Genomic DNA, 72,089 nt, shown 5'->3' on the forward strand with positions numbered 1-72,089 from the left:
AATGCTAAATCTGAAGCTTTCACAAGATGTGATTCTAAACTCAAGCATGAATTATTTGAAGTTGTTAACACTTATGGCAAGATGTTTCGGGAACCTGAAGGGTTTCCTCCAAAAAGAGGAATCCAACATGAGATTCACTTTTAGTAGGATGCACCACTTCCAAATATTGGCTTGTATAGAATGTCAATTTTAGAGAATGCAGAGATCAAGAAGAATTTTCAAGGGTTTCTTGAAAAAGGGGTCATAATGCCTAACACATCTCCTTGCAGGTCTCCTATTTTTTTGGTTCCAAAGAAAGATGTTACATGGCACATGTGTGTGGATTTCCGAGCTTTGAATAAGATTACGGTAAAGAATCACTATCCTCTTCCTCGTATTGATGATTTTATAGATTAGTTAAAGGAAGATATTTATTTTACTAAGTTAGATTTGAGAAGCGATTGTCATCAGATAAGGAATGATATTTGGAAAACTGCTTTCAAGACAAAACAAGGTTTGTTTGAATGGTTAGTTATGCCATTTGGGCTTTACAATGAACCTGCCACATTCATGAGAGTTATGAATTATGTGTTGCGACCATTCCTTGATGATTTTTTCATATTCTACTTAGATGATATCATGATTTTTAGTAAGACTCGTGAAGAGCATGTCAAACATGTGAAACATGTTTTAGATGTCTTGAAAAAAGATAAGTTGTATTTGAAGATGTCTAAGTGTGAATTTGGGAAAGCATATTTGGTTTGTTTGGGTCATATTGTAGGACGGGGTGAATTAAAGATTGATCCCTCAAAAGTTGATGTAATTGTGAATTGGCCTAAACCCAACATTGTAATAGAAGTTAGGATATTTTTGGGAGTAGCCCAATATTGGAGAAAATTTATCGCTAACTTCTCATTCATTACAACAACATTACATATTTTGACAAGTGTGAAACAAGTCTTTCAGTGGGGAGGCAAGTAGCAAAAATCCTTCGACACTTTGAAAGAGAAAATCAGTAAATTCTAGCAATTCCAAATCTTAAGCAACCATTTGAAATTCAAACCGATGCAAGTGAATATGCTGTGGGAGCAATTTTGATGCAACATTGTAAGCCAATATGTTATCATTCTAAAACCTTTACCAATGCAGTAATTAACTATCCAACTTATGATAAAGAGTTGTGTGCTTTGGTACAAAGCGTGAAGAAATGGAAACATTATTTGATGGGTAAAGAAACGATTATTCATACTAACCATCAACCTTTGCATTATTTACAATCGAAAACCAGGCTACAACAAGTTAGAAATTTCAAGTGGATGGGATTCCTACAACAATTTCATTTGGTAATCAGGTATAAGAAAGGAATATACAATAAAGTTGCAGATATGCTATCGAGGTGTATTGTTAATGCATCTATTATTCTTATGCATAACTCAATCATGTATGAAATTTATATTGAACAATATGCTAAAGATGAAGATTTTAAAGATGTTTATGCAACTTTGAGTCAAGGCAATTGTTGTCCTCTAAGATAATTCTTGGTTAATTAATTATTCCAGAGCATCTAAAATGTTTAGTTGTTTTAATTTTTTTTTGGATGACTAATGTGATGAGCAGGTTAAGGTAGGTGCTTAAACCTTATTAATACTGTATATTATGAAAAGGTTGATTCTTCACCTCTGACAGTAATTTGATTTAAAGTGTATGGAAAGGTAGAATTTTAAGAGGCTATGATTTCCTAAATATTCAAACTAAATATTTAGTTTAATCATAAGGAATCATGCAAGTAAACAATGTTTACAACCCAACAAAATATATATTTAACCTTATGAAGATGGTTAACAATTTATAAATGTAGAGGAGCTTATAAAGACAAACAGTCCAATAAATTATTCCCTAAAATACATTATAACTTTATGGGGTTTTAAGATAGACTGATATTCAGTTTTCACTTACCCAATTATGTTCATAAAACTTAAATACATGTAGAATAACAAAAATGAAGTGAAAAGATTCATATAAACTCACAAAGTAACAAAACTATTTGAAACAAATCCAAAATCATTTCAGTAATGTGAATTTAATTCAGTCTAATAGAGTTATGCTTTAGAAAAACAAATGCAAGGGTTCAACCCTTATTACATCGAATCACTACTTATTATACAAAGTATGGATTCTAGAAACATCTGAACTAATTTACAAAAATTGTACTACAATATAGAACTGCTTAAATTGTTGAGATGTTGGCACTATCTTCAAGGACGTTGTTGATGACTTGGCCCCCAAATGATGTCTTGTTATCTGTCAGTTGGAGGTAAAACTTTTTATTCAATTGTATCACATAACTCATCCCATCTTTCATCACTTGGTATAGAAATATTTAATAGCTTTCTATATGTTGAGAAATCTAAGGGCTTGTAATGTTAATGATTTCTCTGTTATGATAACTTCTTGTGAAGTAATTTTAAACTTTGAACAATTCAAGAACAATGAATTTTTATATGTTAATGATTATTTGTTTCATCAACCAGCTACCATGCATAATAAATAAAAGAACAGTAACACAAGATATAGGCAGCAACCAGGGAAAAACCTCTCCAAACCTGAGAGGAAAACCCACGGTAATTCTTCTTATAGTTTCTTCTCTTGATAAAATTTCCAAGACCAATACAAAGACCCTTGAGACCAAGTGACTCCAAGATCAAGGCTAGAATCTCTTCTTACTGCTGCAACATGGATCTAAACTGCTATGACCTGATCCCTTCAATTGACTGTCTAGAAACCCTTACTGCAGTCCTGAAGCTACTGTAGGTTCTCCACGTGTAAGTGAACAGTTTGCTCCTATAATCCTTCTCTTGCTTCGCTATGACAGTGGCTCCTTCCTAGCCCAACATTCGAGCCTTTTTGGATCTGGAATCAATTCTTGTTACAAAGATATTCTGGGACTGTATCACTGCCCTAACAAGAATCAGGTTCTCCATATGTGTGAAGGGTTTGGGATATTCTAGCCTTACTAACCCTTTGCTCTACTAGCTAGACTTCCTCGCACAGATCTATCTCCAAGCTAGACCCAAAAACGAGATGTCTCCTTGATATTGAAGGCAGATTGAGTGAATTCCAACCTTCGCACATGAAGCAGACTTCTGGGGCTTTGACTGCATCTAAAGACAGCCTTGACTGCGGCTCCTTTCTCCTTCTTATCCTCACACCCACGAACAATATCCTTTGCATAGAATCCATGGGGTTATGGACAGTAGAACAGACCTTCTACTTATGGACCTGCGGCTCCTTGAGATGATCCCTTCTTCGCACTTTTAACAGACTTCTTTGTATACGAAAGAGACCCAATACACGTGCTGAGATGGTATGTTCGAATGAGTGAGGAGAGGGCTATATTTATAGTGTATGAGGGCTTGTTCATCAAGCCGACATGTCATCATTTTAAGCTGACATGAATATGATTTAAGCCGACTTTAACATGATATAAATCTGACTTGAACATTCATATATATATATATATATATATATATATATATATATATATATATATATATATATATATATATATATATGCCGAAAATACATTATTTCTTTTGCATTCGTGTGGAGGGATTATTTCATAGCTCATTTGATCTTGCCTTTGAAGGAGTTCTACCATACGATTCTGCCCTTGATCTTGGAGTCATGCTTGTACATTTTTCAAGTGTATAAATCTACATAAATGACACAACCTATCACCTAACCTATATCTCATAATGAAAGCTACTAAAACAAATATTTTGATCATGAAACCCATGATTCAAATACACAAAAAAAATTCTAGATATAAATTACATCATTTACATTGGCTTGTGTCATTATGAAGATCGATCCTAGTTACACTTTCTTCAACACTCCCTCTTAACTAGGGAGGTATTCATACATACAAGGACCTTGGACAATTTTTCAAGTTCACAGAAGAATTCCCATAAGAAGATCGGATTTGCAATCCATCTGTTATAGCATCATTTCAACCAACATTGTTTCCATTTAGCAAGGCCTTGACTGGCAACTCTATCTCTCACTTAGATTAGAGCACACAATGTTGGTGAGACCAATGACTGATAGGCACACATCATCATTGTCTCTCTTAGGGTCATACCCACTTGCATGTTCTTTGAGTATGCCCTACTAGGACTATTCTCATCTTGGGTTCCCAGCCCTCAAGAATATCGGTCCTCTTGCCCACTCTTGTATTGGATGCCCTACCACATCCTCAAAGAGTTTTAGATGCCAAATGATTACATAATCCTCCATTCTTTATTCCAAACTAAAATCAAGAATGTCGTGTCTAACTCTCGCTTTTAACCAGGGACGAGTTCCAAGTTTCTCTTTACTCAAAAAATTTCTCAATTTCCTTTGCTCATAGGAACTTCCCAGAGCTCCCTCTTATCTAGGGACTCTATGATCAGTGCTTTATAGGGTCTTTTATGAGCCTCGGTATTGCAACAAGAATGCTGCAACTCCCAAGGCTACCAACTTTAATTATCAACCTGAGGTTCGTACAAACTTAAGAGGTGTTGACATTATATGTGCATCATACAATGTGTCCTTCTTTTGCTGTCATGATGTAATTGAGTGAATGTACTGAAGTCAAATCCTAAACTAATTGTAGAAAATGAAATGTTCGAAATGGAACCTCAACCTATTGCAAGAAAGAGAGTACAAGGAAAGAGACAAAAATTCAATGATAAATCACACCATTTCCTAATTAACTACCAAGAAACTATGCTTTGCAATAATGCTAAATTATCATGAACCAAATGCTACTATCTAAGCATATAAGTAAGAAGCATAAAAAATCACTAATGTGCAAGTAAAGGGACTGAAATAAATCTATTTTTATCTTTTTGACTTTTCATGCAAAATCAAGTATGCAAACTAATTTCTTTTGGTGATGTGGCAGGTAAATCTATGATGTTGGAGGATGGATGGAAGGGTTAGGAGATGGTTGGATGGTGTGGGAGTCCCTTGGGAGGCTTTTGGTGACTTCCTAGAGGTTTCCTCTCAATTCGGCCTCAAAACAGGCCATTTCAGGAAAACCTACAGGATGTACTAAAAACCTACAGGATCGCCTAAAAACCTACAAGATACAATTGAGAGAAAAATGGAAGGTGTTGGAGGTGATGGAAGGCTTAGGGAAGGTGGTAGATGGGTGGAATGGAGTGAGAAAATGCCTAGGATCACTCAGAACTCAAAACCAAAGTTGGGAGATGGATGTATTTGCTTAAAAAGCTTGGAGAAGTTTCCTATAGGATGTACAGATTCACTATAATTCATCGAATTACCAAGAAAATCAAATCCAAATTGGATGGGACAATTTTTTTATTAAATAGGATGTATTAGGTCCCCATTCCAAGTGGAATCAATCAAAAATACCTCTGTTAATCCATTCTAAAAAAATATTACTAGTCGAAAATCTAGAAATTCGAGAACTAGTGAGCTAGTAAATCTAAAAAATGCCTAACCAAATCAAGTTCAAATGAAATGGGGTGACTTTTGTTATGAACTAGAATGTTTTTGTGATCTAATGCAAGTGGAATCAAGTCGATTGAAGCTCATTAACATGGTCTAAAAAATAGCAGAAATTTACTATTCTTTGCGAAAATGGAAGTCCAATAATCTAGATTTGGGAATAAGAAGACTAATCCAAGAAACTCAATGATTATTATGAAGGATGAAATAATGATTTTGATCCTGAAAAATAACTTACATCAACCATTTAAGTCAATCATACAACAAGAAATCATTAATACTAAATGCAGAAATAGAAAGAAATAAAAACTAGAGATGCATGTGAATAAGAAATGAAAAGAAGGAAATAAAATGATACAAAAGGGCTCTAAGGTTCTTGGGATGGCCAAGGCCAAGGAAAATTAGACACCTATGGAGGAGAACAAGATTTAGAAGCTGAACATGACACCACTCTTCATTATTCCATCAATACAATTACATCCCTGCAAGAAAATACAATGGAGCTACAAAAATACAATCTCTCTCCATAATAACACTAATAAAAAATCTCCCCCTAGAGGAAAATTCGACTTGGTACTTATAAAAAATGATTAGGAATCATTCCCCATGAATGGAAGAATCTTTTCCCACCAAAATACCTTGATTAGTGGATCTAGTTCCCAATACTAGGAATTTGCATTAAATGGCAGGGAACACATCTCTAGATTTTCTCAATCATTCCCTAGAGGAAAACTCGACTTGGTACTTACAAAAAATGATTAATAATCATTCCTCGTGGATGGAGGAAGCTTTCCCCACCGAAATCCCTTGATTAGTGGATCTTCTCCCTTGATTGGTGGATATGCTCCCTTGATTAGTGGAACACATTCCTAGATTTTCTCAATCACTGGAGTTCCACAATTTGTGCCATAATTCCATAATATCTTGTTGAATTATTATTTATTATTGATCCTATAGTAGTAGGGAACAAGTCCCCAAATTATCTCCTCTTCCAACTCTTCATAATCTGCCCAATATTCTCATAATATTCCACAAAAAATAAATAATATTAGGCACAAATATTCAATTTTTCATAAACCTTCCTAATGAATATATTAAAGTTAAAAATAAATTATCTAATGCAAAAGAGAGATTTAATGTGCTGAAGGATGGTCATAGACCTTAATTTATGTCTACTTTAGAGGCCCATAAGTCTTCTAGTTGACTAATGATTCAATACTTCGATGTCATCAATTTCTTCACATGTAGGATCAGCCATCCACTAATTTCCTTCGTCATGTTATTCCTTATTTTCTTGAAAGTATCCTCCTTGGCTTCATATCTTGGGCTTCCTTCATAAGCTCATCTGCCTTCACTTTCCTTCAAAAGTGATTGCTTTGGATCACAAGGTACATAGTTGTGACATCCTTCACAACTCTTCTTTCCTTGATCCTGCACACATACCCAAACTTTTCCAAGAGGCCAGGCACCAAAAAAAAATCACATATTACCTTTTGGCGATGGCCTTCTTCTAGTGACACCTTATTGTAGGCATCATTCATCCTGCATACATGTTGACACATCTCCCAATGATATCTATTGTCAAGGGTCCTCATCTTTTCAGACTTCCATTAGAGTCTTCACATCATTCCGGGAGGTTTCATGGTCAAGTCTTCATGATCCTCCAGATTTTGACTGCCTTCATCATGGTTGCATGCTTCATGATCTCTTCTATCCTCTTTTAATTCCCAAGAGATTTCATAGTTCTTCAATGGTCACCAACTGCCTCATGCCTTATTATGAGGACATATTATGTTGATTTCATCTTTAAATATTTAATAGGAGGAGATCTTGATCATGCTTGATCCATGCTACCTACAACCATGTGACATGATATTATAATATCAAACAAAATATACATACCTCATTTGTCTTGAATCATATCATGATTCTTGCAATGAACTTCTTGAGGGATCTTTGACCTACAATGTAGTTGATAAGTACCATTGACCTGGATTCTTTACAGAGGATATTTGCTTGTAGAAATTATCCAAAGATTCGGAGAACTAAGATGTACTCATCTTAGAATTTCCTACACATAAAAATTTCATTTCTACCTAGAATCCTTACATAAAGAACTACAATGCACATTAATCATAACAATTAACAGTATTTCTAGAGGATTCAACATATCCTCATTCATCAACGGTCCGTCCATGGATGTTACTAAATCCATAACCAGTTCATTCTCTGAAAGAGTTATTTAAACAACACATAAGAATTTTCATGATTCACAATATGCTATGCTAACCAAGACCTATGAAAGAAAAACAAGAGGTGATCCTTTAATCATAGTAAAGATCCTCAGGCTCCTCCTTCTTCGGCTTCTTTTCGTTGTCTTTTGTTTCCTGAGTGACATGAGCTGCTTCATACTTCCTCTTGACATTCTTCTTTCACTTGGGACAATATCTTCGGTAGTGTCCATATTCGTGAAATTCAAAGCATTGAATCTTTGACATGTCTTTCTTGGGATGTTACTGGTGGCTAGTTCTTTCAAACTTTCCGAACTTTCCTTTTATTTTAAACTTGGCAGTGAATGCTTGCTCTTTGGATCTGATTGCAATATCTTTCTTGGCCTTTAATCATGCTTCTTCCACTTTGCATATTTCCCATAGATCATTGAGTGAGGATGCCTCTTTCTTGGCCCATATGCTTGCTGTAAAATTTCCCCACTCCTCAGGTAATGCATTCAGCGTGGTCATCACTTTATCAAACATGATTTCTCCTTGTTCCTGCAACTGATCTCTTATTTCAGAGACCCTCATGAAGTATGAACTTATACCTTCTTCTTTTATAATATTCATTTTGTATAATTTGTTCCTCAAAGAGATCCCTTCTCCTGCAGTGTTGACGAAGAATAAATCTATTAGTTTGTCATAGATATTTTTGGTTGTTTCAAGTTTGGCTACATAAGGAATCAAAGAGTCCTTGATAGATTCTATGAGAATATTTTGAGCTCTCACTTCGTTCTTGTTATGCTTGGCTAGTTCTTGACTATCAAATGGAGCAACAATTTTCTTTCGTACATAGTCAATAAGTTCTTGTTCTTTCAAGGTGAGATTAGTTATCTTCTTCCAAGCAAGGAAGTTGGCAACTCCAACTATCTTTTTTTTTTCCTTGCAATAAGACATCCTTTTTCAAGATTAAATTTTCTCAAATCAATAATATACTTACTTGATGCAATGATCCTTGAAGTTTGACTGTAGATGGCTACCTTGAAAGAGTTTGAGGAAGCTTGATTACACTTGACTGCTAGGGAACCTAAGATCTGGTTGCCTTATCCTTGAGGATTTAATGTTTAACTGAAGTAAGAGGATTATAGATCCCTCAATTTGAAAGATATTGGAGTTTCAGAATGTGGATCTGAATTCTGAATCTTTCTTTGCCTTCAACTTCAGCTGCCTTACCTCTTCCTGAAAGTTCTGTATCAATCCTTTCTTGACCTGCTACCATCCCTCTGATACCATGTTGAGAAATCTAAGGGCTTGTAATGTTAATGATTTCTCTGTTATGATAACTTCTCGTGAAGTAATTTTAAAGTTTGAACAATTCAAGAACAATGAATTTTTATATGTTAATGATTATTTGTTTCATCAACTAGTTACCATGCATAATAAATAAAAGAACAGTAACAAAAGATATAGGTAGCAGCCAAGGAAAAACCTCTCCAAACTTGAGAGGAAAACCCACGGTAATTCTTCTTATAGTTTCTTCTCTTGATAAAATTTCCAGGACCAATACAAAGACCCTCGAGACCAAGTCACTCCAAATTCAAGGCTAGAATCTCTTCCTATTGTTGCAACATGGATCTGAAATGATATGATCTAATCCATTCAATTGATTGTCTAGAAACCCTTACTACAACCCTGAAGCTACTGTAGGTTCTCCATGTGTAAGTGAACAATTTTCTCCTATAATCCTTCTCTTCCTTTGCTATAACAATGGCTCCTTCCTAGCCCATCATCCGAGCATTTTTGAATCTGGAATCAATTCTTGTTACAGAGATATTCTGGGACTATATCACTTCCCTAACAAGAATTAGGTTCTTTGCATGTGTGGAGTGTTTGGGATATTCTAGGCTTACTAACCCTTTGCTCTACTAGTCATGCTTCCTCGCACAGATCTATCTCCAAGCTATACCCAAAAACAAGATGTTTCCTTGATATTGAAGGAAGATTGAGTGAATTCAAACCTTCATACGTGAATCATACTTCTGCGGCTTTGACATCATCTAAAGACATCCTTGACTGTGGCTCCTTTCTCCTCCTTATCCTTGCATGCACAAACAATATCCTTCACATAGAATCCCTACGGTTATGGATAGCAGAACAAACCTTCTACTTATGGACCTACAGCTTCGTGAGATGATCCCTTCTTCACACTTTTAATAAACTTCTTTGTATACGAAAGAGACCCAATACACGTGCTGAGATGGTATGTTCTAATGGGTTAGGAGAGGGCTATATTTATAGTGTATGAGGGCTTGTTCATCAAGCTGAAATGTCATCATTTTAAGCTGACATAAATATGATTTAAGCTGACGTTAACATGATATAAATCCGACTTGAACATTCATATATATATATGCCAAAAATACATTATTTCTTTTGCATTCATTTGGAGGATCATTTCGTAGCTCTTTTTATCTTTCCTTTAAAGGAATTCTGCCATACGATTCTACCCTTGATCTTGGAGTCATGCTTGTACATTTTTAAAGTGTATACATTTACATAAATGACACAAACTATCACCTAGCCTAGAGATCATAATGAGAGCTATTAAAACAAATGTTTTGATCATGAAACCCATGATTCAAATACACAAAAATTTTCTAGATATAAGCTACATCATTTACATTGGTTTGTGTCATTATGAATACCTATCCTAGTTACACTTTCTTCAACTATAGACTTCATCTACTTCAGTGTACTTCTCAAAATTTGGCTCGTTGATGAATATATTCTTGATGGTTAAATCAAACTCTAATGATTAAATAAATGATTTCCTTGTGACATGCCCCTTAATACCCGCAAACTTTGATGTATCTGTTGCAATGGTGTAAAGCTTTTCATAGTAATATTCCAAGATAATTAACCTATCATTTGGTGCTACTAGCCCTGGCAGTCCTCTTTGATTCAACAAACTGAATTTAGTGTGAAACCTCTGGACAACATTTTCCAAAGCTTGAGACTTATTCTCCAATTGGGTCATTAAATTCCCTTTCCATAATACCTTTTTGATCTCTAGAATGGTCTCTATTCTATCTGCAATCTGAATCTGTTCCAACTCTGACCTAGTCTTTGAATTCAATATTCTGATCATGGAAGTAGCCTCTGTTGGTTTCTGTCCTAGTGCTATTCTAACCTATTCAATAACTGTTCTGCATCTATCAATTAACTCTTCTTGCTCAAATATAATCTGGATAGATGGACAAAATTTAGTTATGGCATGGTTTATATCCACCTAGATCCTTTCCTTAGCTTGGGCCAAGGTGTGAGCCATTAGTGACTGATTTTCCAATTGGTCAATCTTCTTGGCCAATTGGTGAGATTTCTGCATCTCTTCCACCAAAAGAGAGTCATTTTTTATCTTTTGTGCTTCTATATGCTTGAGATTTTGCTGAAGCCTGTCATTTTCTTGTCTATGAGAGATAAGTTTTGCACAATTTTATTTAAATCATCAGGTGTTGATGTCGAATCGTCTGTTCTGTCTACAACTATGATTGGTATGGTTGTCACCAGAGCTATAATTAATTGTGCAACCTCTTATTTTTTCCTTAAGGAGTTTCTTAATATGTTCTTCCATCTCCTTCATCTGTATATTTTTCTCAATGATCAGTTTGAGCATGTTTTCTTTATGATGTTCACTTTCTTCAATCCCTTTTGTCAACAGATCTTCTGTAGAAGGAAATTTCAACTATTTCTTGAGTGCTATAATGTCTATATTATTTTTCTTGATGATCTCCTCCATTGCTTTGACATCATTGGGATCATATCCTAGTTTGATCACCAAATCTTCTAATTTTTTGATTCTGGTGTCTTTGTCTAATGAAGAAATTTTCTCCAATTTTAATTGTGTCTGGAAATTTACAAGAGATGTCCTTAACTTTGAAAGCTCTATGGTAGTATTTTTCATGGTGGAGAAAATCATTTCTCCAGACTGTCTATGCATATCCATTTTATCAATGGGATGTATTAACTTTGCATAAAATGAAAAGATGGTCTTCTTATAATCTGCAAAAGTTTTTGGAGATGGTACTTGAGCCTGTAAGAATTCCATTTGCATTCTTCCTTTTTCACTGTCAAATGTCGTTAACAACCTATTCTGGGAAATAGAATTATGCTTCCAAAACTGAGCATAGGTGATTGCCTTTTGTGTTTCATTCTTCTGCTTAATCTGCAAAAACTTGTTGAAGATATTGGGATCATCAATTTCACCCAATTCTATTGACTGTGATTTGTCTGAAGGATTCTGTGAGGCAAAAGAGGATGGGGTGCCAAGGAGGTGTTCTTCTGACGTTGTGGAAAACTATAAACCACTCATAACAATAGTTTGTTGCTCTTCCTCATTTTGAATGGTGGCATCTTTGAGCTGTGCCTTTTCCTTCTTCTTCCGAATAATGAATTATTGAGCACTTATTTCTATACATTTTGGAGATGAAGTTTCTTCTCTTGGCCTTTTTCCCTATTTATCTTGAGGTAGTGCAGTGTGGAGGGTAGTTGCAGATAGAATATACTCTTATGCTTCCTATAATGTATTCTCCTCCTACTAGTCCTGATTCATAAACTTTTCGATCTCTGATTTGGGGGTATGATTATAAGGTGTGGTTTTGAGTTCCACCCTTAGATTAGAAATAATGCTAAATGGATCATATGACCAGGTGAAACTAGGTTGAAAATTGAACTGCTTGAGAATTGAATCTACTTCATCACTTGTTGTTCTAGTATTGCATATAAATGGTCCTACTTGAGTCTTCATTTTATATTGTGATTTCCTTTTCCCTGAAACAAAATGGATTTCATCCATGTTGATCATATTCCTTATGTATTCCAGAGAGAAAATCCTCATTGGAACATACTTAGGCAGTTTATAGGGAGCTATCTCACATCCATATACTCTTATTTCTGTATAATTCTGGTATAAATACCATTCTCCAGTGTTTGTCTGCTCACTCAAGTGTAAAACCTTTTTAATTTCTGCACTAATCCTTGGCTCATTCTAACTGCTAAGAAGCCCGACAACTATATGAACAAAAATGTCAATGAATTCTGAAAATGTAAAATCTTTTGAGTTTCTCCTGAATAATGAGGTCCATTGTGTCATTGCTTGATTGATGCCCTGATCATATTGCTTGTGTAGATTTATTCCAAACTTTTCTCCCTACTGAAAAAGAAACATGTACACTAGTACAGATGCATAAGTAAATATGCCTTATGTAGTAATCTTCATCATTTGTTCATGCATATTATCAGCGAAAAATTAGCTAAAATTATACACGAATGTTGGCTTGTGCTCATTGGAGAAAAATGATAGAAAGCCTAAGATAGGCTCATCTACCCACTGGTATGATGAATACCCTAAAAGGAAAGAAACTAAGGCAATTATCTGCTTGGCTTTCTCATGGAACATGGAAGATGGGTAAGGAGGAATTTTCTTAGGAAGTCGAGAGCCTTTTAGGAGAAAAATATCAAAACTTTGAGCTCTCTAAGGAAAGGTTAACTTATGATACAGGTCCATTAGAACAACTTTAGAAAAATGATACAGGTCCATTAGAACAACTTTAGAAAAATGGCTAAGGGAGTCGTTACGAGGAATCAACATCATTTGGTTTTTGGTTTTTTGGTGTAATGGAGATCATAATGTCTCCATTCTGAGCCACAATGGTCCTTTGCAGTGGATTATACCTGGCTTGACACCACATGACCAGATCAAGGAAATAATGTGTCTGAGGAAAGATAAACATAGGTAACATGGATTCCCAAAGATTAATGTCATCCTGCTGGTCTAGGTAATTTTTCTTTAACCAATGATGTAATTCAAACAGGTTGAATTCACACTCAATGTCAACAATATTAAAGTATTGGTTAGCTAATGACATATGATCTAGGTCTAGGGTAACAGAGGTCTTAGGGTTGTCATCAGTTTTAGATTTACTGCTAGAAGACTGGGCTCTTCCCTTTGGTGCCATGACTGAGGATTTTGAGAAAGAAAGAAAGAATGACGACATGATTTAGCTTTAACAGGTACCTGAAGAAACAAATAAATCTCTGTCAAGGATATCTAGGCTCTGAATTTCCAAAATTGATAAGTGTTGGACAATAGGAGTGCAAAAACTTTGAACAATACCTGCGATTGAAAACAATAATCAAAGTAGCTAGGGGATCCACATGAAATGTGTCAAAGTGATTTTATAGGCCTCAATCAATTACCCTTGGGATGGAACCATTACCAAACGAGATTTAGGTGCATTAATGGATAACAGGAACTTGGTAATAGATAATCAGGATTAATGGGAAAATGATACTAGGAATGTGGTAACAGATAATGGATGGACAAGTGGCGGAGGGAAATACACAACATCGAATAAGAGCACAACATTCCATCCACAAATCGATGACCAGATAGAAGTAGTGAATAGAAAAATAGTGCATCTCCTTTCAGGATATTTTGGTAAGCATCCTAAAATTTGGGATGAGCATTTGCATTACATCCAATATGCCTACAATCATGCCAAACATTCATCTAAACAAGTATCTTCATTTGAAGCTTGTTTTGGTTATTTGCCAAAGTCTCCTTTGGATTTCATCTTTGGTAAATATATTGCAGTAGATGGACATAGTGATGTGGGAAAATCCAAGCACTTCATTGAAAAAATATAGCTAGTGCATCAAAGGGTGTAAGAACAATTATAGAAAAGCAAAGCCAAGTACAAAGCAAGACATGACAAGCATCAGGTTGACCATGATTTCCAAGTGGGAGAGAAAGTTTGGTTGTACATTAGCAAGGAAGTACTACAAGGTGAAGGTAAAAATCTCAATCCAATTAGATATGGCCCTTTCATGATCTTGGAGAAGATTGGTAACAATGCTTTCCAATTAGATTTGCCACCTTACATGCAAATTTATTTTGTTGTGAATGTGGAAAACTTGAGATTATATGAGTCTCCAATGATTGATGATCGAGAAGAGAATGTTTAGATTCCATATATAGAATATTTTTCTCTTGAATATTTAAATGAGTTGTAGGAAGACTCAATTCTTGACAGGAAGATAAAGACTTCACGCAGAGGCAATGTGGAGTATCTTCGAGTGGGGCTCAAAGGTACCAATCCAAGTAAAGCAAGGTGGATTGAGATCGAGAAAGTGATGTAGATGTATCCTCACTTGCTGAGTAAAAATACGCTTTTGGTGGTCCAAAAGCTTCTAGTGGGGAGGAATGATCTAGAGGATCTAAAATATGCTAAAAAATCAGAGTGCTCAAAATCTCCTGAAATAAGTAGCAAATAATAGATCTCCTCATTCTGATTCCAATGAAACTTGAATCGTTTCAGTCCGACACTATATGAGAAAGTTATTGCATTGTGAAGTTTTTGACAAACAACTAAAAAGTCAACTTGCAGGGTTGACTGGGCATACCATATGATGACGTGGTACTGACGTTAATGGGTTGAATAGGTGATATGGTGGTCAGATGGGCCAATCCCGTGAGGATAAGTGGCATGTTTATATTAGCAACTGAATTTGTTTGGAGGCCAACCATAGGTTACTACGTGGCCCAATGAAAGGCTTCCACGTGGCCCAATGGAAGGCTACCATGTGGCCTAGCTTTTGACACCAACATTTTATTTGTTCAACAGACCGACCTCCCCAGGGTTCAACCGCACAACCTCACCATCACAAGTCAGGTGCCTTACCACTACACTATCGGAGTTCCTTATTAATATATGGTGGACATGTTATTTCTAAAGAGATGTGTTGGTGCCATCAGGGGGAGGGCAGAGCCGGAGGGCTCGCCCGATCAGTCCAACCCTTAATCATATGACGATATGTGACTATGGTGAAAGGTGAGAGGGGTGGGGTGCGTGGCCCTAGCCCCAAGTTATATTGCATTACCATAACCACTAACATGAGGATTGGGAGGGGCGGGCCAACTGTTAGCTACATTTAATTTCAAATAACCAAGAGCAGGGATGGTAGGTGCATGGCCTCTGGCCCGCACCCAATGGTCACATTACTTTCCACATGACCAACTGGTGGGTAGAGAATAGGGGCTTGGATGCCAACTAATAGTTTGAAAAATTGCACCAAAATCAACAGGTTTCATGGCTGATCCCTCTATCCGTAACAACGAAATTTTCATCTTGCACTTTCACCAAAGCTAAATTTCATTGCCAACTTTAACAAAGGGACAAATTTGCAGAACAATTAGCAAAGAATTGAAGGAGGCCTAACTTGGCCATTTTTCATCCTTTTTGAGCCAAAAAGGAGCCTACACAAGGGTTTTTGGGTGTTTTGGACACAATGTCAATGTTATTTTTGCAATTTGAGCATTGTATGTTGATGTAATTTGACATTTGAGCATATAATTTAAAGGGACAACATTAGACTCTAGACCCAGAGTTGTAGCCTAGGAGGGGTGAACTTCATCATCAAATTATTGTTTTGTGATGCTGCTTGTTGTCTATTTTTCACTGTGTAAATATGAAAAAATTAAATTAGTTTTTGTGCTTTTTCAATATTGATCCATTGCCCATAAGACATAAACTAGATTGCAAAATTTTACAAGAAACCTTCAATTTTAATTTTAGATTATAGGTCGAAGTGGAGCACCCTCCATTAAGGTTGGGAAATCTCAAGGGATCAAAAGACTTTGATATAGGACCTCCAATCTAGGACCTTACTAGGGAGCTCTAGAATATTAGTCTCCTAGAGTTTTTTGGAGGTCATGCCGGTGAACAAGCAGAAGCCTGGTTAGAGGGAATGAGAAGGTGCTTCACGCTAAGAGATTATACTTCCAATTCAAAATCTAAAATAGTAATATTACAACTTAGAGATAGTGCCTTGAATTGGTAGGGTAACTTAGAGTGAAAAATACACCTCACTCTTGACACAATTACCTGGGATTTATTTGAGGAGAGATTTAGGAAAAATTACCTACCAACATATTATGAAGAACAACATGTAGGAGCCTTCCATTCTTTGGTACAAGGAAACTGCACTGTAGAGGAATATGAGATTAGATTCATGGAAATGGTCAAGTAAGTCTCTTACATGGATACTGATTAATTCCAAGTAGATCATTTCATTTATGGATTGAACCCTAATATTAGGGCAATGGTGCGAATGTGGAAACCATCCTCAGTTGCAAAATTTGTTGAACATGCTTGCTATGTTGAAGAGCACTTAGACTTAAAAGGTGGAAACAAAACCATTTTTCCACAACAACAAATGTTTACGGGGAAGGCCTCTCGTACCTTCTCCAAGGGAGGTAGTTTGAGGCCATCGCCATATGCAAATAGGGTTGTACCTAGAGCATCGACAATGGGGATTTCAATGGTTGCCAGTGAAGCTTAACCCATAGCTTCGAGGACTCATTCAAATAGAAGTCATACGTGAGGATCCATAAGTAGGGGCAGGGGTCCTAGGGGAAGGAAATCTTTCCAAATAACTCCACAACATTTTATTTAGAGTCTACCATGCATGACTTGTTGGGGATGCAGGGAACCTCATTACTAGAGTGACTATCCTAAGTTACAAACTGATAACAACCTCAGAGAAGGAAAAGCACCAATAGGGGAGTGAGCAACCACCATCGGATATGTGCAACATTTGATAACCAACAAGTTGAGCACCAATCCACCATGGTAGAAACCTTGGGTATGATAAACCATGTAAAAGTTAAAATTTTGTTTGATTTAGGAGCTACAGATAGCTTCATTTCACTAGTTGCATTAAAAAAATATGGGTTGGCAACCTATGAGCATGATGACTTTAAACAAGTTGAAATGGCTTCTAGGATAAAATAAGCAATAGGACCTAGTGTTGACCAATGTCAAGTGAACCTCAGGGTCTGAAGGCATACGTCACAACACTGGGGACGTACGATGTAATCATGAGAATGGACTGGCTAGAAGCTCAAGGAGATTTGGTAGACTGTTTAAAAAAGATGATGATTTCTTTATATGGTGAAGGTAGGTCAATTGATAGTTTTGGTATCAAAAGCGGAGTGTCCCTACGATTCATCTTCACAATGAAGCTAAAACGTTGTCTCTGACAATGTTGTAAACTATATGTGGTGAAGGTTGTAAATGACCAAAAAGGACCATCCCTAGATCAACACCCAGTTTTGTTAGAATTAGAGGATGTTTTCCCTAAGGAATTGCTAGATTACTGCCTGTGAGGGAGAGTAATTTCACAATCAACCTAAACCTAGTGTAGAACCAATATCTAAGACACCCTATAAGATGACAACTGTTACACTAAAAAATGTCACCATGGCTATTTACAGTTGGTATGGCTCTATCAACAGTCATACTACCCTCTTAAGCAAGTCTTATGCCTCTGCTATCCATGTCAAACTCCAAGAAAGAGAGAAAGTCTTTAAAAATGTGTTTATCTCTGGGACGCAGGTTCTCTCAACCTTGCCTGCGGGTACGCACCTAATGTTCACTATGTCTGCGTCCAAAGACGCTCTGTATCTAAAGGGGCAGGTGCGTCCCTCTGAAAAGGTTAAAATGCACAAGTTTTATCTTCAAAAACTTACTTGTGGTTATTTCTAGAGCATTCTAGAAAGTTGTTCGACGTGTATGAAGTGCCTCCAGATGGTTGATGTACCCCTAACAAAGAGGAACTTATCCCATCAATGAGGGAGCTATCCCACCCAAAGAGGGGATTATCCCATTGATGTTGGACCTGAATAACTTCCTTTTGAGCACTATAAATACAGGCATTGGGCCAGAGGGAGGGGAGGCTGAAAGCTAATAATTCCTAAGGGTAGATGCTGCTGAAATTGGGACCTCTTTGTGAGAACTTGTGAGGAGAGATTGTCATCTTTACTTGTTTCCATTGGGAGGAGGGTGAGCTTTGTCAAAGTAAAGGAAGACTCTTGTGGACCCTGGAAGGAGCTTGCACAACACCAAGTCTCAGGTTGTAATGGTTCCTTTTTGTTACCTTTAATGCAAATTAGTCCATTCTTCTCAATAACTTGTTGTTTATGGGTTATTTCATGTACTCCTTCGTCTACATGTTGAATATGCTTTGTTTTATGTTATAATCAGGTGCTATTTAATGGTTTGACTGTTGGTGGTTGCAGGTTTTGGAGAAAAAGAGGAGCTCATCAAGATCAACAAAGCTTGGACTTCTACGACAACGTTTGGACAAAGGTAAGAGCCACGTACTTTATTTCTCATATAATAATGCATGTTTAGTGAAGGATAGCTCTACTTTGTTTTGTTTGTCATTAGAATGTCTTAGACTTCTAGGAAGGTCGGTTGTGTCCGCACTATTGACTGATTCCGCGTGACAAATTGGCGACTCCGCTGGGGATCCATTGTTGTAAAGGTCTTTTCCTTTGAATGAACTTTGCTCTGAGAAAATTGGTTTATTTTTCTGGTTTTTGACTGTGTGAACTTGTATTTGGGTGGATTAGCTTAGGATTAGTTTTGTTTTAGTTTTTCTTGAGTTTTTCCGAAGGACGCACCCTCTGAGTGTTGCACAGTGCGTCCCTGGACGCACTGTCGCTGTGTGCACAGAGCGGGCCCGCACCTGTCTTAACAGGCTGCCTGCGTCCCCTGCTAAAATTTAAGAAAATTCCATTTTTTGCTTTTTTCCTCTTAAATTTTGATTTTTCTTAGTTTTTTCTGCCCAGATCCATAGCTCTCTTGTCAAAGATTTTCCCCTGAACTTGTTTCGATAGCATTGAGTGTTTTAGTGGATTTCATAGAAGTTTGACCCATAGGGTTTGATTTTTGAGTAGGTCTTGTAGTGACTTTGACGGTGGAAGTTGTCAAGCCTTAGATCTCTCTGGTTTTGTCAGCATTCTTAGAAGTCAGACCTATCGTTAAGTCTACCTATGAGAGCAACCTCCCTTTGAGTGGTCTCTTTGGCAAATTTCGAAGTACTTTTTGATTGAGTATTGAATTCCATTTTATAAAAAGAACAAAAAGATTAGAGTTTTGTTTTGACTGGTTTTTGATTCTGCATTAGCTGGTCCTTGATTTGATTTTGGTCAAGTAAAACATCCAGGAATCATTTTTGTAAGCTTTTGTCCTCTTTAAGTTTTGCTTGTAGGTAAATTTCCTTTTAGTTTGTTTTTGCGTGATTTTGGCTTGATTTCCTTTGATTTCTTAGATTTAATTTTTGATAAATAGTTTCATTTGCTTGGTTAGTATAGGCAAAATACAAAATTCTTTTGGAATCGAATTTGCTTTAGTAGCATTTCTAGTCTTTTGAAGAAAAGGAATTTTCGTGAGTAAATAGAGGTTATGAGTGCATGTTTTGGAAAAGATAAAAGAAAATTGTTTCTTTGGTTGTCTTTATTAAGAAAGTTGCTTTTATAAAATTGCATTCTCTCAACTCTCTTAGTTAAGCAATTCATCGAAAAAGCAAAGTAGTGGGTAAATCATCCTAGGTGCATTTTTGTAGTGGTTACGAGTCGAGTCTACACACCACTAGTTTCATCTCCACCACCCTTTGTCTTAAGGAAGCCTTAAAAATTAACGCTTAAAGTAAAATTGACGTAGTAATTTTTATTTACTAGGGCTCTGAAACACCAACATAGCTTAGGCTAGTGTCTTGGAGTAGGAGAGTAATAAACTCTCCAAGACAACAAAACCAAACAAGTAGTTTATCTTGTGATAGAATAAATCCAACTGTTTCATTTGCACTCTGGGAAAGCTCCTCTTAAAGGAGAAGCACGAGCTCGTGTCCGAACCAGTGAGGGGATCATTCCCCCCTCGTTGGGAACGACGCCAGACACGCACGTATTACAAACGGTAAACCTCGGATTAACCATTGTCGAGGAGCCAGGGGTCACTTATCGGTAAACCTTGGATTATTGTCAAGGAGCCGGTAAGGGGATTGAGCTTGATACTCTGCCCTTGCGTGCTGTCGGAGTTTAGACTGTTCCCCCAGGTGTACTTGTTGATGTTGGTAACCTTAGTGACCATAATCTTTAGGATTCTACCGAGGTGACGGTGGAGGGAAGGTCCCACTGTACCTGGAGCAGACGTCGGCTAGACTCACTTGGATTTTCCGGGGGGTTCACTTCACTCGAGACGGTTAAAGTGGAGGAACTTGTGCTGGTCTATTCATTAAGCAGGTTTCCGGGGTAACTGTTCCACCCGCCATTTCTGTACTGAATCCAGCGAGGTTGGGCTTCATCACCAACTAGCGCTTTTGGTCCGGAAGACTACTGTTTGTGTTTGTTTTGACGCTCTAGATTCTTTAGGCATGTGCTTCAAATTTGTTTGGTTCTTTAGAGACTTTAGGTGGTTTGATTTGAAATTTTACTTTGTTTTCGTGTGTAGTAGTTAAAAAATCTTTAACTGTGGCGGAATTACCGAGACAGTCCCGTAGACTTCGGGGCCAGTCTCCTGAGACTGTTTTTGTGGCCGAATTGTTGAGGCGATCCCATAGACTTCGGGGTGAACCTCCTCGAGACGACCCAAGTGTCTTAGAAGGTTTAAAGGTCCTTGTAACTCCTACTAGTGGCAGTAGAGTAGGTTCACCCGAAGAAGGAGAAACTTCCTTGGTAGTTCATCCAGATTACCAAAGTCTAGAGACAGGTTATAATCCCGAAGCTGTTACAGTTTCTAAGCTTGTTGGTAGCTTTTCATCTACTAGTGACACAGGCGAAGAACCTGAAATATCTGAACCTGTTACTCCAACTTCTAGTGTTCCTGATTCACCTAGGGTTGAAAGAGTCATAACCGAAAATCTTCCTTCTGGATTAATTGCTATTGAAGAACTTGTTCCAGAAGAAGAAGTAGGCCCTGTTCTTGAAGATCAACCAACTATTGAACTAAGAGAACGTGAATCTATCTTTTACAGCCCTCCTAGAAGTACTACTTGGTATCTTGCGTTAACTAATTATCTAGACAACCTAAGTGCCGGTTTTTCTCCACCTCGTACTCCTTTTCCACCTAGAGGTATATATAGTCCTGTAAATATGTCTGGTCAGTCATCCATGTTTTCTCAATCATCTGAATCATTTTTACATGGCGGTCCTTCTGTCCCCCCTGGATATCAGTCACTTTCTGGTACCTTTGCGGGGGCGTCTCCTCAACCTATTGATCATGGGTTTTTAACTGGAAACAGTGGTAATATACCATTGGGTGTAGGAGACATTTACATGATGTCAGGTTCAGTTCCCGTTTCCCAACCTCAAGGTGGCCAATTACCACCTGGGGGGCAACCTCAGTTAACGCCTGGGGGGCAACCTCAAGGTACACAAATTGGGTCTGGGGGGCAACCTCAAGGTCAGTATACACCTATGGTGCAATACATGCCTCAAGGTCAACCCCAGCCTCAATATGTACCCCAGGGTCAACCTCAGTATCAATATCAACCTCAAGGATGGCAACCTCAAGGATGGCAACCCCAAGGGTATCAACCCCAAGGGTATCAACCTCAAGGCTATCAACCTCAAGGTCAAGGTCAACCCCAGTATCAGTATTTACCTCAAGGTTATCAACCTCAAGGTCAATACTCGAGTCAAGGTTATCAACCACCTCAAGGTCAGTCATATGTTCCAAATATGGGAACTGCACCTTACAATTATCAATCCTATCCTCAATCCGGTTATGGATCTCAGTATCCTCAACCTGTTACGGGTCAATACCCTGGAATGTTAGTGTGGGATCCATCACAAGGTCAGCAGGTGTTGCAGCCAAGTTTACAGTTGTTACCTCCAGCTGGACAACCCGTAGTTTCTGGTACACCCCAGCAACCACAGCCTGTCCAATCAACTATTCAAACTCCTATAACTTCGGTAGTTACTCAGTCGCCCATTGCACCTAGTACTCCATCTCAAACGACTGCTGCAACTACCGCACCATCTGTCCAGTCCACCGCACTTACTTCTGGAGTATCGACGGCTCCGGTTTCTACTGTCTCTGTAACCACTCCTCAGACATCTTTACTGTTGTCTGGATCCACCATTCAAACCACGGTTCAGATGCCTACAGGGCAGCCTGGTATAAGTACGGTTGTCACTTCTCAACCTCAATTTGTTCACCAACCGTACCAGGGACAGTACCAACTCGGGCAAGCTGTCCAACAGCCGGTTTACCAGTATCAACCGTATCCTAGGTACACTTATCAACAACCCCAACAACCGAGTACGGTCCGGTTAATCCTGGTTTTCCAGGAGGATATAATATCCCAAATGCGACTCCTGTTCCTAGTTATCCTGGATATCCTCCTCCTGGGACTGGTCTTGTGACCCAGAGTTTTAGAGATCCTAACCGGCAGTTACCGTTTATCGCAACTTTGGATTTACCAGACATGACGCGCCTGACGAATGATCCAATTCAATATCTTCAGTTCTGGCCACCAATGCCAAATAAGTTGCCCAGTGATATACCCAAGTTCGAAGGTAAGTCTGGAGAGGATCCGTCCAATCATGTGATGACTTACCACCTCTGGTGTGCTTCAAATTCTATCTCGGATGATTCAATCCGTTTACGTCTTTTCCAGCGTACACTCATTGGTCTTGCGGCCAAGTGGTACATTGAGTTACCACGGGCCTCTTTTTACAATTTTAGCCAGTTAGCTACCTCGTTCCTAACTCACTTTCAGTTGCCGGTCAGATACGATAACGGCACGGAATTATTAACTTCACTAAAGCAATCGACGTCCACGTATATTTCTGATCACATTCATGAGTGGACACGTTGTAGAAGGTTAGTGAAAGTTTTTATCCCGGACCAAATCTTAGCTGAATGGTTTGTTAAATCATTATTACCGAAGATTACTGGAGATGTAGCTAAGGCCGGAGTAGTTACTGAGGAGCAAGTCATTGCTCAGGCGCAATATCATGACTTGGTTTATACTCAGTCGGGTACGTTACACGAGAAGATCCCAGATCTTCCAAAATCGAATCAAATCGCTGCTACTCCTTCAGGATCTCATGCTGCTGATGGTATGATTGGTATCGTGAATACAAAGAGTAAGAAGAAGTCTTCCAAGGCTTCAACTACTCCTATAATCACTTTGCCTGATTCCCCGACAGGAGAGTCTTCTCCTGAACTTACCGCCGATATTCACGCTGTAGAGTCATCTACGGCTAAATCAAAAAATGGTGGAAAGAAGAAAGGTAAGAAGAAAGAGAAAGCAGATAAGGCTCCAAAGGATAAAAAAGAGAAGTCGGAACCTAATGACGAAAAACGCAAACCTAAATATCCTTGTTTAATTTGTGAAGAAGATCATTTCACAAGAGATTGCCCTCATCGGGCGGAGGTTGTGAAAATCGTTAAGGGTTCCCCGACCCCTGCTGTTTTGAAAGATCCATTTCCAAAGTAGGAGACTAAGATGATAGGCTCTTCCTCGGGTGCTAGTGAAGAACCCATATTAATGATGTCTCACGTACGGATTGCGACTCGGTCGCATGATTATGGTAGTAAGAGTCCTGTTGATGGTAAAGAAGCAGAATCTTCTCATTCTAATCCATCAACCTCAGCTCCTTGTTCCGATCCACTACAGATCGAGAAACCTAACCGGACTTAGTAATTAAACCGCCCGCCAAGGGTATACTTCGAAAATCTGCTTTCAATCCACATGCGAGAGCAGCTCAGAATTATAACATTGTTGAGGACTTAGCTGTTTCACCATCAGCAATGTCGGCCTTGGAAGTGCTGCAATCATGTCCAGCACAACGCAAATTACTATTGTCGGCTATAGGAGCTGTTGATATTTAGGATCCGAACCTGATAATCTTCGATCTAGAAAATAGTACACCGCGTCTCCCTCATCAAATGGCTTTCCAGATCCCAGTGATAGTAAAAAACAGACCCATTCATAGGACTGTAATTGATGAAGGAGCTTCCACGTGTATTATGTCGATTCAATGTTGGAGATCGCTTGGTTCTCCTACATTGAACCAGTCCCCGACCATTCTTAAGGCCTTCGATGGCCGTGGGTTCCATCCGTTTGGCATTCTTCAGGATTTGCCTATAGGGGTTGAATGAAAAACCGTTAGTCTGGATGTGGAAGTGGTTGATGCCCCTCTAGACTACAACCTTCTTTTGGGTCGAAGTTGGTCTTACGCTATGACAGCGGTCGTGTCATCGGTCTTCAGACTTATAAAATTTCCATACAATGGTAAGATCGTGACCATAGATCAGCTAGCTTATTTTTCATCTGACCCAGCCTCTTCTGAGAGTATTCAGCATGTCGGAAAAACGACAATCCCTTATAGGGACGTTGGCGTAGGTTTAGTTAAAGATTCCGGTTTACTGGGAACTTTTCCTTTCCCTCCAATCAACGCAGACCCTTCATTTGCAACAATTCATATGATTACATCAGAAAATATTATCTACGATGATCCTTGGATCATCCCATCTGAATCTGAGATAGACTCATTCGGTGATGCTATGCCTTTGAGTCCATATGAAATTGCTTATGAAGCAGTTATGTCTTTTTCCGACATGAGTTCAACCCAAATTGATCAAATGAATGTGGTTGGTGAAGAGTCACTTTTCACATCAACCTCAGAACGGATAACGTTTCCTGAAGTTGTGTCATCTGAAGAACAACTTCGCGAAATCCTAAGTGTAGACGATCTACCATGGGAAGATCTCCATCATAGATCTTCGTTTTTACCTGAAGATGATGCTTTTGAAAATGATTTTTCATCTATCTTTACCACTGAATATGTCAAAGATGCTCAGAATCCAATGAAACATCCTGATTCCGAGTTGAATTTAGCAAATATTTCTCATACTATTTCCATTGACATTTCAGTAAAAACTGGAACTATTGAGAACATTCATATAGGTGCCTCATGTACAGACGATGAAATTCAAAGTTACAAGGCCCTATTCCAAGAGTTCCGCGACGTGTTTGCCTGGTCTTACGAGGAGATGCCAGGAATTGATTCCTCCATTGTTGTTCATGAGATTAAGACTTACCTGGATGCTAAACCCGTTCGGCAACGTCTGCGTCAGATACACCCTAGGAAAGCGGCTGCAATAAAAGCAGAAGTTGAGAAGCTGTTGAAAGCAGGTTTCATTTATCCAATCCCATTAACGGATTGGGTATCGAATATTGTTCCGGTCAACAAGAAACAAGGAACAATAAGAATCTGTATCGATTATAGGGATATAAATCGTGCTTGTCCAAAAGACAACTATCCCACGCCCTATATCGATCAAATCATTGATGATTGTGCCGACAGTGAAATATTTTCCTTTATGGACGGTTTTTCCGGATACAACCAAATCAATATTCTACCTGCCGATCAACCAAAAACGGCTTTCATTTGCCCTTGGGGACGTTTGCTTACTGCAAATTACCTTTTGGACTTAAGAACGCCGGAGCCACTTTCCAACGGGCAATGTCTTATGCGTTTCACGACATCAAACACATTGTGCAACCGTATCTCGATGATTTGCCTGCTCACTCTTTACGTCGAGATGATCACCCTGTTCACTTACGAGCTATTTTCATGAGGTTTCGGCATTATCGAATTCGTTTGAATCCACACAAATGTGTCTTCTGCATAGAAGTGGGACGATTGCTAGGTGCTCCTCTCCACCCTATAATTGCCGTTGGTCCATTCGCCAAATGGGGTATCGATTTTATTACTTGTAACCCTCACTCGGCCGGGGGGCATGCGTATATCATCCTTGCGGTTGATTATTTTACTAAATGGGCCGAGGCGATGCCTACATTCGACGCAAGCGGCAAAACAGCTGCAGTTTTCGTATTCAATCATATCATAGCTAGGTTTGGTGTCCCACAAGCAATCATTACTGACCATGGGAGTCATTTTCGAAACATCATGATGACTGAGCTTACAAGCCAGCTTGGTTTGCGCCACGACAGTTCTACTCCTTATTATCCGCAAGCCAACGGCTTGGTTGAATCTATCAACAAGGTTCTAGTCATCATGATTCGACGGATCATTGGTATCCATCGGTCGAATTGGCACAACATGTTATTTTCGGCGCTATGGGCATACCGAACCTCAGTGAAAACTTCAACAGGGTTCACTCCTTTCCTGCTAGTTTATGGCTTGGAAGCTGTGTTACCCATTGAATGCAAAATCCCATCACTTCAAATGGCTGTCAAATTACTTCCGGCTACTTCCGAAGAGGAGAAACGTTTGTTATACTTAGCCAAATTAGATGAGACTCGACGTGAAGCTACTTTAGCAATCGAGACTCACGCGAAGCGAATGAAAGCTCAGTATGATAAGAATGTGACCCCTCGTAGTTTTTCGGAAGGAGACCTAGTGTTATTATATGATCAAGCTAACGATAAGCTAGGTGCTGGAAAATTCGTTCCTATGTGGCATGGGCCCTACATTGTAAAGCGAAAGCTAGCAAAAGGGGCATATGAGTTGGTAGATTTTGATGGGGACTCTTTGGGCAAACCCAGAAATGGACTTTACCTAAAGAGGTACTATGCTTAAATGGTGGGTATGGAGAATTTTTTAGTTAGGTTAGATTTACTTTTCTAGCTAGTATGTTTGTTAGTTTAGTCAGTGTGCTTAGTTTAGAAGAGTGTGTTTTCGTCATTATTCTGGCTTATCTTGGTTTTGCTCTTGATATTGCAGATGTCGACGCCTCTCCAAACGTATATAGGATTTGTTGATGGTGCTTGTCGTAGTACACGGAATATCTCTTCCGCAGCTTGGGTTATCTATTCGCCCTCTGACGAGTTAGTTTCTATGCATGGGGTAAGCCTCGGTCAAACAACAAACAAAATTGTAGAATACAGTGCAGTGATTGAATTATTATCTGAGTCTATTTCATTTGGGATTCGGAGTTTGATAGTGAGGTTGGATTCTGAACTCGTTGTATTACAACTTAATAGAGTTTATGCCATTAGAAATCCTGTGTTGTTGAGATTGTTTTTGAGGGTGCGTCTCTTGGAACGTGAATTTGATTATATTGAATATCAACATATTCCAAGGTCTTTAAATACATTAGCAGATGCATTGGCGTCTCGAATGTTAAATAGACATTTGTAAACAATCATAAATGCAAATTTATAAACATTTCATCATACATGTTAAACAAAGTAAGCCGGTAATAATGATATATATATAGATAGAAGTGTGTCAAAAAATATACATCGCCTTCGATCATAGGTTTAAAACACCTTATGATCGGTAAAATGATAGGTACAAAAAGTCAAAAATGTCACATGTGACTACAAAGGTGACCATCCGGTCACTGGTGATGCTCTCTGTAAGACACTACTGCCCGGGCCACCTTACATAAAAACCCCCTAATAGGCCCCGGGACCGCGACTACATAGCGCTACAGTCTGATAGGAATATCGTCTATGGTCGTCTCCGGTATGCCTACCGTGAGACGCTCTAGGTCATGCTCCAACTCGACTAGCATCTCTGCGGCCGCATCTTGTGGGGCCGGTGGCGGTGCAGGTGGGTGTCTCCTCTCGAATGCCCGGAGATTAGCTGGACGCCGTGGGCCTACATCTGCATTTTAAACATTTTTTACTGTCAGTTTAAGGCGATATATATAAAAACAAAAAAAAAATACATAACTTAAAAACTTGTGAAAAACAAAGTACCTCTGTCATCCCATTGTTCTCCCTGTGGAAGAACCATGTCCGGATCATTTCGAAAATCTACTCCGGCATACGGAAAGTCCTGAATCGCAAACACCTGGTCCTCTAACCAGTGAAAGTAACCATCAGTGAATCGAACAACTGCCGCACCCTCGTCAGGATGCCGGGCCATCACCGTAACCCATCGTATCAGCTTTGGCTCCCGAGGACCCAAAATATCAACAGTGAGATGCTGAGGGATCAGCATCGGAACTCTCTCTAAGGCAAAGCTCACAACTATAGGCCCATATCCAAAGGTCTTTAGTTGTCCGTTCTTTGCCCTGGTCAGTTGGCCTTTCAAGTTGGCCGACACCGCATCGCACCAGTTGAAGATGGTGCCTTGGAGACAGTCAATTGCCATCCGCATTTGGGACCCAGTGGCAATATGTAAAGTGGCTGAGCCACAAATCCTGGTCACAGTGAAAGCTAAGACCATGAGTTCACGCCGAGAGATGTATTTGATCTCTATGCCTTTCGCATGGTGTCGATCGGGTAGGCACCAATCTGCTCGGAGACTATCAAGGGATTGGCCACCCGGCCTAGTCCCGGCTAGATTGAGTTGCTCACCTCTATTCGGCAAGCCAGTGAGAAAGTAGATGTCGGAGGGCTCTATCTCGAGCTGTTGCTCTCCGATGTAAAAGCATTGTTCATGAACGTTCCATCTCTCGACCAGCCACTCCAAGAATCTTACCTGAGCCCTCATGCCAGGTATGGCCCAGTATTTGTATAATCCACATGCTCTTAGGGCATCGATGGAAGGTTGGTGATTGATTGCAGCTTCATCAACCTCCTCGTGCTCTCTTTCTCTCCAATCCAGCATGGTAAATGCCCTACACATGAATAAACAGGCATTAGAATAAATTTTAGGCAAATTGAATGGTTAAATTGGGAGCTTGGGGTTTCAATTTCCGCGTTTTGCGGAGGACGCACCCCGCGTTTGGCACACAGAGCGCCGGGACGCAGGTGGCCTGAAGGTAGCCTGCGTCCCCCGACCTTTTTCCTGTGTAGGAAAAAGTCGAGGGACGCAGGCCACCCTTTAGGGCACCTGCGTACCCCGCGGAGCGGTTTTCAAAACCCAAAACCCCCCAAAAATCAAAACTAAGACCTAAAATGAAATTCTAAATGGATGAAATTGACAAGGAGGATGTTGTGAAATACCTGAAAGAGACGGCGTTCGATTCTGACGGTCGGATTCTCCGCAATGACCACGGGAAGTTTCTTGCCAAAAGCCCTTTTTTCAACCTCAACAGTAAAATGGTAAAAATGACATGGTAAAAAGTCTTTTTATAGGTTTTTTGGATAAATGAATGCTAGGTTTGTTTATTTTTCACCATGAAAGGATGTTTTTCAATGAATTTTTTCCTATCTTAAACAGGTATGAGTAATGTGTTGTTTTTGTGCAGGACAAAGGGATTTAGAGGGAAATTTGTCATTTTTCACGAACAAAAATATCAGAGTCATCTTTTAAGCCCTTTTCTGACTCCTAAAACATGAAAAGATTGCCGAGCGTTTCTTTTACACTCGTTAAAATGGAATTAAAAGACGGTCCCCTTATAGCTCTTTTCTGACCATAAAATCAGGAAAATATTGTCGGGTTTTTGTCGTTTCAAACTCGATACTGGAAATAAAACGACGTGTCCTTGATCGCTTTTTACTTTTCAGGTCAGCGACACTAATCATGAAAGTACTCCTTGGTCGCAAGATCAGGCGGTTCCCCCAGGTATTATTTTATACTTTTTCGGGCTTGAGGGACACAAACGTACGGAAAAGTTCACCGTGGAGTCTCCTTTAGTTTTTTCAGACTCTCTAAAATTGAAAAACGTCGAGTTTCTCCTATACTGGGCTCGTAAAACATTTCACAGTAAAGGACCTGTTCAATTACAAACAGGAACGAACCACTCCTTCCTAGGGTTCGAATCAAAACTAGGTTGGACTCATCCGAAGGATGAGCTTATAATCAAGCATATGTTATCCTCCTCAAGCTTGTTAAAAATAAAGAGGTACTTGCCAGAAATGGTGGGGGAAAAGAGAGAAGAATGAACCTATTTGTTATCCTTTATTACAGAAGAACCTTATCACCACTCTTGAGCACGACACTTTTTATTTCACCTGGGTTGGGAAATCTTTTACCTCACAGTTGACCAAACCACTTTGAAAGTCTTCAAACCGGGTTCCGGGGATTAACTTTGAGTTATTTATCACCAAGCCATCTGTCGTGTCGTTATGTGTTCAAGAGGTCTGCAAACAAAACTTTCATCTGCAAAATACTTGTCATCCGTTTGACCATCCCTGAGTCAGTCCTTACAGCAACATTTCTTCAACTTGACCAATGATTTCGTGTTGTGGGCTTGCCTGCAACGGGTCACTTTCTATCGACATCAACACATTATCTAGAAAGATGACTTAGAAATCGTCAGTACCTTGAAGTCTGCATGCATCAATGGCAGGTTTCTCGCCTTTGACGTCAGTTTACATCATTGACTTTCGATCAAAGGATTCCGTGAAGTGTTCGACATCAATTCATTCATTCACATCTCATGGATTGTACTGGGTGCTTTGAGAACCATTGACATTACTGGTGGTCTCTCTCACACTTGTTAATGGTTTACATCATCGACCGGTAATCAAGTGGTTTCTACCATGCTCGACATCAACTCATTTATTCGCATGGATAGGATCGTACCAATTCGAGAAGTAGAAATGAAGACCCTGGATCTAGTTTCCACCATCCAGGCTGCGAGGAGTTTTGTATTCATTATCTAAGTAGACTAATCATAAACAGATGGCTGCGCCCATACTATGTCTACAAAAGTCTATGATTATGATGTACTACAAGATCATTCTTGTATCAGAGTAGTTAGTCTGTTAGTTAAATTTTTGATCTGAGTATGGGGATGCCTACCTCAGTGATGATATAATCTTATACATGTATTTTGTGTTGAAAATTGCAGGTTCCGACCAGGTTCTCCACGAGATAATCCTTGAAATGATAAAGCGCTTCACCCTTCCTAGATCCTATGAAACCCTAATCTACTACAGGCTTCGCACTTTAGGGGGCAATCTGTTACACTAAAAAATGTCACCATGGCTATTTACAGTTGGTATGGCTCTATCAACAGTCATACTACCCTCTTAAGCAAGTCTTATGCCTCTGCTATCCATGTCAAACTCCAAGAAAGAGAGAAAGTCTTTAAAAATGTGTTTATCTCTGGGACGCAGGTTCTCTCAACCTTTCCTGCGGGTACGCACCTAATGTTCACTATGTCTGCGTCCAAAGACGCTCTGTATCTAAAGGGGCAGGTGCGTCCCTCTGAAAAGGTTAAAATGCGCAAGTTTTATCTTCAAAAACTTACTTGTGGTCATTTCTAGAGCATTCTAGAAGGTTGTTTGACGTGTATGAAGCGCCTCCAGATGGTTCATGTACCCCTAACAAAGAGGAACTTATCCCATCAATAAGGGAGCTATCCCACCCAAAGAGGGGATTATCCCATTGATGTTGGACCTGAATAACTTCCTTTTGAGCACTATAAATACAGGCATTGGGCCAGAGGGAGGGGAGGCTGAAAGCTAATAATTCCTAAGGGTAGATGCTGCTGGAATTGGGACCTCTTTGTGAGAACTTGTGAGGAGAGATTGTCATCTTTACTTGTTTCCATTGGGAGAAGGGTGAGCTTTGTCAAAGTAAAGGAAGACTCTTGTGGACCCTGGAAGGAGCTTGCACAACACCAAGGCTCAGGTTGTAATGGTTCCTTTTTTTTACCTTTAATGCAAATTAGTCCATTCTTCTCAATAACTTGTTGTTTATGGGTTATTTCATGTACTCCTTGGTCTACATTTTGAATATGCTTTGTTTTATGTTATAATCAGGTGCTATTTAATGGTTTGACTGTTGGTGGTTGCAGGTTTTGGAGAAAAGGAGGATCTCATCCAGATCAACAAAGCTTGGACTTCTACAACAGCGTTTGGACAAAGGTAAGAGCCACGTACTTTATTTCTCATATAATAATGCATGTTTAGTGAAGGATAGCTCTACTTTGTTTTGTTTGTCATTAGAATGTCTTAGACTTCTAGGAAGGTCAGTTGTGTCCGCACTATTCACTGATTCCGTGTGACAACAACTCCATAAATTTGTGAGTTGTAGGTGCAATTAAAAGAGCTTTTAGACTTGGGATTTATTAGACCTATTTTTTCATCTTGGGGTGCACTTGTGATTTTCTTCAATAAGAAGGATGGTTCCTTAAGGCTATGCATATATTATGTAGAAATTTCGAATAATTTAACACATATTCAATGGAGATTATCCTGATCATGTAATATTGCAGAATACATACACAATACATAAGCTCCTCTACGTTGATCATCAATATAGCAACATCAATAACAATAAAACATCAAGAGCATTCACACATTAACACAGTATGTAACCCAGGGAAAGCATCTCGCTAAAAACCCCAACTATCTGTATATTAATGATTGAGACCATGTAGAATTACAAAGTACAATGCTTATCACAAGCAATCCAGTACCAGCTCCACCTGTTACACACAATACAGCTAAGATCTGATCTCCAAATCTATTCCACTGCTTGCCTGCCTCCACTGCTCAATACCTGCTCAAGAATGAATGAGAATGGTTTACCAAACTCGTATTTCACCTCCAAAGAATCACTCAGACTATGTAAGACATGAGTAGAGGCTATAATACTGGGAAAATACATGAGCAAACTCATTGGCATAGTCAATCCCTTGATTGTGCAAATCCTCATGCACAATTATAGTCACAACTGATAGCAATCTGATCCTCTAACACCTGTCCTTGTTGAACTGAACATGCACTGACATGCAACTGAGTTAAATGATGTATTCTATAGTTGTATTATGAGTTAATAATTAGTTTAACAACTCATCATTAGTCTATTTGCAGTTAGACTAATTACAACTAGTTTAACCAAGTCAAACTGAACACAACTCCATCAACTCCACAATCAACTCCACCAAGCTCAGCTAATTGAGTTCTAACTAAAGTCATGCATGCAACAACTCAACTGATTCATAAGAAAAGTGTACTTCCTTCTGACAACTGCATGGGCCACATCTGTAGCTCAAACTGAAGTGCTCCAAGAGAATAAGATCAAGTTTATAGTCCAAATATTATTATGACACAATAATATTTGACTTTTCTATTTTTGACAGCCAGTCTAAAAATAGACTTTGATCACTTCTGCTGTGATCACTCCTACTGTGGTCACTCCTACTGTGATCACTCCTGCTGTGGTCACTCCTGTTGTGATCATCCCTGCTGTGGTCACTCCTGCTGTGATCATCCCTGCTGGGATCCAAAAATAGAACTTGCGCCATAATTTGCCTGCGGGCCCACTTAGTGAAGGCGACTCTTTTCACTAAGATCCATCATCTTGTTGCAATCTCAACACTCCCTCTTGACAAGATATGGATTATCAGCAACCCCTATCCTGCCTCGGTGGTATTCGAATTTGCTCTTAGTGAGAGCCTTCGTCAGAATATCAGCATCCTGATCCTCCGTTGGAATGTATGAAAGCAACATGATCCTCCGCTGCACACAATCTCTGATATGATAGTACCTGGTGTCCTCCGTTGAGCTCCCTGCCCAATCTGCATCCGTGAAGCCACATAGCTTCACCTCATCCTCCTGTCTGTACCACAAACCATATCCCGATGTGCCTCTCAAGTAGCGTAATACATGCTTGCCCGCCTTCCAGAAGAGCTTGGTAGGCTTAATCATAGCTTGTGAAAGCTGGTTAACTGCATAGCATATATCGGGTCGTGTATTGACCAAATACATCAGTGACCCCACCAACTGTTGATAAACAGTGGCATCCACTTCTTCTCCCGAAGTGGCATCCTCCTTCCTCCAACCTCTAGGAAGAGGAGTATCAACAGGCTTGCAGCCATGCATGTTGAACTTCTCCAGTATCTCCCGAGCATACTTGCCCTGAGAAAAAAATAGTCCACCACTGCGCTACCATATTTCCAATCCTAGGAAATAGTGAAGGAGGCCCAAGTCCTTCATCTCAAACTCTGTAGCAAGATCCTTCTTGCATGACAGTATCAACAGCTCATCACCTGTTAGAATCAAATCATCAACATACAGTACAATGATAAGCAACTTACCCTCCAACACAATCTGGTATAGGTTAGGATCCGCCTCGCTCTTAGAGAATCCAAGTCCTGTGAAATAGCTGTCTATTCGTGTGTACCAAGCACGTGGTGCTTGCTTCAACCCATACAGCGCTCTCTTGAGCTTGCACACATGTGACTCACTGCTGAAGACCTCAAAGCCTTCGGGCTGCTCAATGTACACCTCCTCCTCAATGACTCTATTGAGGAACGCAGTCTTCACATCCATCTGATGAATGTGCCATCCCATCTGCGCTGAGAGAGCAAGAATCGTCCGTATGGAAGAATACCTTGCGACAGGTGCAAAGGTCTCCTCATAATCGATCCCCTCTATCTGTGAAAAGCCTCGAGCAACAAATCTTGCCTTGTACTTCTCCACACTCCTGTCAGCTACCTACTTGACTTTGTATATCCATCTCGAACCCACCACTGATTTCCCTTCCGGTCTAGGAACAATCTCCCATGCACTGTTTCTGACAATAGAATCATACTCTTCCACCATGGCGTCTACCCATGCGGGATCCTCCACAGCTTCCTTGAAAGAGGATGGCTCAGTCACAACACACTTGCTCATAAGAGCCATGTATCCAGTGTACCGATCAGGTGACTGTCTCTGCCTGTGTTGGGCTGTAGGTGGTCCTACAACTTTCTCTCCATCTTGAGCCAGTTGCTCAGCTTCTGTCAAGCGCTTTCGCCCTCTAATGGTTGGCACTGCATGAGTGGTCTCTTCCACCCCATGAACCTCGTCATGTGGCTGATCCACGTCCTGAAGCTCATCCTTAGGAACTAATAGCTCCTCATCTGCATGCAAGTGTAGCTCCCTCTCAAGCGAACACTTCATGGCTTTCTCCTCCTGAAATTTTATATCCCGTCGCACAACAGTTTTACCACTGTCTGGCAAATACACATGATAGTTGTGGGGCGTATCAGTGTACCCCACAAATATCCCAACCTTTGCGGTCGGCTCCAACTTCTTCCTGGCATCCTTCGTCACATGCATGTAAACGTTAGCACCAAAAATCCTCAAATGAGAAAGATCAGGCTTCTTACCAGAATAAGCCTCCTTGGGTGTACTCATGCCAAGTATCCTATGAGGAAAATGGTTCTGCACATAAACTGTTGTATTGCATGCTTCCGCCCACAAGTGAAGGGGTAGGCCCTGATCATGCAACATTTCCCGTGCAGCACCCACAATCACTCTGTTCTTCCGCTCAGCTACCCTGTTCTATTGTGGGTTATGGGGAGCCATGAGCTCTCTTCGAATCCCTTCTGCCTTGCAGAAATCATTGAACTCGTCCAAGATGTATTCACCACCATTATCGCTCCTAAGAGCCTTCACCTTCTTCCCTGACTCCTTCTCGACCAGTGATTTGAATTCACAAAACTTTGAATATGTCTCACTCTTCTTCTGCATGAAGAAGATCTAGCACTTACGATAGAAATCATCAACAAAAATCACATAATACCTGTGTTTTGCTGTCGAAGCAACTGAGAAAGGTCCACACACGTCTGTGTGAATTCTCTCAAGGATTGTCGTGGCGTGACTATCCTTCTCGTGAAAGGTGGCTTTCACAAACTTCCCCAAAGTACACCCCTTTGTTATAGACATTTTTGTGCCTTACATCATTGAGCATGAAATGTCCATAATCTAAGGGATCCAAAGTCCCTAAACATGTTGTTCCTACCCCTAGAGGAACAAGGCCAATAAACCACAGCAATTCAGAGAAGTTCTCCACCAAAAACTGATCAAAACCGAGTCAATTCAGGATCATTTCAGTGGCTACACTAGCTGTCTGCGCTGAATGTCAAAGCCAACACTGGCTACCTGCGCTGAATGTCAAATGCAACACTGGCTACCTGCGCTGAGCGAGAAGGGAAAAGTGGCAAGTTCATTTCTCAAGGTGTTAGAGCCCAGGAAGCTTCCAAAATGACACTCGCCTCAGGGAATTCGACTGGTGATGAGTAAGAGGTTCCAAATCTCCAAGTGGAAGCAAGAACCTCCAAGTGGAATCAAGAACTGACAGAGGGAGAGGACACTAGTCACATCTTAGGCTGACTCATCCTCTCTCCAAACATCTATATATGGATCTCTCCCCCATGAGATCTGAAGGTTGGAATTTTGTGAATGCAAAGAATTGTTGTTCGTTTGAGTTTAGAGCTATTGGGTGATTTGCTTTGAAGGAGGTGAAGAGGAGATTCCTTTCTGCTGGGAAGGTGATGCTGGATTGGGCCTCATATGGTTGTATCGCTTCCTGAACTTTACTTCTTCATCAATAAAGCCATTTGAGTTTCTTCTATATGCATGTATCTTAATGATGTTTTGTTGTATTTGCATATTTAGTTTATTCTAATCCTTGAACTAGTTATGAATGTATGCTTCTTGTAGTTTCCCTCTCTTGCCATTTTGTAGGAACTTGGTGTAGCTGGGCCAGTGAAGGAGCAAGCAGCTGGAAGCAAGCAGCAAGGAGTGAGATTGGATCAACAAACTAGCAGAAGACATCGGTTAGTTACATCCTTCTCCTCTATTTACATTCCATAAAGAAGAACACTTAGATAGTTTTGTCTTGTTTGTTGCTGAGGTACTATCACTCCTTAGAGTGGGATAGGGTCATTCTGTATTGGATACTTTTCCCAACAACAAATTGGCGACTCGACTGGGGATCGTATCTTGTTGGTTTGTTTGTGTTTTTGCTATTCATTTCATAAACTCAAAGAGTACCGAATCGAACTGCATTTGTTTTTCAAATGCAAAGTAGAGGGCATCTACTCTAGTCCAATTACTGGGCCTGTTTATGATCTAAAGAGCTGATCCACAAGTACTCTAACATCTCTTAGTGATAGATCTTCATCCTCCTTTGAATCGTCCCTTAGATTGTACTTGATTGCTAGCTTTGATTTGGCCAAAAACTGTGATTTTAACTGCAAACCGTAGCTCAAAACCCAGAAACAATTCTCGTTTCTGCTTCAGCGCAGACCCAGTGAAGAGGTTCTGCATTTCAACGTAGGTCCCGTGAAGGCTACCTGTGCTGAATGTCAAAACCTTTGTGTTAGACCTGTGCTGAAATAGTCCTTGCCTTGTGCAGCTGTGATTCCCTGTGTCTTTTGCTCAGTTTTTATCCCTGTTTTTGCAGCCTGTTATCAGTCAATGTACCTATCTGAAACCACCTTTCTTTGCCTCAATTCCGCCTCGGTTGTGTAAAGAAACTGTATTTGTTCTTTGTGTATTTCTTACATCATTTGCAGTTTCCCATTACGAAAGTAAACTAGTCTTACTGTGGCCCCTTTGATCTAGACCTGTCATAAGTGTCGTTTTGATCTTAGGAGTAAGTTTGTTTGCTGTTCACAGTTGATTTAGCTTTTACTTTCGTCATATGGTTTGAATTTATGTATTTCTAGTGTCGAAACAAGTAAATCATAAGGTGTCTTTTGATTTTGGAAAAAGAACTTGTTTGTGTTTTCACTTGAAATCGAATTCAAAGTTATACAACAACTTTCTTTATATAAACATCAATATTAAGAAAGAGAAAAGAAATACCTGCATTTGTGCATTTGCATTTTGACAGCTTGCATGTTGATTTAGGAAAAAGTGCATTACTGTGTGCTCTATGCTCTGTGAGAAAAGATGATGTCTTTCTTTTCCCTCAGTAGTTAGGATTTTCATATGTTGAAAAGATAGAAAAAGCTTGCTTATCATCTTTAGACTGCATTTAGGAGTTGTACCATACATCTCGTGGTGATCCAAAAAGGCAAACTTCTAAACAAGATCAACCTAAAATAAATTGAATGAACATAACAACGCTTTGAAACATAATGCACAACATAGAGGTCTTGGCTAGAGACGTGTTCCGGCGTCGTTAAACCTGATATCTTACCGTTGAGTGGTTGGGTGATTCCTCCACGGTGAAGCGATAAGTATCAATACGGACTGTGCTCCCATGTACCATCGTGTATATATTGGGAGACCCCTATAGGAATAAAGCCTTTATCCATAGGAAGCCGTGTCGGCCGCCCTACTGATCGCAATTCACTAAACACAGCATTCAGGAAGATCGATCGCCCGTACCCTAAAAAGTATTCTGCGGTTTTGCGAAAAGTTTGGCACACCTTCTACCTAGAACTCTAGAGCAGTTCCTTTTGGCCTTTTTCAGACTCTATAACAGAAAAAGTCCATCCCAGCATTTGTCACTTCGGGCTCGTTAAAACATCGAAGGAGACTAGAGTCATCTTTAGCTTTTTCTCGACTCTTTAAAATTTAAAAAGAAAGTTGTGTCCAAGCGTCGTTAAAATTTATTTTAAACGGAATAATCATCACCTTTCCCTCGTTGATCTTTGAAGTTAGTCTACCTTCATCACAAAGTTCTTGTAGAATCGCTAGAAAATATTTTGGATAGACTAAATATGTCTGAACAATCGTCGACATCAAGGACTGTGTCATCCGACACAGCAGCGGTAGAGCCTCCTGCTGCTACTCCAACGATGTTCGCTGGTATACCATCTGTCCCGGCAAATTGTCAACAACAAGCCGGAGTCCAATCAGGGACGACGACATGGTTAGTTCCTATTTCTTCATCCGGATTATCATCTGGTATTTCTTATGTTGAAACTCAACAAATTGATCCGATGTGTCTTCAAAGGCCAATTTACCCTTTAAGCATTGGATTTCCACCATATGGAGGGCAGTATGCTCTTTCATTGTTCCCTCCTAGAGAACAACCATATGGGAGTTTACAACAAGGTTCAGGTCAAACTGGAATTACATCCAGCGGTTGGGTACCAATACTGCCTCAACAACCAGGGGTTGTATATTCAATGCAACCAATACACCCTGTGTCGAATATTCCCACCATACCTACTATAGTGAATGTGTCGCAAGTACAAGCTCCACCTGTTGTATGTCAACCTCAAGTTTCTCAGGTTGCAATACAACAGTCTCTTGTCTCAACGACTCAATCACAACCTCAGGTTAGTGCCTCCTCATCTGGAGCGACTCAGGCTCAAACAAGTATTGTGACTCCTCATCTTGGTCAATCATCTAATATTGGTCAACAGCAAATGGTCCAACAACCAGGGCTGGTTCAATCTCAACAACCGCCATTCCAGCAATCATATCAAGGACCTGAGCAACAAGTCTTTGTAAGTAATGGGCAACCATACTATAATGGTTATGCCCATCAACCTTGTCAAAGTTGCCAGCATTATGCTGGTTTGCAAAGACCCATTGCTCAGGCGATCCCATCTTATCCTGGGTATGCTTCGCCTAACCTGAATCAACAGTTGCCCTTTGTAACAACTCTAGAATTATCAGATCTAAACCGGCTGACGAATGATCCAATTGCTTATGCCCCTTGGTGGCCAGCGATTCCGCATAAACTTCCGTCAGATATTCCTAAATTTAATGGAAATCCGGGTGAAGATCCGTCGAATCATGTGATGACATTTCATCTGTGGTGTTCATCAAACACCCTGAATGATGATTTGATAAGACTTCGCCTCTTTCAGAGGACGTTAACGGGTCCAGCGGCAAAATGGTACATTGAATTGCCTAGAACTTCGTTCGACAACTTCAGTACCCTAGCCATGACTTTCTTAACCCATTTTCAATTACCGATAAGGTATGAAACGGGAACAGAACTCCTTACCAACTTCAAACAGACGACTGCCACCCACATATCTGATCATATACATGAGTGGCGACGTCGTCGTAGGATGGTAAAAACATATGTCCCCGATCAGCTATTAGCTGAATGGTTTATCAAGTCATTACTTCCTACCATCACGGAAGATGTGGCAAAGGGGGGAGTTGTAACGGAAGAGCAAGTTATCGCTCGTGCCCAATATCTGGATTTGGTCTATACCCAGTCTAGCATGCTCTACGACAAAATACCTGACGCCCCTAGACCAGAATTCTCAATTCCTCCTCCTCCTAAATCAAACAATGACTCTCACACCGGCGATGGCGTGATTGCCACGACATATATGAAATCGACAAAGGCTACATCTAAAAAGGCCTGTAAGATTTCTAATCAAAATGCAAATGAGGAACTTCTTGCCTCGGAAGTAAATGCCATGTCGACCGACAAGGGAAAACAACTGAAGCAACCAGGGGGCAAGAAGAAAAAGAAAGGGAGAAAAAGGAAACCCCCTGCGGGGTGTCATATATGCGATGAGGATCATTGGACAAAAGATTGTCCACATATAGCTGAAGTTAAGAAACTCTTTAAGAGTTCAAAAACCCCAGCAGTATTGACTGATCCGTTTCCAAGCCCAGGAACCAAACTGGTTGCTAATCAAAATGCTTCCAGATCCCAAGTGCTTATGTTGTCTACCTCAAAGCAGCAGAATTATGCTTTGACAAGGAATAAAGATTACGGGAATCCACAGCTGTCGAATAACAAGGCTAACGAACAACCTACTAGTTCGACGACAACTTTGACCAAAGTTGTGCCACCCATCATTCCTGAACAAATGATAAAGTCGCCAAAGGGAGTAGTACACAAATCGACATTTAATCCTCATGCAAAAATAGCATAGAATTATAATATAATAGAGGACTTGGCTCAATCGTCGTCTGCTATGTCGACACTTGAAGTACCGCAAAATTGCCCCTCCCAAGAGCAAGCTTTATTATCAGCAATAGCTGGGATTGGCCGAATGGATTCCAATCTTGTGGCCTTTGATCATAAAGGATATGACCCTCAGTTACCAGCTCAACTAGCTTTCCTTATTCAAGTGAAAGCCCTCAACAAAACTGTTCATCGAACAATTATTGATGAGGGGGCATCTACATGTATTATGTCGATGAGTTGCTGGAAAAATTTAGGCTCACCACCCTTGTCTAGATCATCAACAATGTTAAAAGCATTTGATGGATGATCATACACTCCATACGGGATTTTAAGTAACTTGCAAGTTGAACTCGGGGGCAAAATAGTAGAAGTTGATGTTGAAGTAATCGACGGAAACCTCGATTACAACATCCTACTGGGAAGGCCCTGGATATATGCCATGGCTGCAGTTGTGTCGACCTACTTCAGGAAGATTGCATTTCCCTTTCAAGGAGGAATTACAGTCGTCGACCAACAAACTTTCTTCCCCGACAGTTCACAAGTTACGGGAAGCATTCCAATGATCCATGGAAGCAATCATTCTATTCAAAATATTGGAGTAGGTCTCCTAAAAGACCCTGCCTTAATGGGGACTTTTGCCCTACCACCTTACCACCTCTAAGTAATCTGGCGGAAGTGGCCACAGTGGAAACCTACAAAATGAAATCTTCTATATCTAATGGATTCAGAAGATTCCTAAACATTTTGTCAGCATGGATCATCGCCCTAATGGAAATACTGTAAATACAGTGGGCTCCGAGGATGGTTCTTATCTCGTGTCAACCTCGTTAAAAAATGAAACAAGGAGTCATGAGGATAGTTCTTTTACTGTGTCGACCTCATTAAAAAATGAAACAAATCCCCTTTCTCAAAGGTAAACCTTCATTCCAACCACCAAGTTGAATGTAATGAAGCTTGGGGGGCATGCACCTCGATTTGCGTTATTATGCTGGGGGCATGCAAACTTATCGAGCAGTTTTAGCACAGAGTTCATGCTCGTTAAAAAATAAACGCAAGATCCGAGCAGTTTTAACGCGGAATTTATGCTCGTTAAAAAACAGAAAAGCAATTGTGAGCAAGCTTCCCTCTAGAGTTCAAGCTCATCCAGAAAAAATGAACCGGTAAATAACCATTGTAAATTCATCAGCCATAAAAGCCTTGGTCGTGTTTGCACCATCACCTCCACTTTTCATTTGGCCGATCGTTCACCTCCATTTGATTGTTTACCCATTTTGAGGAACAGCTGCGAAGAGTGATTTCATCTAGCCATCCTTGTGACACTGCCGTGATTGGAAAATTCCAACCTGTACCTGGAATCAGCTGCTATCCCTGGTTATCACTCGTTCCTCAAAAGACGAGTCTTCTTTGAGCTCTTTTCACTGACTCGTAAAATATGAAAAGTTTGCCGAGTTTTGGCCTTCCAGCTCATTAAAGCGACCGGAAGAGCTATCCCTCCTCTAGATTTTAATCTTTTTGGACCTGAGGGATTATTGCACAAAAAGATCGAGCGCTTGTTTAGTTCGGCTCGTTAAAACTATCGAAAATTCATCCCTTCTGTATTGTTTTATACTTTTTCGGACTTAAGGGATTAGATGACGAAAAAGGACCTTTGGAGTTAACTTTACGTACCTTTTCAGACTCTCTAAAAATGAAAAGGACCGAGTTGTCTTTGTCGCTAGACTCGTTAAATGCATTAAATAGCGACAAACTTGTCTTTAGACGAGAACGAGTTTCCCTATCGCTAGGCTCGTTAAAACATAGCGATGGGCTTGCCCGAAGGGCAGGTTATAGAACAAGCATATGTTATCCTCCTCAAGCTTGACAAAAATAAAGAGGTACTGGTCAACAATGACTGGGGAAAAATTGGGAGAAACTCAAAGAAAATTTGATGGTAGCAAGTCGCTCTTGAACATGACACTTTTCCTCCGTACCACAATCGGGTTGGGTTGTTTCATTCACCGGTCACATCACCATGGTCTCGCCACACCATCCACATTTGGGGTAATGCTACTGATCCATCGCATCAGTGTCGCCATATGTTCAAGAGATGTCGTTCAGAAAGAGTCAACCGTGTCCCATCCACTACCATACATCATCTTTCATCCTTTCATGACCGCCACCCTAAATCATATGTCACAGATCGTTTTCACCTCCATCACAATCATTAGCTCCGTTCCGTGTCACTGATGTGGGATTCATTAAGGCCCTCCTTTGACGGATCACTTCTTGTCGACATCAGCTCATTATCCAAGAAGTTGATCTAGGAACACCCCCCTCAGTACTTTGAAGCTTGCATGCCTCAATGGCAAGTTTCTCACTTCCGGTGATAGGTATACATCAATGACCTTCGACCGAAAGATTTTGCGTGGTGTTCGATGCCAAGTCCTTTATTCACACCACGTAAATTGTACTGCAGTACCTTGAGGGTCATCATCATTATCGGTGATTCCTCTCGCGCTTGTTAACAGTTTACATCATTGACTGGTAATCAAGCGATGTCTTTCCATGTTCGACTCCAAAAAATTCTCACATGGATCGACTTGTACTTAGAGTGAAGATCGGACAAGATTGAAGACCCCGGATCTAGTTTCATCCATCCGGGCTGCGATATATATTCAGGAAATAAAGACATTGACATGTACAGCAGATGATCATCCTACCCAAAGGATGATAATTTCATAAAAAATTATCAGTCTACCATCAGACGATTGTCTGTTCTATGTACAGAAAAATGAATTTATAAAGCTGAGCATGGGAATGCCCGCCTCAGCTAGATCATGAAAGCAGTATGAAAAATAATGTATTGTATTGTATCTTATTACAGGTCTCCTCCCAGCATTGGATGAACTTCGGATACTCCTGATAAAGCATTTCACCTGATAAACGGCCTCATACTTTAGGGGGCAACTGTTATAGACATTTTTGTGCCTTACAGCATTGAGCATGAAATGTCCATAATCTAAGGGATCCAAAGTCCCTAAACATGTTGTTCCTACCCCTAGAGGAACAAGGCCAATAAAACACAGCAATTCAGAGAAGTTCTCCACCAAAAACTGATCAAAACCAAGTCAATTCAGGATCATTTCAGTGGCTACACTAGCTGTCTGCGCTGAATGTCAAAGCCAACACTGGCTACCTGCACTGAATGTCAAATGCAACACTGGCTACCTGCGCTGAGCGAGAAGGGACAAGTGGCAAGTTCATTTCTCAAGGTGTCAGAGCCCAGGAAGCTTCCAAAATGACACTTGCCTCAGGGAATTCGACTGGTGATGAGTAAGAGGTTCCAAATCTCCAAGTGGAAGCAAGAACCTCCAAGTGGAATCAAGAACTGACAGAGGGAGAGGACACTAGTCACATCTCAGGCTGACTCATCCTCTCTCCAAACATCTATATATGGATCTCTCCCCCATGAGATCTGAAGGCTGGAATTTTGTGAATGCAAAGAATTGCTGTTGGTTTGAGTTTAGAGCTATTGGGTGATTTGCTTTGAAGGAGGTGAAGAGGAGATTCCTTTCTGCTGGGAAGGTGATGCTGGATTGGGCCTCATATGGTTGTATCACTTCCTGAACTTTACTTCTTCATCAATAAAGCCATTTGAGTTTCTTCTATATGCATGTATCTCAATGATGTTTTGTTGTATTTGCATATTTAGTTTATTCTAATCCTTAAACTAGTTATGAATGTATGCTTCTTGTAGTTTCCCTCTCTTGCCATTTTGCAGGAACTTGGTGTAGCTGGGCCAGTGAAGGAGCAAGCAGCTGGAAGCAAGCAGCAAGGAGTGAGATTGGATCAACAAACTAGCGGAAGACATCGGTTAGTTACATCCTTCTCCTCTATTTACATTTCATAAAGAAGAACACTTAGATAGTTTTGTCTTGTTTGTTGCTGAGGTACTATCACTCCTTAGAGTGGGATAGGGTCATTCCGTATTGAATACTTTTCCCAACAACACCCTTGCACTGATCTGACTGCGGAAGTGTGCCTTTAGGAAGCCCTGTAGTGATCTGCTGCAGTATCTTCAAGGCTCCATGGTGAAGGTGACCCAATCTCCTGTGCCACAACTCGCCATCATCCCAGCTCACCAATCCTTCTGCCTTGCCTGCCATTGCTGAGCATCCATCTACATGCAACTAATAAAGGTTCCTCACTCGAACCCCTATCTTCCAGGTCTCACCAGTTGTCTTACTACGTAGGAAAGCCTTTCCCTCGCTGAAAACAACATCATACCCCTTGTCTTCTAACATCACCACTGAGATAAGATTCTTCTTCAATCCTGGAACATGCATGACTTCCTTCAATACGAAGGGTTTACCAGACTCCATCTCAAAGGAAATGGTACCGATACCAGTCGCACTGTATCTACCATCATCACCCATCTCGATGTGCACTCCAAGATCTTTGTCCTCCAGATCAGAGAACAAATCTCTATCTCCCGTCATGTGAAAAGACACACCACTATCCAATAACCACACCAATCCCATCACACTTGAAACCAAGCATGTGATCAATGAAAAATCAAGCTCAAACTGCGAGGCTAGAGCCTCTCCTGCTGCCGATCCGGCAGCCTGCTTGTTCTTCTTCTTCTGCAGACAATTAGTGGCATAGTGTCCATGCTGGTGACAGTGAAAACACTTCACCTTGGACATATCTTGCTTGTTGCCTTTCGCACCAGACTGAGAATCTTTCTTGCTCTTCCCTTTCTTTTCTTTGGCAGCCAAAGCACAATTCTCTTCATCAGCTCCCTTTGACGAAGATCCGTCCCTGGTACTCCGCCTGATCTCCTCCTGCACAAGATCTGACCATAGTCTTTCCCATCCTGGCAATTTCTCTCGACCATTGACAGAGTCCTAATAGGAATGCCAACTCTTCGGAAGACCAAGGAGAGCCAAGCTCACCAAGTCCTCATCATCGACAGTAACCCCCACACTTCCTAGATCATCTCGACACTGAGTGAACTTCGTGAGATACTTGGGCATACTGTCACCCTTCTCGCATTTGATGTTTCTGAGTTTATCTTTGAGCTCCAGCTTCCTTTGATCGCTCTTACTTTGGAATAGATCTGTTAAAGCCTTCCACATCAGATATGGAGAAGTCTTTCCATGTAGGCTGGACACAATATGATCCTTCACGCCCTCCAACAGAATCCTTTGACATTTAGCGGTCTTCTTTTGCCAAATTTCCGCTTCAGCAGCATCAGTGGGCTTTGGGACATCCATCTCTATGAACTCCTTCAGCCCGTTATCATCCAATACTGCCTCCATCATGTCCTTCCATGCAATGTATTTTGAGATGCCCTCAAGAGAATACTCCAATCGCAATCCGTTGAAAGACATTGCTACGTTGCCACCAAGAAAACACTACTGCAAATTCGAATTTCCACCAGCTCCAACACAATCGCCTCGGATCTAAGATTCGTGAGAACACAATATTTCTCGTACAGAGATTGACTGTATGGGAATTCATCGGATATCTCACCTTCCAAAGGAAGGATGAATCCAGAGGCTACCTGGCCCGATTACAGACTCTGCCTGAAGAAATAGAATGTAAACACTTCCTGAATAGTAGATCTGATGATCAACAGCTCCGATACCATGTAGAAGTTTTGAATAATTTAACACATATTCAACGGAGATTATCCTGATCATGTACAATTGCAGAATACATACACAATACATAAGCTCCTCTACGTTGATCATCAATATAGCAGCATCAATAACAATAAAACATCAAGAGCATTCACACATTAACACAGTATGTAACCCAGGGAAAGCATCTCGCTAAAAACCCCAACTATCTATATATTAATGATTGAGACCATGTAACATTACAAAGTACAATGCTTATCACAAGCAATCCAGTGCCAGCTCCACCTGTTACACACAATACAGCTAAGATCTGATCTCCAAATCTATTCCACTGCTTGCCTGCCTCCACTGCTCAATAACTACTCAAGAATGAATGGGAATGGTTTACCAAACTCGTATTTCACCTCCAAAGAATCACTCGCACTGTGTAAAACGTGAGTAGAGGCTATAATACTGGGCAAATACATGAGAAAACGTATTGGCATACTCAATCCCTTGATTGTGCAAATCCTCATGCACAACTATAGTCACAACTGATAGCAATCTGATCCTCTAACACCTGTCCCTGTTGAACTGAACATGCACTGACATGCAACTGAGTTAACTGATGTATTCTATAGTTGTATTATGAGTTAATAATTAGTTTAACAACTCATCATTAGTCTATTTGCAGTTAGACTAATTACAACTAGTTTAACCAAGTCAAACTGAACACAACTCCATCAACTCCACAATCAACTCCACCAAACTCAACTGATTGAATTCTAACTGAAGTCATGCATGCAACAACTCAACTGACTCATAAGAAAAGCATACTTCCTTCTGACAGCTGCATGGGCCACATCTGTAGCTCAAACTGAAGTGCTCCAAGAGAATAAGATCAAGTTTATAGTCCAAATATTATTATGAGACAATAATATTTGACTTTTCTATTTTTTACAGCCAGTCTAAAAATAGACTTTGATCACTCCTGCTGTGATCACTCCTGCTGTGGTCACTCCTACTGTGATCACTCCTGCTGTGGTCACTCCTGCTGTGATCATCCCTGCTGTGGTCACTCCTGCTATGATCATCCCTGCTGGGATCCAAAAATAGAACTTGCGCCATAATTTGCCTGCAGGCGCACTTAGTGAAGGCGACTCTTTTCACTAAGCTCCATCATCTTGTTGCAATCTCAACATATTATAGGGACTTCAATAAAGCCACAATAAAGACTAGGTACCCAATACCTAGAATATATGAACTATTTGACCAAATGAAGGGAGAAACGATTTTCTCAAAGATCGATTTGAGATTTAAATACTACCAATTGAGGATTAAGGAAGGTGACATCCCAAAAACTACATTTTAGAATCAGTTTGGGCACTACAAATTTACAGTTGTACCATTTGGTTTGACCAATGCACCATCTGTATTCATGAGTCTCATGAATGGTTCATTCATGAATTATTTGGACCAATATGTGAAAGTCATTCTGGATGATATTCCTGTGTATTTCAAGAATAAAAAGGAGCATGAAGAACACCCAAGGGTTGTATTGACCTGCTTAAGGGAAAATCATTTGTATGGAAAATTGTCAAAATGTTCCTTTTTGCAGAAGAAAATTCATTATCTTGGGCACATCATTTCAGAAGAATGGATTTCAGCTGACCCGGAAAAGGTAAATTTCGTAATGGATTGGCTAGTACCAAAAAATTCTCACTAGGTGCATAGCTTCATGGGGCTAGCAGGTTATTATCATAGATTTGTGGAAGGGTTTTTAAAGATTGCAAATCCCATCACCACATTATAGCAAAACATGGTTAGGTTTGAATGGACATATGAATGTGACACTACATTCACTGAGCTAAAGGGATTACTAACTAGTGCACCGGTCCTTTGAGTGCTAGACATGGAAAAATACTTCACTCTCTGCACCGATGTTTCGAAGCAAGGATTGGGAGCAGTGTTGATGCAAGGAAAAGTAATAGCTTATGCATCAATAAATTTGAAGAAACATGAAGAGTTGTATGCTATCCATGAATTAGAGTTAGCAATAGTGATGCTAGATTTAAAGCTGTGGAGACACTACCTTGTCAAGAGAAGCTTTGAGTTAAGAACTGACCACCAGAGCTTGAAGCACCTCTTCACTCAGAGAGATTTAAATGTTAGGCAGAGGCAGTGGAGTGAATTCATGAGTGAATATGATTTTGGGATCTCATACATTAAGGGAAGGGAGAATGTGGTTGCCGGTGCACTAAGTAGGAGGTCATGAAACTTCTCCCTAAACTCTTGATGGTAAATTTGAGGGAACTTATGTTGGAGAAACTCTTTGAAAATAGTTGGTATTTGAATGTTATATCAACACTGGGAAGTAGATAAAACCAAATGTTGAGGGTTATGCCCTTAAAATAGATGGACTATTGAAATTTCAAGGGAGAATGTACATCCCTAAGAAGGGGGTATATAAAGAACCATCCTCGAAGAGTTACATAGAGCACTCTATTGTGCACATCATAGAGTGAAGAAGATTGATGCAGACATGAATGAAATTTTCTTTTGGGCCGGCATGAAACATGAAAGAGTCAAGTTTGTCACAAAATGTCTTGAATATCAATGAGTGAAGGCTAATCATCTCCATCTAGCAAGACTCCTATAACTGCGTGACATCCCTATGTCTAAATGAGAGTGTTGGCTCAAAAGTGTCATTAGGAAAAAGACCCTAGGTTCGGGCATAGGAGGCCAACAATGGTCCGCTGTAGTCTAGGACAACGCCGACATTTTCACCTCACCCCGAAGAGCAAGGAGTATCACCCGAGGTGTGCTGTGACCAAAAGGGAGAAGGTTTCAGCATAGGGTCGAGGGAATATCAACTGGGCACAGGCATTCACGCACATATGTATTCATAATACGTGAAACAAAGATAACAATATTCTTAACTCATATGTGTAGATCCATTGTAAAGAACACAGAACTAACAGTATCCTGACATCAATCTATGAATTGGCATCTACATGCAATTAGATATACTATTAAAATTTTAATGGGCCCACTAAGCACGATACTCAATACATTATAAGTCTCAACAACCATCAACTCTAGCTTACATTATCTTAGCATAACAAAATACATCATAATCCGGAATTTCACCATAAACATTACATAAAATACCAAGCTCAGTCGCTCGGGTTAGGTCAGCTCCGCAACCTAGTCCCTCGAGTCCCAGCACTCTCTCCTTCAACATCTGCACCTATGCACCTCTTCTACAACCAACTCCTTCTTCCTCTGGCGGGTTCAATAACAACCTTCTTCCTCTCTGTTCTTCCCCTTTTATGTCCTTCCTGGCTGCCTGGACTACTAGTTCTCACTCAGCTGCTTTCTCTCTTGGCTATTTCTATGCCTTCCTATCTCCTTGGTTGCCTTTGCCTTCTGCTGCCACCTTGCCATCACTCCTCCGCAACTGTTTGTTCTGCCACCCAACCATTGCTGCCATATGCTTGTTTCCCGCACTTCGGTCAATCAAAACTGGTTAAGATCATTCAAAATTAACGAAGGCCCTAACAGGCCCCGACCACAATTTCTTGGCTTGTCTCTGAGTCAAGTCATTTCGACCTCTGGCGGTCCTGCTGCTACTTCCACGTGCTCTACAGGAGATGACTACGTTACTACTGACACTGCCTCCGTTGTTTGCTATGCCGACACTTCTTGCCCTTGTGTCTCCTCTGTTTTAAATGAAGGTTCCAACTCTGGGACTGAGGTTGTTATTTTCTACCTAAACTCAATTTATCATTGAATTTCCAGGTCCCAGTTGGTGAGGATTACATCAGCGCCTTGAGTGAATGCCTCAACCGATTGTGATGTTAGAGTTGTTGGCCGCTGTCTCTGCAGGTCATCCCATTGTTGGCCGCTTGAGTCGCATGCCTCCTTCAAGAGTAGAACCTGCATTCGAATTGGGGGCCACAGGTCTTTGATTATCCATTTCATCCTTGCTAATTCCTCCTTAATGCTGTCAACCTGGGCCTAGAGGATGTCGATTTTCTCATTGATTTGTTGTAGTTGAGCATGGTCTGTGCAATCCCTTGTGCTGGCAAACAGTGACTGAATCTATTCTCTTAATGGGTAAACCTGGTGGTTTTTGAGCGCTAAACTGCCTAACCAGTCATGGACCTTGTCCATTAGGGCATATCTGTTGATGAGGGCTTTGGCCAAGGCTTTTTTATTCACTTCTAGATCCCTGACCTTGCCTTCAATCGTCCAGGTGTAGATTTCCACTGGATTTGGTAGTGCGGACCTTACCGTCTCTAGCTTCCACCTCATCTCAACATTTGTGGTTGTCAGGTGCATGCACGCTGTCTATATGTGATCGCAGCAGTCAATAAACGTGCAGGTGGACATGTCCGCTAGTGCTTTAGTGTTAGCTTTGGTGATGGTTGGCCATATGGATTAGAACCATTGTGTAATCTGATCCACCTGGGATTGCAATCTTGTGTTTGCTTCCCGTAGGCAATCTCTCTCTTCCATCACTATGAGCAACTACATCTTCTGCAGCTCATGTTCTTTATCCAAGTCTTCATGGAGGCTCTCGACCTTGTGGGTTGCTTGCTGAATAAAAGGAAATAATTGGGCTGATGACCATTGACGGAGTGTATCAGCGTGCATTGTGCTTGGTTCTGGGAATTGTTGTTGTAGTGGTAGGCCACTTGTAATGGACTTATCTGAATGGGAGGCGGGAAAATGTTCTTGTTGGGATGGTGGATTGATTTGTGGTATGGCTGGAGTAATGCTAGGGTTTGGAGGGACTGCGAGCTTTATAGGGAGAGTGGTCAAGTATGGGTCAGTCCTTTCTCTTTGCCAAATGGTATCCAGGCGTCTCCCTGCTGGTGGGTCCAACCCAAGCATTGTTGTTGTACTATCTACTGGTGGCATCCCTATGGTTGAGGTGGTGCCCTCTATCCGGTTGGTCGACTAAACTTCTACTTCTGCAGTAGTCTTTCGGTGGCCAAACGGGAGGATCTCAGACAAGGTCGCGGAAGTGGAAGTGGTTTGCAGGGATGAATCCTGCGATGGCTCTACTGAAATGGATGTAGTGGCAGGGATCTCCTCGACTATGGTGGTTGTGGGAATTGGCTGTTTGACCTCAACAATGAGGTTGATGACTGGAGCTAGTGGGTTAATTTTCAGCTTTTTAGTAGGTGGCTTTTTAACTTGTGGGTTTTGGATGACTCACTTATTCTGTGGTTTGGGGACCGTCATCTGGGAGGGAGCCTAAGCTACTCCCGCAGGAAGTACCATAGTGAGTGGTGGCATTACAATGGGGAAAAGCATGGTGGAACCTTGAAAGTGCTTAGGATAGTCACTCTCACTTGGCTCAAAGCTGGCCACTATCCTTCTTGCTTCGAACATTTTTTCTTCCTGTTGGGCATCAGATCCCTCACAGCATGTTTTCGGGGCTCAAAGCCTAGGTTTTGGTCAAGTATATTGTAAAGACTCCGTGAAGTAAGGGCGCGGAGCATGAACTGTATGATTGAGTCATAGGGTAGTCTACCCTAAGTTATGTAAAATAACATGCTGTAATGTTGGCCTATCCATGGTTCATGGACCATGGGATTGTATAAATAGAGTGAGGCTCTAAATTATAAAAGAGAAGAATAGTGAGAAAGGATGGAGAATCAATAGGAGAACTCTGAGGTGTAAGTTGAAGTCTTGGGTCAAAGAGTAGGAAAAGGCTCTGTAGCTGAGTGTGCAAACACCTAGTAGAGTTTGCAGCTGAGTGCGAGGACCTCTGTAGCTGAGTGCACAGGGCGGAGTTGAAATTGTAATTGAAGGAAGAATTAATAAAGATAAGGTTGATTCTAAATACTGCGTATCTGGGTTTCCTTTTACTTTTATGCATTTATACTGTTTAATGATTGCACACACTTATATGAATGTTGAATGATAAAAAAGAATACTGGGCCCACACAGGTAAGTTAAGTGCTATAATAATAATGCAGTAAGTATAAGAAATCAGGGCAATACTTTCTTTGTGCTGTAAATAGAGATGCGTGAATGCAGCTTCACAGTTGCAAGGGATAGCTAGTTGCGCGAAGCAGCGTGTGCGAAGGGTCGAAACCACGAACCTCCCAAAAATCCTCAAGACATCCCTAGGGTGCGGAAACCTGGTTCTAGCACCCTCCCATACTACTTCGGGTGAGACCTTAGTCCGCGCTCCGCGGGCTGTTACCGAAAGGGCCAGTAGTACCAAGATTTGTTTGGCTAAATCACCTCCGAACCTGAGTCAGGCCCCAACAAGCCAAAAAATGGTTCCGTTGTCGGGACCGGGATCTGCATAAGGGATGTCTGATGTCGTGCCACTGGAACCCAACAAAGAAAGAAATTGAAGAGTGGTTGGATAAGAAGATTCACGAGTTCGCAACACAGGAAAACAGAACTTTGCAAGTATTTAAGGAACAATGGTTGGAGTGCTACTTGTATATGGAAATCCATTAAATTTTCTTTGCACCCTTTCCTTCTAAGCTGTATGAGTGGATCGCGAAGTTAGCCGGTAGCCAAGGAAGGTGTAGGCTCGACAAACCAATAGTGTGGACTTTGGAATTAGTGCACAGACTAGAAGCATCAGAAAATAAGATCGCATGAGCTGTGGACCATTGGCTCAACCGGATAATAGGAGGATTTATCACTAAGTTTGCAGGAGACATGACTGTTAGCTACAGTGAGGTATAACGACATTTTCTCAAGGGACCGCGAGGTAAGTAAGTGGGTTATGTGAATAAATTAATGTTTGGGACTGCGCGGAGTGGGAAGATCTACAAAAGTGAAAGTAGTGAAGAATTAGAAAATAGTCCCTTAATTTCACCCTTGCGAGAGAGTCGGGACGAGCTTGCAAAGGTTTGTTCGAGAAGCACGGTCAGTTTGATAGGTCAGTGAATTCTACATTTACCACCTCCACCCACACCGCCACCTGTTTCACCGCCCTCACCTCCATCTCCACCTACTACACCTCCACCACCTCCACAGCTCAGTATGGCAAGCGCGATCAAACTACCAGTATTTAGAGGAGTAGGGAATGAGGATCCGAACCAATTTTGGTTCGTGGTAAGAGAAGTATGGGAAGCACAAGGTGTCACGGATGACAATATTAAGAAAGCCACGCTAGTAAGCGCGTTGCAGGATCGTGCATTAACATGGTATATCAAGCATTCTAATGACCACCCAAACGCAGGAATTGTAGAAATCCAAGCTACGCTGAATAGGGAATTTAGCAGGCCAAAGTCAGAAACCAATCAATCATTGGGTTTAAAGATATTGCAATGCTCCTGGGAAAGATCACCTGGGATCTGGATCAAAGGCTAAAGAGTACAATTCGCGAAGCCAATATGACATTGACAGATGGACAACATCGCCCATGGTTTGTAGCATCTCTGGCACCCCACTTGAGGACGATGGTATCATAGCATAAACTTTCCAACCAGGTCGAAGAATTGGAAATGGCAATGAGATTACATGAGACCCTTATACAAGACCTTGGATTGGGTGTCCAACAAATCCACGCGCAGCTACAGAATCTGTGTCTGGAAATGCAGAGTTTGAAATAGGATAGAGCACCTTGACCAGAGGCGCGCAAGGAAATATGGTGCATAAAATGCAAAGGCCAGGGCCACGATAAAGATCATTATCCAGTGTTTGTGAACTGCTTGGCAGGAGGAGGGCCAATGCCATTGAGACTGGAAGCATAGGTAGGGCCAAGCGCGGCACTTGATTTATGGTGCACAATCTGTCAGATAGGAGGGAAACACACTATGGATAATTTTCATTTGTTGCAAAAGTATACAAAGACATCCCAACAATTGTTTTGCAATTTCTGTAGGTTTGTGTGCCACAGTGAACGCACTTGCCGCAATTACGAACTAATGATGGATCAGACCCCTGCCTATAGGATGCAGACCGAAACATGAGCCCTCGACCCAAATGCGGAGATGGCGTGCGCTGGATTTCAGGGGCGCAGTCGAGGACGTGGTGGAATGGGACTAGGAAGGGGTTGCAGACAACTAATTTGTTACAATTGCGGAGGGCCATGACACTAAGCCCGCGATTGTACCAACCCAACAAGGATATCATGTTTGTGTTTTGCTTAGTTTGATCATGAGATAGAGGATTGTCCTTCGTTGATCACAAGGATGTGCAAAAAAGGGGTTTTCCAGCCCCCTCTGACTCAGAATATACAAATGATGAGGTCTGAGCCACACGAAGAAGACTCAAATGTAAACATGATGCTCAGAAGTAGTATGACCATGGGAGATGATAAGGGGAATTAGCCAGAAGAAATTACGTGGGTTCGCAAGGCTCCTACAAAGGAAACTGAATTTGACTTAGAACATGCAAAGGAGACATTCATGGAAGCTAAGAAGAGCTTCACAGAGGCATCCACTTCAGGTAGTAAGGATTAACTAGAACCAGGAATGGATCCTTCAATTCTCACTACCTTTCTGGAGACATGCATGAAACTGTTGTGCGATAGCAAAGCAGTTAAGGGACTACAGGAACTGATCACTAGGTGCACGGGGTCAAGAGAACCGTGCGTGGTCCAAAAACTGGGGAAGCATGCATTGCACACTGGAAGGGAAATGAGGTTGACTATGCAGATTGGTGAGTATGAAATGGATCAGGTAATCCTAGATCTGGGTTCGGATGCGAATGTATTATCAAAACAAACATGAGAACACATGGGTAGACCTGCATTACAATGGTCCCCTATTCAATTACGAATGGTGAACCAACAGAAGATTTTGCCCATGGGGAGATTGCAAGGGGTAACAGTAGATATTGAGGGTGCAAGCGCGCAGGTGGATTTTGAAGTAATAGAGATTGTCGATGATAGTAACCCCTATCCCGCACTGTTAGGGATAGACTGGGCCATCGATATGAACAGAGTCATAAATCTAAAGAAGCACAAAATGATCTTCGAGAAAAAGTCACTACGCATAGTAGTACCACTGGATCTAGCCGAAGGAGCATGCTACACTAAACCAGTGCGTGACGATGATAGTGATGATGATCTTGATTGTATTTACAAGGTAACTGTGTGGGACCAGGATTGGGTGAATCCGACTATAGATGGGAGAATCTTGTGGGAGCGCAAAAGCTCCTACACTTCAGATTTAGACGAAGAGGTAGAGCGATGGCAGAATCGGATGCACGAAGTAACAATGCTTAATTGCAACATGATGGTTAGATCACTGCATTGCATGACAATAGAGTCAAGGGAGCTGCCGACATATGATGGATTATCATCAATGGATGAATTTCTGAGCAAATTTGAAAGTGCAGTACTAGAATAGTAGCGGTTCGATGCATTGAAGTGGGCACTGTGTGCAACACCCGCATGATGGTGGGGTACGCATCAAGGAAATTTTGAGGACTAGCGCGGATGCAGAAGGATGATGCGCCTACATTTTGGAAAATCCAAGCTTCGATTGAAAGTCGGTCAATAGGGGCAAAATAACTTGTGCACCCACCTTTCTCAATGGGTACAGACATATGCTGTATAGCCCACATAAGCGCACCCCAACCCCAGAATAGAAAGTCGAAGAAAATCGCAACAGCACGAAAGGCGACACGCACCACAAATTTTCCAGGTGGAAGCATTCAATAAGGTGTGCGAAGTCCTGAACAAGGTTCACCAGGCGAGACAAACTGATTGGGACCTGTGCGTGCCAGTGGTTCAATGGGCCTATAGGACCATGTGGAAAAATCTAAGCAGGTGGATGATTCCAAAGATGCAGAACAGAGTCAAAACCGTAATTTTGGAAGAAAGGAATCCTCATGTAATAGCTCCCATAGTTGGGGCATTATATGAAGACCAAGATGAAGGAATCACATAGCTATGTAAGGATGAAAATATGAGGATTCAAGAAGCCATTCGATGAGGGAACCTTAGACTTCGCAAACTCAAAGAATATCGAGTATGATTGAGGAAGAAAATCATGTTGATGGACACTGAGATCAAAAAACTAGAAAACGAGATCATGCAAGCATGTCTTGTCAATAAAATAAGGGTGACAAGGCAAGACACAAACAACCATACCACTGCATTAGAAGATTTTCGCCAAGAATTTATGACTCTGCTACCATGGCTATGATCGCACCTTACCAACCGTAGTAACCAGGGGAGTGCACCACATAAGGTAGGACGCGCGGCGCTAACTGTTGCGAGGGTAATTAAGGAGTGCCCACAGACTAGACTAGAAGGCGAATTGAAGTCTCATATAGGTGGTATGACCACCTGACTAGCCGTAGGGAGCACAATGTCAGCGCTCCAGGCAGTTGAAAGAGAGTGCGATAAGAGGGTTGCACGCAGGATCAGTGTGTCACAAGGGTCGTGCCTGCGCATAGGGGGTTGTGCTACTGCGTGGGTAGGCTAGGAAGTGACCATTGGTGTCACCATTCATGACGAGATGTCCAATTTAAGGCAAAAGGGAGCAGGCAACAGAAAATTAAGACACAAATTAAGAGCTAGATTTGGGATGATCTTCCACCAAGAATGCATTAATGACTTAGAAGTGGGGGGAATGGTTGAATTCAAATTCAAAAGATGCTATAAAACTCCAAGGACTAGCAACAAGACAACACTTGGTTGTTTGAGATTTGAGCAGTTGCAGAGTATTGAGCGCCAAGTAATCTTACCATCTTTGAGTACGTGACATAACATATCCTGTGTAGACATGATGACTGCTAACAAGCTAGGTGTGAGATTTTCCGAAGATACCGCTGGCGAGGCTGTGCAGCTGCATATGGTCCATGAGGAGCCTGGATTGTGCTAGAAGTTCCAAAATCATCACGAACGCCGCAACCGAAGAAAGATAAATAGACTATGGGACTAGTCTGTGTGTCCCCAAGAAACCCGCGGTTCGGTAAGATATAAATGGAAGAAGAAGGCAAGGTCGTCACCATTGAATCAGATGAAGAGAAGGAGGACTTACAGGCTCTAATTGATCAAATAGAGGAGCAAGAAGACATGGAGGAGGATGTCCCACTAATGCCTTCCGCAGCGAAGTTACCCGCGTACGTCCCTCCACGGAAAGGGAAATCTATGGTGCCCAAAGACCTGGAGGCCATGAAGAGTGTGCTCCAGACCCCACTCCTCATCGACGAAATTACTTTTGAAGGTCCACTCCTAGGCTAGGTTCCTACCCTAAAATTCGAAGATTGGGACCTTGCGGATAGTGAGAAGTTCTCGCACCTAGCGACGGAGAGCTTGCTGAAACAAAATTCAGAGGGGCCAATAATCACGTTGGACCCGTGAAAATGGCTGCGCAATGTGGAGAAGGCCAGGTTGCTTCATCTATGATGGATACCCCACTTTCACTGTGCACCCATCACCATTTTCATCATCAGGCAGCTGTTATGCCTAGTGCATGATGGGTATCTATGGTCGGAGGAGCCTATTCCCATCACGGCCACTCTTATTCACTAGATTTCTCGACTCCCCTGTAAGGGAAAGGACCCTGCGATGATTGCGGGCAAAAGCAGTAATTTGGCTCTTGCAGAAGCCATGAAAACTAAATACAAGATGGAAAAGAAGACGCGATGCTATGCAATCACGAGTATCAAAGATAAAGTGGTGCACATAGCCACGCAGCTCTTGGCCAGCAAATTAATGCAGAAGTGTTGCACCAATGAAGTACCAGTGTCTGTGGTTGCACTGGCCGAACAATGCATAGAGGGGGTCCAGTTCAACTGGGTCATGTTCCTTTGTGAGGAGTTTTTGAAAAACTGCAAGGAGGCCCAAGTGTAGGGTAAGACCTTCCACTATGTGTGGTTTCTCTTATCCATCTTGCTGGTAGCAAGTGAACTACCAAAAGATAGCTAGTTCCTGAATATCAACTGGGACCTACCTAAGGCCACGAAGTACGCTTCGCTCTGGGCGACTAAGGATGTGAAGCGGATTCGTGAAACCAAGGTTTTTTGGGTGTTGATGGAGGCGAGCATGCAGATGTGGATCAATAGAATACCACGGTTGTCTCCCATAGTGTACGCCACTCTGTAGAGCTTCACAGAGTTTAAAGCGGACATGCACAACATTTATGTCCAAGCACGGAAAGATCCAGCAAAGGAATGGACAAAACTCCTATTCATTGCTATTGATGACACCATCTTCATGGTGTTGGAAACGTGGCATGTAGAGTGGCACGCCCTGGACTTGCAAAGAATGGAAAGGGTTGCAACTCAATAAAGGAAGGAGCGATGCATAGCTAGCCGAAAAGAGGCACCAGGAAAAAGCAGCAGTAGAGGTAGTCGTACAGTAGAAGACAACTGATGCAATAGCAGCAGTGCAGACATCTGAAACAACAACACTACCAACAGAAGAGGCCGAGGAGGGCCATGAGATGTCCACAGGGTAGGGGGCTAGGGACATAGACCTAGCTGAAGAACATGCGGACCTAGAAACCACCTTGCAATAGTTGAAATGACCACGTGTCCCTGAGAAACCGATCCCCAGAAAGAATATTAAGGCATCGAAGACGTCCATCGACCCGATCACGCTTACAGAAGGTGATCTTTTTGACATCGGTGAAACAGTTCATGATGTCACTAAGGATGCGCTCCAAGAGGTGATGATGGAGCAGAGCACTGTGTTGGGGGTGCTAAGAGTGTAGTTATAGGAACTGCAGGTGTGAACCCCACAAATAGGAATGATGGCCCCATATCTTGTAGCAGGTACATCAGATGCGGAACATATGTAGCGCACCCGAATGACCAACACTTTTATGCTCCCTGAGGGTGCGTTAGTAGCAGCGAACAAAGTTGACCGAGCCATGGTGGGAAAGATTAAGGGACTGGGCTTAGACTTGGCTACCCTTCCGCGAGAAACCCTGTACCAGTTACAGGATGGGGTCACAGCTGAGCTCCGCACTAGAGAAGGCTGCATGCTACAGGTATTGAGAAAACAAAAGATCAATATGGAACAACTCAGCCTTCAACATAATGCACTGGTTACGTAGACTCAAGGATTGGATCAGGCAGTAAACAATTCTTGTAGAAACATCCCAGAATTGGCCATCCCAGTAGATCTACCAGTAGCGGAGCAGATCCACCAATTAGTGACCAGAGTCCGTGAGGCCAAGGTCGAAACGATGAAGGTTCAGTTGGAGCTGAATCTATAGATCACTGAGCTGTGGTTGAAGGTGCAGCCATCCATGCCCCCAAAAGTTAGAGAGTAGTGCACCTGCGCTATACAAACGGGGCTGGAAGAAATAGGACGGGCGATACAAGACTGTACTGGTATGTTGGATCAAGCACTTTCCACTCTTACATCATTGCAGGAGCATTCCAACATACAGCGCCTGGAAACAGAGGCGTGTGAGCTACAGGAGTAGCATGACAGTGCCTAAGGGATTGCATAGACAGTCATCCTCACTCAATGATTTGCAAAAATGCAGCAAGCAAGGGCATTGAAGGAGTAGGTGGACGTCACGCGACAAAAAGAAGCAGTACTTAAAGTGCACATCCAGCCATGGATTGATGCCTCTTCATGATCACGATGAATATTGAAGGAAAGCTCGCACTGATGCAAGGAATGTACACATCTAGGCAGGTAGGTGACGCTGCTAAGGAAGCTTCGGAGAAACATGTGTAGCAGATACAACAAACAGCAGAGCAGTGTGTCGCGGACCTCCGAGTAGCGCAGGACCTGCTAGATGGACTCTGTGCCAAGATCACCGCGCCGACTGAGTGACTCAAGGATGAGTCATGATGTTTGTGTTGGGGGCTTGTTGGGCATCAGATCCCCTGCAACATGTTTTTGGAGCTCAAAGCCCAGGTTTTGGTTAAGTATATTGTAAAGACTCCACGAAGTAAGGGTGCGGAGCACGAACTATATGATTGAGTCATAGGGTAGTTTGCCCTAAGTTATGTAAAATAATATGATGTAATGTCGGCCTACCCATGGTTCGCGGACCAAGGGATTGTATAAATAGAGCGAGGCTCTAAATTGTAAAAGAGAAGAATAGTGAGAAAGGATGGAGAATCAATAGGAGAATTCTAACGTGTAAGTCAAAGTCTTGGGTCGAAGAGTAGGAAAAGGCTCTGCAGTTGAGTGCGCAGAGACCTAGTAGAGTCCGCAGCTGAGTGTGTAGACCCCTGCAGCTGAGTGCGCAGGGCAGAGTTGAGATTGTAATTGAAGGAAGAATTGATAAAGATAAGGTTGATTCTAAACACTGTGTATCTGGGTTTCCTTTTACTTTTATGAATTTATACAGTTTGATGATTGCACGCACTTATATGAATGTTAATGATAAATAAGAATACTGGGCCCACACAGATAAGTTAAGTATTATAATAATAATGCAATAAGTATAAGGAATCAGGGCAATACTTTCTTCGCGTTGTAAATAGAGCTGTGCGAAGGCAGCTTCATGGTTGCAAGGGACAGATAGCTATGCGAATCAATGTGTGTGAAGGATCGAAACTGCGAAACTTCCAAAAATCATCAATACATCCTTAGGGTGTGGAAACCTGGATCCAACACCCTCCCATACTACTTCGGGTGAGACCTTAGTCCACGCTCCACAGACTATTGCTAAAAGGGCCAGTAGTACCAGGACTTGTTTGGATAAATCACCTCCAAACCTAGGTCAGGGCCCCTCCGTTAGGCTAAACCTCTGTAGCCTCAATTTGAATGTGCTCGGGTTGACACACCACAGTCTTAGATAAGTGTGCACGTGGGAGGTGCCAAACTAGAGGTTGCCTGAGAATTCATCTAAGAGAGCCTTAGGTATCCTCTCAGTGGACTGAATGGCGTCCACCATCTGCTCGTACCATCTCTTGAAAGCTCTCTCGTTGATCTCCTTTGTGTTGGGATCCCCCGATGCCTTCCACGGTTCGTACCTGAGCACAATTGGCTGGTCTTCAGTAATGGTTGCCATTTTCCTTTCTGGTGGTGGCCTCCATTTCCACATTGCTAGTGCCATTACCAAGTATCCAAACACAAAGCCAGTGCTCCTCCTGTAGACATCTTCACATGCCTCGAATAGTTCGTTGAGCACGAAAGCTGACCAGTTGAGTACTTCTCCTTGGCAGCAGTGTTCTGTAATCGAAACAATGTCCAAGGTGCACTCATTCCTCGTGAAATGCCTCATTGTTTTGCCTGCGATAAGATAGCAAGAAAACCTGATATTATCCTTGTTGATTTTGTCTAGTTTCGGATCCCTCCCAACTCGCTCTATCCTGTATCTAGTGTAGATGTTGTCCTTTGTCTGCTTCTTTCCCCACTTGACCCTGGCCTAGAATGCTATGCTAAATACATTCCCAAATTCTGCCAGCCCAGTGAGTCGATAGATGTCCTCGACATGAATGGGGTATTCCTTGTCCAACCATAGTGACCCACCATGCATCCTACTTGCCAGTAATTTTGTGCACTGCATGGCGGAAAATTGGGTGCCGAATACGGGAAAATTTCATAGGTGGAACAACGTGGACCTCTGTATCCCTATGAAGTCATCTCTAATTCTGGAGGCCCTGGTGCCATCCTCCCTTTGAAATTCTTCCGCATACACCTCCCTCTTCATGGCTGGAAACTGGAATCCATCGGTGAAGTCATTGTCGATCAGATTCGACCTGTCATACTTCCCATATAGATCATCCACTGCTTCAATTCATGCATCAAGAGCATTTTGTGGGACTGATATTATTCCTTTTGCCATTGCTTCTCTTATGCAGTAAACAATCTGTACTGGTGGTTTCTTGCTTCTGTTCTTCTGAACTTATTCTTCTGAGTGATCCTGGAATTCTTCTATGGTTTGAAACTCTAGCGTTCCCTACATCCTCCTGCAATTTATGTAGCCAACTCTGACACGACGTCCCCTGACTGACGAGGCTTTAATCAACTAATTACTCTGGTGACCTTTCCATGTATTCTAGCTATATTTTTCCACCGTCGGCCAACTGGTACATGACAACTATGACGTGGTTTGGAAGGTACAGAGTGGGCTACATGGCGTCTTTATTTGGCCATGATGGGTTTATTTATTAACTAATTCTATGCTTAACGGGAAAGATTTTGCGACCCTATCTTGATAGTTGCCTTATTGATTACTTAATCAGGAAATAACTATTGGTATGGTGGATGGGACGAGTACTTGTGCGACCATCAATTCTGGAAAAGGTTCGGACCTACATGTCTTCTGCTAAGGAGTGTGACATGTGTGGCTACTATCTCACTGACTAGGCCTACCAATGCGACCCCTGCCACTATCCACCCTCTGGCGACTTAGCCTCCTTGTATGACCGCTGAACACTACCCCCCCCGCGGCCCACAAATGGGTTGTGGTATTCCAAGCATGGCCACAACCTTATTATTCGATTTTATTCTTTTTTACTTACGGAAGAGTTTCAGGCATGCGCCATTCACCCATCCCTGCAGTAGGAGTCCATCTATTTGTGTGAGTCTTACTACGCCCGATTATTTTATTTATGTGATTATGAATGGGCCTAACCAGTGCATCAGTAGTTTTCTTGGGAACTTCAGGAACTTGCTGTCATAAAGGAGCACTTGGTCTCCGATTTCAAATGATTTCTTCTTGATGTGCCTATCGTGGCAAGCCTTTTGTCTTCGTTGCTTGACTGATTGATGGAATTTTGCTAGGAAACAGGTTTCATCGAGTTCCATCAGCTGGATTAGCCTATTTCGCAAGGCACTGCTATCCATCATTCCTGTAGCTTCCGAGATTAGCATGTTGGGCAGTATAAATTCTGTTGGTACCACCACCTCTCTACTGTACATGAGTTGAAATGGAGTTTGTTTGTGTAGTCTTTTGACTGTTGTCCTGTATGCCCAGAGGGTCGCTGGAATTCTTTCGTCCCAGTCGTCTCAGTTGGAAAATCCGATTTTTGTTAGCCCTTTCTACAGTATTTTATTAAATGCTTCTACTGCACCGTTTGCTTGTAGATGATAATGACTACTCTTATTATGCTAGACCATAAAATTCATTAGCAGAGCTTCAATTGTTTCATTCAGAAAGTGGGTTCCCTAGTCGCTTGTGAGGCTCCTCGAGCATCCGAACCTTGAAATAATATTTTCAAAAATGAATCTTGTCGTTATTCCTTCTGTGCAGTATTTTACTGGTGCGACCTCTACCCATCTTGTGAGGTATTATGTTGCTGTGATTATGTAGTAGGCCCACGAGTGTCTTGCTAGTGGAGAAATTGGCCCAATGAAGTCTATTGCCCACTTATCAAATATCTGCACCAAATGGACCATGTGCAGTGGTAGCTCATTGTGTTGGGAAGGCTTAACGACCCTCTGATAGGCATTGCATTCTTTGGAAAATTCTTTAAAATCCTTATGGATAGTGGGCCACTGTCACGTGGAAAGAGTCGACTTTGCGGACAAAGCTGACCTCCCTAGAAGCTAAGGCTTTCTAGTGACAAACAAGACAATTAAGAACTATCCTTCTCTAAATATGCATTTACAATATAAGTAATCAAGTGTTTAGATCCTACCTGTAGTCCAACGCTGTTGTAGTAGTCCAGCCTCGTCGATCCGGATGAGCTCCTCCTTCTCTTCGAATACTGCATTCACTAAACAACAAACGTTTAAATAGCACCTGAATAACTCATAAAATAAAACATATTTAACATACAGACCAAGGAGTATATGAAACAACTCATAAATAACAAATTGTTGAGAAGAATGGACTTATTTGTATTAATAGGAAACAAAAGAAACCTTACAACCTGAGCCTTGGTGTTGTGCAGGTCCCTCCCAGGGTCCAGCAAGAGTTCTCCTTTACTCTGATCAGCTCACCCACTTCCAAATGAAACAAGAAAGGATGGGAATCTCTCCTCACAAGCTTCTACAAGGAAGTCCTAATTCCAGCAGCATCTACCCTTATGAATCTTCAGCTTTCAACCTCCCCTCCCTCTGGCCCAATGCCTGTATTTATAGTGCTTTGGAGGAAGTTAATCAGGTCCACCATGAATGGGATAAGCCCCTCTTTCAATGGGATAGCTCCCCTCTTCATGGGATAAGTTCCTCTTTCTTTGGGGTGCATGAACCATCTGGAGGCGCTCAATACACGTCAAACCATCTTCTAGAATGCTCTAGATTTGACCACACGTAACTTTTTGAAGTGAAACTCATGCCTTTTGACCTTTACAGGGGTACGCACCCACCCCTTTACAGACATAGCATACAAGTACGCAGGTATTGTGAACTTGGGGTGCGTACACGCAGGTAAGGCTAAGAGAAACTGCGTAACCAGAGTTAATTGACTTTTAAAGGACTTTCTCTCTTTCTTGGAGTTTGACATGAGGAGCAGAGGTATAAGACTTGCCAAGGAGGATAGTATGACAGTTGATGGAGCCATACTTGTTGTAGGGAAAAGTATCCGATTCGGATGACCCTATCCCACTCTAAGGGTGATAGTACCTCAGTAACAACTGTAAAGAAAACTACTTAAGGTTTACTTCTTTATGAAAGCAAGAGAGAATGAAGAAATGCACTAACCGTTGCCTTGCCCTTAATGTCGAATCCAAACTCTTCTCTTTGCTTGCTTGCTCCCAGCTCCTTGCTCTTTTAATAGCCCAGCTACAATGAGATCCTGCAAAATAATCAAGAAGGAAACTACAAGAAGCATGCAATCATAACTGATTCAAGGATTAGCATAAATCAAATATACAATCATCACAACATAACATTGAAACAAGTGAATATAGAAGAACCTCAATAGCTTTTATTAATAGAAGAAGTAAAGTTCTGAGAGTGTTACAACCATTGAAGGCCCCAATCCAGCAACACCTCCCAGCAGAAAGAATTTCTCCTCTTCACCTCCTTCAAGAAATCACCCAATAGCTCTATAGTGAAACCAACAGCATATCATTACTTTGCACAAAATTCCAGCCTCCTGAGCTCATAGGAGAGAGCTCAATATATAGATGAATTGAGAAAGGATGAGTCAGCTTGCAACTGATGTGTAGCTGCCTTGTGTCCTCTCTCTCTTCAGTTGATCTTCAGTTCTTGAGTCCACTTGGAGAACCTTGCTTCCACTTGGAGAAACAGAGCCTCTGACTCATCACAAGGCGAAATCCCTGATCCAAGTGTCATTTTTGGAAGATTCCAGAGCAATGACTCATTGTGCCACTTGTCCCATCTCGCTCAGCGCAGGTGGCCTTTGTTCCACTTGCTTTGCAACGCAGGTACACCATGGAGCAGCTGAGTTTCAGCGCAGAAGCCTAGTGGAGCACCTGCTTTGATTTCAGGATTGCTTGTTTTTTAGTGTTTTCAGGTGGAGAACTGATCTGAGAGCTGTTGGCTTGCTGACCTTGTTCCTCTAGGGGTAGGAACATCATGTTTAGGGACTTTGGATCCCTTGGATTATTGACAATTCATGCAAGGCACAAAATTGTCTATAACAGATGCCCCCTAAAGTGTGAGGTCGTTTATCGGGTGAAATGCTTTATTAGGAGGATCCGAAGTTCATTCAATCTGCTGAGAAGTGTCCTGTAATAAAATACAATACAATACATTATTTTTCATACTTTTTCATGATCTAGCTGAGGCGGGCATTCCCATGCTCAGCTTTATAAATTCATTTTGGTACATAGAACAGACGATCGTCTGATGGTAGACTGATAATTCTCTGCTGAAATTATCATCCTTTGAGAAGGATGATCATCTGCTGCAATGATGTACATATCAAATGTCTTTATATCCTGAATATATATTGCAGCCCGGATGGATGAAACTAGATCGGGGTCTTCAATCTCTTCCGATCTTCACTCGATGTACAAGTCGATCCATGTGAGAATTTCTTGAAGTCGAACATGGAAAGACATCGCTTGATTACCGGTCAATGATGTAAACCGTTAACAAGCGCGAGAGGAATCACCGATAAGGATGATGACCCTCAAGGTACAGCAGTACAATTCACATGGTGGGAATAAAGGACTTGGTGTCAACCACCATGTAAAATCTTCTGGTCGAAGGTCATTGATGTATACCTGTCATCGGAAGTGAGAAACTTGCCATTGAGGCATGCAAGCTTCAAAGTACTGAAGGGGTTGTTCCTAGATCAACTCCTTGGATAATGAGCTGATGTCGACAAGGAGTGATCCGTCAAAGGAGGGCCTTAATGAATCCCACATCATTGACACGGAATGGAGCTAGTGATTGTGATGAGGTGAAAACAAACTGTGATGTATGATTCAGGGTGGCGGTCATGAAATGGATGAAGGATAATGTATGGCAGTGGATGGGACACGGTTGACTCTTTGCAGAACAACATCTCTTGAACATATAACGACACTGATGTGATGGATCGGTAGCATTACCCAACTATGGATGGTGTGGCGAGGACCATGGTGATGAGACCGGTGAATGAAACAACCCAACCCGATGTGATACGGAGGACAGAGTGTCATGTTCAAGAGTGACTTGCTACCATTAAAGCTGTGAGGTTCTCCCAATTTTTCCCCAGTCATTGCTGACCAGTACCTCTTTATTTTTGTCAAGCTTGAGGAGGATAACATATGCTTGTTCTATAACCTGCCCTTCGGGCAAGCCCATCGCTATGTTTTAACGAGCCTAGCGATAGGGAAACTCGTTCTCGTCTAAAGACAAGTTTGTCGCTATTTAATGAATTTAACGAGTCTAACGACAAGGATAACTCGGTCCTTTTCATTTTTAGAGAGTCTGAAAAGGTACATAAAGTCAACTCCAGAATTCCTTTTTCATCATCTAATCCCTTAAGTCCGAAAAAGTATAAAACAATACAGAAGGGATGAGTTTTCGGTACTTTTAACGAGCCGAACAAAAACAATCGCTCGATCTTTTCGTGCAATAATCCCTCAGGTCCAAAAAGATTAAAATCTAGAGGAGGGATAGCGTTCCGGTCGCTTTAACGAGCTGGAAGGCCAAAACTCGGCAAACTTTTCATATTTTACGAGTCAGTGAAAAGAGCTCAAAGAATACTCGTCTTTTGAGGAACGAGTGATGAACAGGGTAGCAGCAGATTCCAGGTACAGGTTGGAATATTCCAATCACGGCAGTGTCACAAGGATGGCTTAGTGAAATCACTCTTCGCAGCTGTTCCTCAAAAGAAGGTAAACAATCATATGGAGATGAACGATTGGCCAAATGAACGGATGGAGGTGATGGCATATAAACACGACCAAGGGCTTTTAATATGGCAGTCAAAGGTTACATTTACCAAGGTTATTTACCGGTTCATTTTTTCTGGGTGAGCTTGAACTCTAGGGGAAGATTGCTCACAACTTATGTTTATTTTTTAACGAGCATGAACTATGTGCTAAAACTGCTCGGATCTTGCGTTTATTTTTTAACGAGCATGAACATTGCTAAAACTGCTCGATTATACCAGTCATAATACAAGAAACGCCTCAGGTGAGATAGCTATTTTTTAAGGAGCTTTATCTCACGAAGCTGTGCTCCTATTTGGCAAGTTTTAACTTTTGCCCCTCATCCTTTCTTTATGCAAGCTGGAAACGGCTAATCCTACGAGTTTAACGGGTTAGACCTACAGGTTTAAAGGGAGGACCTAAAAATTTTAAAAATAAATAGTCGTCCCGTGCTTGCACTCCAAAAGGTTCGCATGCCCCCAGGTATAAAGTATAATTTCAAGGTTCTTTCCTCTTACTTATTATCCAAAAAATGGTTTTGTTTGCTGCCGCAAACTAAACTCTTTTTCTCGGCGATGTCTATCATTAGGTTGCTAAGGATGGTGACTACTTGTTGCAGCAATTTCATCTCTTTCTTTGGAGACTGCCCCTACTTATCCTTCAAAACATATGTTTTAATGGGTGAGGCTTGACATTCAAAGATGGTGGCTACTTGCCGCCACAAATGGATCTCCTCCTTAGGAGAGCCTACTTTTTTAGACAAAGGGAGTGAACTTTGTATCACTCACATAACTTTGACAAAAGAACTTTATCCTAGAACAACCCTCTTTTGACGGGGTACGGACTACTCCATTCTTCTGCGGAAATTAACTTTATACCCAAGGTTTCCTCTGCCCAAGGCAGGCCAGGGTGCATGCCCCCTGGGTCCCAGTTCTTTCTTTCCGAATCACTCGCATTCATCGGGAAGTAGAACCGGGGGTGGAGGCATTCCTTGAGTGAATAGACCGTTAAGGGATGGTATTTGACTATTTGCGATGCGTGATCCTGGAAATGAAAGTTGGTCTACGAGCTTGACCATTCTTCCTTCGTGCGGAAAACACATAACTCTAAAGAGTGAGGACACTATTGCCTCCATGCAATATATATAGTCTCGTCCAAGGAGTAAGTTATAAACCAAGGGTCCTTGGACGACCATCATGTTCATATGAACTGTCTTCCCTTTCAATGTAACTGGAACATTGGGGAGAATCCCTAACGGGCGACTGGTTCCTTTATCGAAACCTGATAGATTTCTCATCTCAGGTAAAAGCGTCGGGGAACCCAGTGCTTTCCAAGCAATAGAGGAAAGGATACTCACAGATGCCCCTTCATCAATGATAGTTCCAGCCATTACCATTCTATAGATCTGGACAATGATTCTGAATGGGATACTGGCTGGTAACCGGGGTCTGCCTAGTTGATTCCAATCAAAGGATACAACTAGGTTGCTTGGCGGTGGGACCGAATACACGGCCGGATACGACCCTGACGATGTTCCTTCCTGCGATAAAGGAATGGGCGCATTTCCCTGATGCTCATCAGAGTCTGTGTTGATGAAAAGAATATGGACGGTGTCATCCTTATCCTCTTCAGTGAGGGTGTCATTTGAAGATGGATCTTCAATGACGGAGTCATTTGAGGATGAAACCTCTGAAGGAAGAACCGGGTCAACTTCCGTTTCGACCTTTAGACTTTCGTCTGGTCTGGATTCAGTTGGTTCATTCTCAATGACGGACACTTCAGCTGACCACTTGAGCGGGCCAGCTGGATTTTCAACTATCGAGGGATTAGGCACGAGTTTTTGGTATCCAGGAGGAATTCGTAACGGTGATACCGGACGATCTTCCAAAACTCTCTTCACCTCATCTAAGAATGGACATCGGTGAATGGCGTGATCGCCTTCACACAACATACAGGGTGATCTTGGTCTCCCTTTTCGTCCTTCACTCTCGCTAGTTGATGGACTGCAATCAACATGACTACCAGAGGTTGATGCTACCGGATTGTGCAACCTGGGGGACCAGACCCTTAGTATCCGGGGAATACAAGGACAATCACGATGGAAGTGGGTCCCTTTGCAAATGACACATGGCGATTTAGGCCCGGTCGGTGCAGTGTGTGGATTTTTGTTAGATGTCTTTTGCTTGCCCCCAGTCGCCTTCGCCATAGGCCCCTTCTGCTTCTTTTCTTTCTTCTTCTTTTCCTTCTTCTCCTTGGGAGGCTGACTTTTGCCGGCTCTACCTTGCGAAGATGAAGGATCAGAGGAAGAATTGTAAGAAGTGGAAGGCTGGTGGGTAGCTCTAGACTGGTCTGACTGTTGATTCGACTACTCAGGATTAGTGGCGATTTGAACTACATTAGTTGAAAAGAGCCATACAGGTAGGCCAATTGTCAATCCTGGAAGTGCCAATGTGGCCATATGAGGCGCACCAACATCTCCCCAAGAGGAGAAGGGATTGGGACTTCCGCCAAGGTGACTTCCTTGGTTGGTGGGCTCCATACTTTTCAACTGAAAGATCAACGTGGGAATAACAGGTGATTATGTTCCGATTAAAATAAATTTTATTAACGACGCTTTAGACACAACTTTGCTTTTTCATGTTTTAAGAGTCGAGAAAAAGCTAAAGATGACTCTAGTCTCCTTCGATGTTTTAACGAGCCTGAAGTGACAAATGCTCGGTTGGACTTTTTCAGTTATAGAGTTTGAAAAAGGCCAAAAGAAACTGCTCTGGAGTTCTAGGCAGAGGGTGTGCCAAACCTTTCGCAAAACCACGGAATACGTTTTACGGTACGTGTGGTCAATCTTCGTGAATGCTGTGTTCACTGCATTGCGATCAGTAGGGCGGCCGACACGGCTTCCTATGGATAAAGGCTTTGTTCCTATAGGGGTCTCCCAATATATACGCGACGGTACGTGGGAGCACAAGTCTGTATTAGTGCCACCGACTCTCAGGAGGAATCACCCACCTTCGTAGAGATCGACAGTCACTAAGTTTAACGACGCCGGAACACGTCTCTACCTAGACCTCTATATGTTTGCGTTATGTTACAAAGCGTTTTTATGTAAGTTGAATTTATTTTAATGTTAATCTTGCTTAGTAGTTTGCCTTTAAGGATCACCACGAGATGTATGTAACAAATTCCTGAATGCAGTCTAAGATGAGAAGCAAACTTTTCAATCTTTCAACTTTGAAAATCTTAACTACTGAGGGAGAAGAAAGGCAAATCTTTTCTCACAGATCATAGAACACACACTAATGCAAAATTTCCTAAATCGGCATGCAAACTTTTTCAAATGCAAAATGCACAATGCATGTATTTTATTTTCCCTTTCTTAATGTTGATGTATTACAAAAAGAAAGTTGTTATATAACTTTGATTTCGATTTAAAGCGAAAATAAACAAGCTAGTCCAAAATCAAAAGACACCTTAAGATTCACTTGTTTAATCACTGGAAATACATGAAATCAAACCATAATGACAAAAGTGAAAAGACTAATCAGCTATGGACAGCAAACAAGCTAACTCTTTAGACCAGCAAAATGCCTAACACAGGTTCAGATCTAAGAGGCCAAAAGCAAGACTAGTTCACTTTCGTTATGGGAAATTGTAAATGACGTAAGAAATACAAAAGAACAAGTAAAATTTCGATATATAACAGAGGCAGAATGATGGCAAGTAATGTTGGTTTTAGATAGGTGTAAGACTGACAACTGACTGCAAAACTATAGTGAAAAACAGGCAGGAAAAAGGGAGGAAACCCCAACCGCACAAGGCAAAATTGGGCCAACGCAGGTGCTACACAGCCAATCTGGCTCTCAGCGCAGGTAGCCCCTTCGGGACCTGCGTTGCAAAGCAGGTAGCTTGTGTACTACCTGCTTTGGAAAACGAGAGTTTCATTTTCACAGTTTCCGGGTCACAATTTTCTCAAAAATTCACAGTTTTTGCTCAAATCAGAAGCTATCAGTCAAGCACACACTAAGGGATGACAAGGAGGGTGAAAAGCTATCACTAAGAGCTTACAAGGATCCTTGTAGATCAGCTCTTCAAATCATGAACATGCTCAGAAATGAGCTAGAGTAGCTGCCCTCTACTTCGCTTTTGATATAGTCAAAAGCTTTTCGATTTGGTACTCTTTTGTTCAGGAATTGAATAGCAAAATACTACAAACAATCAAACAGATACGATCCCCAGTGGAGTCGCCAGTTTGTTGTAGGGAAAAGTATCCGATTCGGATGACCCTATCCCACTCTAAGGGTGATA

The sequence above is a fragment of the Pinus tabuliformis genome, chromosome 4_2 (assembly GCF_031772625.1).
Source record: "Pinus tabuliformis cultivar Carrire ecotype Pingquan chromosome 4_2, CPIR1, whole genome shotgun sequence".
In the NCBI taxonomy this organism is placed as follows: domain Eukaryota; kingdom Viridiplantae; phylum Streptophyta; class Pinopsida; order Pinales; family Pinaceae; genus Pinus; species Pinus tabuliformis.